The 72,089-nt window shown below is 43.6% G+C and overlaps 1 long non-coding RNA gene across 1 annotated transcript; it reads right to left on the bottom strand.

The window, feature by feature from the left end:
* Window positions 1-43,478: 43,478 nt before the first annotated feature.
* LOC126183788 (uncharacterized) lies at window positions 43,479-69,134 on the bottom strand. The gene is made up of 3 exons (XR_007536813.1): window positions 68,933-69,134; window positions 60,232-60,467; window positions 43,479-44,368 (listed from the first exon to the last, which is right to left on the bottom strand). It is a non-coding gene; the product is annotated as an uncharacterized LOC126183788 (long non-coding RNA).
* Window positions 69,135-72,089: the final 2,955 nt, after the last annotated feature.

Genomic DNA, 72,089 nt, shown 5'->3' with positions numbered 1-72,089 from the left:
GTGTTGGCCCTGTGTGCCTCGGTCGTATGCAGTGCTGATTGAGGCGCTCACCTGCACGGCGCCAAACACGCATACGACCATCATTGGCACCAAGGCAGAAGCGACTCTCATCGCTGAAGACGACACGTCTCCATTCGTCCCTCCATTCACGCCTGTCGCGACACCACTGGAGGCGGGCTGCACGATGTTGGGGCGTGAGCGGAAGACGGCCTAACGGTGTGCGGGACCGTAGCCCAGCTTCATGGAGACGGTTGCGAATGGTCCTCGCCGATACCCCAGGAGCAACAGTGTCCCTAATTTGCTGGGAAGTGGCGGTGCGGTCCCCTACGGCACTGCGTAGGATCCTACGGTCTTGGCGTGCATCCGTGCGTCGCTGCGGTCCGGTCCCAGGTCGACGGGCACGTGCACCTTCCGCCGACCACTGGCGACAACATCGATGTACTGTGGAGACCTCACGCCCCACGTGTTGAGCAATTCGGCGGTACGTCCACCCGGCCTCCCGCATGCCCACTATACGCCCTCGCTCAAAGTCCGTCAACTGCACATACGGTTCACGTCCACGCTGTCGCGGCATGCTACCAGTGTTAAAGACTGCGATGGAGCTCCGTATGCCACGGCAAACTGGCTGACACTGACGGCGGCGGTTCACAAATGCTGCGCAGCTAGCGCCATTCGACGGCCAACACCGCGGTTCCTGGTGTGTCCGCTGTGCCGTGCGTGTGATCATTGCTTGTACAGCCCTCTCGCAGTGTCCGGAGCAAGTATGGTGGGTCTGACACACCGGTGTCAATGTGTTCTTTTTTCCATTTCCAGGAGTGTAGTTACAGGTGAACAGTGTCAGAAAAAAATTATGATATGTCGACACTCGCACCAGCCGGGTTTTGTTGTCCACTGACCAGAAGCAAAACTCCCCGCCACATCATCGTCGTTATCACTTATTTGTCGGGAAATAAATAGTGTAAATACAATTAAAAAGCCCTTGAGTTCTTTTTATTTTCCCGATTTCGCCACTTCTACAAAACCCTTCCCTGTTTTTGATACTTGTAAATCCAGCCAACAGATTACGTCTTATGTATATATTCGGACTGCGATGTCGGGGTTTGTGTTAATGCATTCCATGTTTACACGCATAACTATCGTAGACCTACCACCCAGATCATACCAATTTTTCCGACTAAGAAATCATTGCGAGTGCAATATACTAGAGTAGGTCCACCTGGAATTAATTTTCAGGGCCAAACAAATGGATAGAGAAACGTCCGCATACCGCACACCTGTCCTGTATCGAGCCTAAGCACATTTTTTGTTCCTGTTGTTAAGCACCGTACCTGTTCAATACTTTGTATGAGAAGGATCACAGCGAGACGGAGCTGTTACAGGAAAAAAAGAAAAGAACCTGTTAGAGCGTCGTACAAAGATTTCTGTTTGGTACACATGCGAGAAACGGTGACTTCGTGATATCCTATAACGTGGGGGGGATCTGGATTTTCAAAAGCAATGCCATGTTCTGTAAAAAGAGCCTATAGGCCTGAATGCAAAGAATGCTTTATTCCAGGCGTACAATAGACTTCTGTTTGTCCTTCAGTGCACCAGCTGCATGTAACTGAATAACCATCAGATACATCGTCATTGAGTTATTCAAGTTCAGGGGTGTGCAGGATGCCCATGAATAAGGTAATGCTGCAATTATAATAGTGAGCTTTAGGAATTATATTGAGTGTATTGCGCAAAGTATGGTCGTGACTGCTGAGGTTCATGCTTTAGTTATTGCTATTTCAAAACTATTAAAGGGGTCTAGTGACTGCAGAACTCTGCTTTATTCAGGAATACAGCTATGCCCACACAGGAGAAAAAAAAATTCTACAACTCTTACTTCCTCAATTTGTTACCGCAATTAGCCTTGAGGACTACGGATTCTCTTGGAAAAGAGAATGTTACAGCTTACAACGTGTTTGAGCTGGTGAAATCAAGAAATGTGCTTAATGTGCTATGCCGGCCGGAGTGGTCGAGTGGTTCTAGGCGCTACAGTCTGGAACCGCGCGACCGCTACGATCGCAGGTTCGAATCCTGCCTCGGGCATGGATGTGTGTGACGTCCTTAGGTTAGTTATGTTTAAGTAGTTCTCAGTTCTAGGGGACTGATGACCTCAGAAGTTAAGTCCCATAGTGCTCAGAGCCATTTGAACCATTTTAATGTGCTATCGGCTATTTATATGAAAATTTTTAAGAGTCGATGCCATGTGGACACTCTCGTTTGTTACATGTTCCCTACACAGTTTGTACCATTACTATGTGATACATCACACGTATCCTATTTTCTACCTGGCGTGTTTAAAGGGGGTGAACTCATTTAAAAATATGAACCCCGCTTTAAGCAGATGACTCGAATGTGCGATGCCTCGATGGACCACCATCAGTTAAGATGCTTTGTGTTGGATGAATAGCTGAAATGATCAATAGTAATAAATCACAATGTCTGTTCTGTAGCCAAGTAAGATGCTACTACTTTTTTTTAATGACCTATTTCTTTACTTCACGGTTTCTATGATGACGAGCGTAGACACTTTATATTTAAAGTTATTGCATACACAGAAGGTACTGGTACAATTGAGAGATTCTCAGCAAGCATTGCATTGCAGAGGTGTTTGAAGCGCCTCAGTCCCAGCCTCCTAAGATCAGATATCGAACAAAGCGTCAGGTGGTGGCAACCCTTCGACGAAATTCCTGTCGAAACACACGCTTTCCCTCTCTTCCGCTCTATTGAAAGGTTACTTCCTCTCAGATGCTGCCGGTTGGTCGAATTCCATCCAACCAGATCAAACCTGTCGACGAAGATATAAACGAATACGGCGCTCCTAATGACAAATCCAGAGCAATCGTTGCAGAATAAAGTGTTCCTGTTGCCCGATGCTGACTCATTGAAGGTATAGAAAGCCGACCTCCTCCACTCCCAGCCTCATTCTGCCTTCATCCGTCGTCGTACGAGGTTCTCGCTAGTTTGATTCACCTGACATGAGGAGATGAGCGGCAGCCGGAGTGCCAGTGGCGGCAGGCGGCACAGGATACCAGGGTACGTACGCTAACTGTAACTTTTTCTTCCACTAGGAATTTCGCAGTAGTGACAGTAAATTTACTTCTTCTTATTGTTTCAGTACATATCCACTAAATCGTCGATGAAATGAACTGAGGTGCAGCAGCAGCAGGAACAAAAGAGGCGGTGAAAGCAGCTGCGGCAGCATTGTAAGTATATATTCTAGTTTTGTTGTGACCGCCGAGTCTGCAGATGATTTCGAGGGCTCAAAATCGATTACTGTGCCGTTTCTTCTCTAAAAATTTCGTGTTGAATACATTGTTTCGGCATATATCCAGAGGATCGTAGAACAGCAGCAGCAGCAGTAGCAATATCATCGTAGGTAGTACATATATTTTTCATCGTATACGTAATATGTTGTGACCAACTAGTCTGAGGTTGTTGTAGGTGATATCTACAGACAAAAATCTTTAAATGTGGCTTTTTTTCACTAAGAATTTCGTGCTCTTTCAGTATTTGTCGTGTATATGTAGTTCCTTTCTAAAAAAAAATTAACTTATACATAACATATTGTTGTCGTAGACGAATTCGAGTATCAAAATCCGTAAACGTTACTTCTTTTCTTTTCACTAAGAATTTCGTTTTGTTTCAGCATATATCCGTCAATTTTTTCGTCTCCACAGTGCTGTGTATATTTGCGTCGACGATAAACAGGAGCCACTGCAGTTCTCATTTAAGTGCGTATTTTTCTCCTTAGTTTTGTGTGTGCGTGTATATGCTTTTTTTATTACATCGTCACGTTGCAGGTGATGTAGGGGAGCTGAACAGGCTGGTCTTCCTCAAGTCAGGCGATGACGAAATACCACAGTGGATGGAGGAAATGGAGAGAGAGCTCCGTTGGCGTGAGGAGGTGCCACATGACCTGACGGAGATGCCAAAGAGCCGCAGCGAAGTAGGTAATAGGTACTCTCTCTGCTTACAAATAATCCTTGCAGCAGCAGCAGGTAATGTCTAGAGCCGCTAGTTGAGGCTGCTGTCACAGCACCGCTCTGGCGTCCCTCTCTGTGGCAAGCGGGTCGAGGTTGCAGCTGCAGCACCCACCAGGCTGCCGGCACTGCCCCGTCTCCTCCTCCACCACAACCATACAAGGGACATACCTCTTTGCAACTCCCCACAACCACCTTCGTCAATAGGGTGAACAGAGTCATCGTGTAATAGTGTTATGCTTAGTAACAGAGATGATCCTGTGTGTAGTGGCAGTTTCCTGACGGACAGCTCAGTGCCACCAGAATACTGATGCCTTTGAGGACATAATCTCGTTCACAGGCAGGAGGGTACCACTACTAAGTTAGGTTTCTGCTATTCAATGCGATGCGGTGCTGTGCATCGTACTGTTGGAGTCAGCTAAAGCACTCAGTCGAATACTACACCTGGACATCCATACACATGATACAATAAATGGAGGGTCTAGTTATAAAAAAATGGTTCAAATGGCTCTGAGTACTATGGGACTCAACTTCTGAGCCCATCAGTCCCCTAGAACTTAGAACTACTTAAACCTAACTAACCTAGGGACAACACACACATCCATGCCCGAGGCAGGATTCGAACCTGCGACCGTAGCGGTCTCGCGGTGCCAGACTCTAGGTCTAGTTATATACAGCTCCCTGAGGCTATGTCTGATAAGAAGGCATACGAAGTCTTAAACAGAATTCAAAGCGCATATCTCGATACAGTAGATACCTTGACATTCGTAAGTGTTATAACTTTAATGGTATCGAGTTCTCCAACAACATCCAGGACATACCCAAACATGAGGCACAGAATACAAGAATATCGGTTCATGTTTATGGCCTGGAGAAGAAGTGGAAGTCAGGGGAGCAGGACAAGCATATAGTCGTTGGCCCCCTCCATTTCTCAAAATTTGTCGGTGTGAGTAAGATACATGAAAACATACTCTTATTCTCCGGCGAGAAAAATAAAGAGAATGACATTATCGTTGGATCAAAGACATGTCCCAACTCCTTTCCTACCAGCTGTGAAATAATCATTGTGTAAAGCATATTTGCTTAAGGTGTCTGAATATTTTTCCTCGGACAATTTATTAGCAGCGCATCTAGTAGACTGCACATCCAAGGACCTGGCACATGTTATTATGCCTATCGAGAAAGAGAAATTCATAAAGTTTAAAAATGTTTACCATCAGGAGCGATGCCCATCTGTAGTGTACGCCGACTCTGAATGTCTCCTGGCTCGCCGGCCTATGTGGCCTAGCGGTTCTAGGCGCTTCAGTCTGGAACCGCGCGAACGCTACGGTAGCAGGTTCGAATCCTGCCTCGGGCATGGATATGTGTGATGTCCTTAGGTTAGTTAGGTTTAGTAGTTCTAAGTTCTAGGGGACTGATGACCTCAGATGTTAACGCCCATAGTGCTCAGAGCCATTTGTGCCATTTTTGAATCTCCTGGCTCCTGTGACCCGCTATGACCTCACATATCACCTTTATAGAAAAACACGCACCATATGCGGCAGGGTAAAAAATTGTATCTTCCTATGATTCAAGTCTTAACCACCACAAATCTTATGTTGGGAATAATCCTGCGGTTTGGCTGCTCACTGAGCTTGAAAAAAAATTCACGAGGATTGCTAAGTTTTACAGTAACAGCGTTCCCATGACCAAATCGAATGGGAATGAACATTTGTACAATAACGTAGTTGACTGTCATATTTGTGGGCTGTCGTTATGCAGAAAAGCGGGAACTCCTTGTGGGGACCACTGTCATCTGACGGGGCGCAGCTGACAACACATGCAATTTGAAGTACCAGTTACCAAGGCACATACCCGTTTTCTTCCATAATTTAACGCTCACTTTCTTCTTGAGCATTTGTTTCATTTCAGTTGGGAGAAAAATCAGGTCAGTGTCCTGCCTGAGAGCGTTGAGAAATATATTTCGTTCTCCAAACGAATGAAACCGAGAAAATCGCTCCACTTCCTTGACACACTACTTTTTATGCAGCCAAAATTCCATAACATCATTGAAACTTTACCTTTGGAGGATATGCATATCACTCGAGCTGCATTTACCAACACGGAAAAGTTTCAACTTGTGACTAGGAAGGGGTTTTCTCATATGGATATGTACACAGTACGGCCAAACTCAACGAAATCGGGCGACCCAAAATAGCTGCATTCTCTAGCAACCTTACAGGCGATGCAATAACAGATGCAGAGTATGAGCATATGAGCATGTTGTGAATGTCTAGCGGGAATTCAACATCTCCGCATTAGGAGAGTATGTGAAAGGGTCCTGTAGCCACCTTTCATTAGTCCAGTAGCCCATTTTCACTAGTATTTCTCTTTCCTTCCTTGTTTCTCTTTTCTCACAATTATCATAGTGGTGTGAGTGAATGAATGTGGTTGTGTGTCACGTTGCTAGACAGTGGCGTAGTCTGCTGCAGAAAGTCTGCGATAGTCGTACAGCCCATTTTCACTAGTATTTCTCTTTCCTTCCTTGTTTCTCTTTTCTCACAATTATCATAGTGGTGTGATTTAATGAATGTGTTTGTGTGTCACGTTGCTAGACGGTGGCGTAGTCTGCTGCAGAAAGTCTGCGATAGTCGTACAGATTCAGCAGGAGTTGTACAGAATAGTCAACTCTCGTAGTGGTCAAGTAGGCAAAGAGGTTTTCGCCACTTGTGAGAAATCCACCTGCGTTAGGTTGGTGGCGGAAATGGCATCTTTGGGTTTTCCGAGCCACGCGGAGCGTGGAAGAGGCTGGAGAAGAAGCGGGAGGCAGTCTGCCGCCGGTACGGGAAGCGTCCACAGCTGTGCTCCAGTCGAAGAAGGGTGAGTTAGACTGACCGCGTGGCGCGTTGTTACTTGTCGAGGGGAGAGCTGTTAGCTTTTGGTATCGCGTTTCAACACTGAAAGATTGCTTTGCCTTGTCGCAGCAAGGAATGCAAAACTTTGGCAGTCTTGGATCCACCGGAAGAGCGCCACACAAAGGTGTCGATAAGAAGTGAGCACTCGCTTCTGTATTAATGTCTGTTTGCCTTCATCTGTGCCTGTATAAGCTTTCATTTTTCTAAATATTAATAGCTTTGCCTTCTCGTAAATTTTCCTTGCTTAATGTATCTTTCGTCCGTGGGGAGCCGATCACGTGGTTGAACATTAAAGTTTTGTTGGGCTACCGTCATCACTAACTGTCCGGTCTCATGCTTGTTTTAAAGAACTTCAACCGCTCATGATTGTGTGATGTGATATTGTTGCAACTTGGACACGATACCTACGAAGTGCGTCTCCACAAACCACGTGGGCACGCGGGTGTACTGCGAAACGTGTACCGCTTTACGAGTTATTGCGATCAGCCAACAGCAGTGGTATGAATGATTCACACCAATGATTTTCGGAGTAGATTATAACGGTGACTGTATTGATGCTTTTGTTTAATGTCTTAGGAATAAATGATTTTATCCACAATTTTCTCTTGTGTTCCGAGGTTACGTTTTTGCACCTAAGCCACTCACCTCATAGCTTTCCCGTTAGTACATCCAACGCGTTTCCTTACGCACAGGTCCAGTGATTAGTTTCCTTTTTTATTTTAAAACAATTGCTTTAGATTAAGTCTTATTTTCAGGTGTGTTCTGGGAGCTGATCTTATGCAGTGTTCATGCATTTTCTATTTTATTTTAAATGTTTGATTGTCGTGAACAGTGCGCGGACAATACTATTAATTACATTGTATCCGCTATGAGAGACATCACAACGTGTGCATTTTTGTGAGTTTTTGGTCTGTGATCAAATTAATTTATTTTCCGACTCGACCAAACCTTCGATTAGTTGTATGGTTAGAGTCGGTGGCGACCCTAATCTTCTCACGTTAACTTCCCAAGCAATAAGTATTTACATTCCCAATAATAACGTAATAACCCGTAGAAACAGGTTAGTTACACATGCTTTACATGGACACAGACGTACGCTTGCTTGTGGATGTTTTCGAGAAATTATGGAGTCTATGCATGAGCACACATTCTCTGGATCCCGTCATTTATTACACGGCACCTAGGTAGTCTTGGAATGCATTGATCAAGAAAACGAAGTGCAACATTGAATTATTGACCGATGCTGACATTCTTCGTTTCCTTGGGCAAGAGATGCGTGGCGGAGTTTGCCAATGTGTCTATAGACATGCCAAGGCAAATAACCCAAGGATGGGTGACAGGTTCAACTTATCCCTTGATACAACTTACATCACGTACTCGGATATGAGTACCTTATACTGGCACGCTATGCAACAATCACTGCCGACTGGGGAATTTCGATGCGTGTCCAAAAACGAATGCAGGGGATTAGGTGGAAACATTAAGGGTGTGGCAGCTGATTCTGATGTGGTACATGTGATGGAGGCAAAACGCACATAGCCTATTAGTTTGCATGATGCGCACGCCGACTTGCCGCTGTGACCTGAGCAACTAGTTCTGTGAGGAAACGCCACCCCAAAACTGATGACAAAAGTGGGGGATAAGCGGAGATACATTATTCATTATCTTGATTTCCACCTGTCTCTCAGCTTGGGGATGGAGCTGGTTAGAATCACCTGGGCTATCTCCATCAAGCAGTCCTCCTGGTTGAAAGAGTATATTGATTTAAATACGAGGTAGAGATCTTCTGCGATATGTGACTTTGGGAAAGATTTTTAAAATTAATGAATAATTAAATTTTCTGCAAAGTAATGGATAATTTGAGGGAACGGCGTGAAATTTTGATTAGAACTGAATGGGAAAGGCGTTGGGGCCTAAGAAAATGCATAGGAAAACCAAATTTTAGCCGGCCGCTGATGGCCGAGCGGTTCTAGGCGCTTCAGTCTGGAACCGCGCGACCGCTACGGTCGCAGGTTCGAATCCTGCATCGGGCACGGATGTGCGTGATGTCTTTAGGTTGGTTAGGTTCAAGTAGTTCTAAGTTCTAGGAGATTGATGACCTGAGATGTTAAGTCCCATAGTGCTCAGAGCCATTTGAACCATTTGAACCAAATTTTAAGGGGGTTCCCATGTTCAATAAGAACTTTGTTGCTGTGGAGATGGTATTATTTATTCGTGTCAGAAGTACCAGAACAGAGACTGTCCTGATTTAAAAATATACATATTTGTATACATGAGTAATTGTAAGACATATAAACGTAATAAAATGAACACTCAGGGAAAAAAGAGTAAGAAATCAATATTTACATAATACACACAATAGTAAGAAATCAATATTTAAATAATACACACAGGAGTAAGAAATCAATTTTTACATAATAAACACATTTACATGTATTTGGCAACACTGACTGCGTTGCTGTATGCCAAGGCCAGTTCCAATCGTGCACAGGAGTATGGGCAGAGACGACACTTCAGGAGATGGCTTGTACTTTGTACATCTCTACACTCATACAATGTGTCTCCGCCTTGTGCGAAGCCCAATTTCTTCGAGTTGTCCTCCGTTTTTGTAACGCTGGTGCGCAGTCTGTTCGAGGACCTCCATGCACAGCATCGTTCTTGGTGACCAAGTGGCAGAGGTTCTTCAATTACGTCTCGCTCTGGATGAACAAGATGTCTATTTTTCCACAGTTCAACCCTGGCTATACTTTGATCCCTGTCAATTGGAACAGAAGACTCTAGAAAGTTCTTCGTGGACTTCAGTCGAGGTGGTGGTGGCTGATGTTCGTGCAAGGGGTGGGCCGGGTTATTGCAGACCTTTTGCCTCTCGTTGCTAGCAGCTATCTCGAGTCTAATATCGGGTGGGGCTATACCTGCAAGTGTCTACAGCTTCTGTATTGGCGTTGACTTCAGACAGCCTGTTATCAGCCTGTAGGTTTCATTCAGGGCGGAGTCCACTTTTTTGCATGTGCAGAATTGTACCACACTGGAGCGACATATTCGGCAGCGGAGTAGCAGAGTGCCAGGGCAGTTGTTCTTACTGTCTGGGGGTGGGCACCCCATCCAGAACCAGTCACCTTGCGCAGTAGGCAATTTCGCTGTGAAACCTAGGCTTTAAGGTTGATGCAGTGTGCTTTGAAGGTCAGGGTGTGGCGATGGTGAAGACTGTAGTAGAGTTTACGAAACCTATTTATATGGGAATGTGCATACTAGACCTATCCAAACTCCACATGTACCACTTGCATTATGAGTTTGTAAAATTCATTTCGTAGATCCTAAATTACTTTATATGTATATTTATAGTGTCATCTATTGGGTGGAGAACTGCAATCAATATGAAGTAATGAGGTACCACGATAATGAATTCGACACATCCTCATACGTGGCTGATAATCCTTATGGGTAGTTCCAAAGAACAAGAAGGTCATCGGTCTAATGAAAGACGACGCAAATGGATTGCAGATTGTGGAGTTTGTAGGTCTGCGATCAAAAATGTATGCACATCGCACACTGGAAGGTGCCACCCAGAGGCCGACTAAGGGCGTGCATCGAGAGTCCTCTCTATCAAAGACTATTTGCCGTGCCTGTACAGCGGTGTTCGTGGTGCAATTTCGCAGCCGCCGCATGTGGTACAGCAAATTAGTATTTGATAGAGAGGACATGAGGTGTACACTGTGCTGCAGTCTAAAATCGGCCTGTCGCCCTATGACAATAAAAGGGTCCTTCGTGATGACGGGTTTGAAACTCTCCTGTACTGATACTACTCCTTTGTAGCGGGAGAAGAGGTAAGAGACTCTGATTGAGTGAGAGGTAGAGAATGAGTGAGGGCTGGCGAGCGTGAGTGTGTGTGTAGGTGGGTGGGTGGGTGGGTGACGGAAATATTTATTTATTAATGTGCACTATGTACACGTATATATATGCATACCATGTGTGGAAAAAGCATTAAACAGAGAAAAATATTATGTATATTTATGTGTAATTATACACACCATCTGTGAAAAAAGTAAAAATTTTCAAAAGAGATGTAAAAAAGCGTAACTAAACAAAAAAATATTAGTATATTTATTTGTTGAACACAGTATATAATACGCACCATGTGTGTCATGTAAACACGATAGCTTTTAAGTTTCACCTGTTGCTAGCTGTCCAAGACCGATTAGTTTCTGAGTATACACAGTCCATAGAATTACTGTTCAACCAATGTTATTCACAAAAGTTCTCATATTCCACTGTGTATATACAAAGGATGCGCATGACACAAGTAACATTCATTTTTCTGAAAATGAGTGCTATTAAGGAGGTGAAGGTTAAGATGGAATACAACAAAATATATAGAATCTCCACTCTGTTGGCTAGATTTAAGAGTATCAAAAATATGAAAGGGTTTCGTGGAAGTGGCGGAATCGAGAGAATAAAAAATCCGTGAGAGCTTTTTTGACTGTAATTACACCCTTTATTCCTCGACAGATATATGATAATAACAATGATGTGGCAGTGGGTTTTTCTGCTGGGCTGTGGGAAACGACACCCATGTTGGTACGAAAGTGGAAGTATCATAATTTTTTTCGAACGCTACACACCTATAAATGATACTCGGCAATTTTGCTCTGCATGGACGTGAAGGTACTGTGGTTTAAGTTCTGGCATATCACCAGATATGGGAAGTGATCGTGTAAAGAAAATTATATATGTCTAGTCATAAGGGAAGAATAGATTTGACATAGTGAATTGCGATTTCCACGCATGAAAAGTTTATCTGACTACAAGGCGTGATAGATCAATGTCGTAAACAGCAGCACAATATAGCAATGCAAGGGTTAGAAAGGATGGGTAACATGGCTGTAACAAAATGGATACACAGAACGTCCCCTCATCGGCTCCCAAAGACAGATCATTACGTGTTCTTTGTCTCCTATCGATTGCGATCTTTATTACAGTACACCAAACCATATCGGTGACGTGTTTCCAACCTTTTTGTCCGCATAAGCGCTGTTGATTATCACATAGTGTTGGACATTTGTTTAAGAGAGTCTTGGAGGAATGCAGCACTCTCCGGAGGCGCTGACTGGAAGACTTAAAAGTGACATAATTTCCTAGAACTGAGGAGAATCGTGACAACTAGCTGGTGTGAGTGTGGACATACCGTAATTTTTTTCTGGTGGTATACACATGTAAACGATAACTGCACTGTTTGTCTGAAATGTGTATGTGTTGCAGTGTTAAGTTACTGTGATCGGTGTTCCGACGTGCGCAAAGAAAATGACTATGTCTGATCATAAGGGAGGTATGGACTTGATATATGTTTTCAAATGTCCTCGTCGGGTACCGAAGCACAATGCAGTGAAAATGTGCTGGTGCGTCATCATGCATGAACGACATTTGTAGTCTGTCTTGACATGGCACATCCTTCAGCAAGAGATGCAGTGCGTTCTTCAGAAAGCGGTGATAATGAACCCCGGTTAATTTCTATGGTAGCACGTATGGCACTAGTAATTTATCACCAAGGACGCCTGCCCATACATTGATTGAGAATCGATCCTGCTGCCTTATTTCGTAAACCGCATTGAGATTTTGTCGGCCAACACATGCTGATTATGGAAATTAACGATGCCATCTCGTGTAAACCATGCCTCATCAGTAAACAAAATCTTGCACGCATATTGTGGACCTCCATCCCACTGATGCAAGAACCAATGACAGAACTGCACTCTGGCAGGGTGGTATTATGCCCTAAGGGCCTGGAAGCGCTGAACATGGTTCGGATACAACAACTGCTCAGGATGTACCATCCGTACCAACGGATGACTAACAGCTTCAGCTGCTGCTATTCGTCACACACTGGTTCCATCTAGAACATGCTCCTCCAATTCAGGCGTGTGAACTGAACGAGGCTTTCCACTGTCTGCTTTGTTGGGTACTACGGAACCTGTTCCCCCAAGACGCTGGAACAATCGACTGAACAGCTTAACGTATGGTACACTGCGTACTGGTAATCGTTTAGTGTGCATGTTATGGGCTGTCATGTTAACTCCATCTGCTAAACCATAAAAGTAAATGATGTCTGCCTGTTTCCTTGTGGAACAAAAGGTTCACAAGCTAGGTTGTATCAGAGTATCTGCAAGACAGAAAACTTGTTTTACCGTATCACAAACATCACAACAACATGTACTTTAAACGTAACCTGTAAGTAGGTCAAACATCATGGTACGCACCCGGAGTTAGGAGAAATGTACGCAAAAGTGAACAGATGTAAGAAGGCCACTGTACAACCACACAGTGTCAGCGGCAACTGGCTGCAGACCACTAAGCCAACTAATGTTTATGTCGATATTGCACGGCAGTATCCTAGCACGCTGTTGACCCCGGTATAAAACGGAGGACCAGTGCAACAACGGTGCTTATACCCGCAACCATAAGTTAGTGATACCTTCCTACTGCGCAGTATTCCATGCCATGGGTTGTAATTAACGTTAATTATCGGGTAGTCGTCTGTAGCAGGACAAGTAATGCATTACCATGGATGACTTCACGAGAGCACCTCCTTTGAACACGTATTGGTATATATTATGTCAGAACGTATGCTTTGTAGGACCCATGGCCATAAGACATTTTTGTCTTTTTATGATGCTTCCTATCATCCCCTGAAATATTGGGTAGTTTTTTTAACACTCTTTACAGACAAAGAAAGAAAGAGAGAGAGAGAGAGAGAAAGAGGGAGATTGATTACTTTGCATGGGAGGGATCACAGACGTGCACAGTAGTGTTTGTAAAGAAAATACAGAAAGAAAAATTACTTTGATTGAGAGAGATGTTTAAGACGTCTGGTATTTGACGTAAGAAATACAGAGAGATTACACGTTTGTAAGCAGCACAGAATTTAACATACAGAGACAACATTTTAAGTAAAGGTGCACCTTTGACCTTGGAGTAATTTCTAATATTGCAACAGAGGTATGTATGTATACAGAATCCACTTTGACTTTCACAATAAATATTGTAATTTGATACTATTTTTTATTAATCATACTGTATAAGAACACGTGGTTGGCAAAAATCTCGATAAGTTCTTGACCAATTTATGTCAAATTATTTACAAGATTAATAAACTTTCAGACGAATTAAGGAAACATTCATTGATAGCAAAAATCTCAAAACATTCTGGACCGATTTACTTCAAATTTTTAACAAACGTTCGGGCAGGGGAAACAGTCACCAAAAATCTAAATAAGTTCTTGACCAGTTTACATCAAAGTGTTACACGAGACTCTAACATTCGGACTGACATAGGCTACATATACAGGGTGAACATTAATAAATCCGAAAACCTGCAAGGACGGGCTCCTGACTGGGAATGGAGGAAAATGTCCAACTAAGCTGTGTCCGGAAATGGACCGGTGTGCGTGCCACGACAACAGCTCGTCCCGGAACACAGTATGGAACTGCTTCGCATCCACGTCACAGCAGATGTTTAAAATGGCCGCCATGAGATTGCAGGCGATAATGATAACGGCGGCTGTCGTAATCGTACTTCGCCTTACACCGTGTTGGCGGGCCACTTGCCTGGAGCTTGTACTGGGTTTCGTGTCGGTGTCCTGTGGAACCTGTACACACAGTCCGCCACCTCTCTGCACGTTCGTCTGTCTGAAATGACCGGTGATCACGCAAACGTCCAAAAACGGCTTCAATGTTACGTGATGTAGTTGGTGTCTGTGAGGGTACCTATTTTGGTATAGGCATGCTATCTCTCGACCGTTTCCATCTGCTTGGCCGTACACAAATACCATCTCGGCTTGTTCCCGACACGAATATTGGACCTTACGCTGCATACAGTACGCTGCGTCAATAACACAGCCTGCACGGCACGTGGTCAGAGCAACTGTCATTCGTCAGTGCCATCTACCGTGGCAACGATGCGTCTCCGGACACATGTTGATAGGAAAGAAAATGTGCTGTGAAAATGTGCGGTTTCATTTTCTTTCTCACAGTCAGTTTTAGCTCCCATAACAGGAAATTTAAACCGTGAGCCAGATTGTTTGTCCCGTATATATAGTCTTCCTCCTAATTTATAATTTTAAACCAAACTTGTCTAAACTACTAAGTCAAGTTTTGTTTTTCATCACAATCGGTTTTAACAGAAAACACTAAAGTTGTATGTATGGCTTATCACCTTATGATTAGAACACTACTACTGGATCTGTATTGTGCGAATCTTTATAATTCTACCCATTCGCAGCTTCAAAGTATGCGAAATACAGTCATTAAAGCTACTATCCTCACAAATCCAGCGGCAGCAGAGATCTCTCATGCCTCATGTTCCAATGACCACAGCCGATTTACCCATTTATTTTAGGCGACTTCAATTCCCAGTCAAGTTTTCATTTGCTATAACAAAAGACAAGGCTCAAAGTCAGTGAGAAAGGGGAAGAGGAGATGAACAGAGAGTGAAGGAGCAGATGGGCAGAGAGAGGAGGTGGAGAGAGGTAGGGTTCAAATGGTTCAAATGGCTCTGAGCACTATGGGACTTAACTTCTGCGCTCATCAGGCCCCTAGAACTTACAACTACTTAAACCTAACTAACCTAAGGACATCACACACATCCATGCCCGAGGCAGGATTCGAACCTGCGACCGTAGCAGTCCCGCAGTTCCGGACTGCGCGCCGAGAACCACTAGACCACCGCGGCCGGCAGAGGTAGGGGAGGAGGTGTTGGACAGACAAGGAGTTCAGGACGTATATCCTATTCCGATACATATTTAGCAGTTGCGAAGAATTGTCACATTCGCTAGTAATAATATACGCCAGAGGTATGTAGATATCTTTAGGAAATAATGAATATCTTTCAAGGGAAATAATGCGTGTCTTTGACTTTCGACTGGAAGTTACGTGTTTTTTGCAACATATCTGGCACATCATTGAGGTATAACGCTCTGACTGGGTCAGAAATAATGTAATTTGACATCAGACTACAGTCTGACTGGTTAGAGAGAGGGAGGAGGGATGTAGCGTGTAAAATACAGACTTGGTCTGTTTCCATCATCTTGGACTTTAAATGTAGTGTGTTCATCACTCAGCCATGCAAAAATAACCTTTAATTGTGAAAAGCGTAAATAACTTACATAAGTATTGATAAAGCACATAATGCAGTATGTATTCAAGTTTTATTCCCACCTAACACTGTCAGTTCCCGATAGGTGACATGTGCGAATGAGTTATTCCAACAGTCGTCGTGGAGTCGTATAACGGTTGAAAGGTCTCTGTTGGATTCCTTTCATGTGAATTTCTTAAATCTGTTGTTATTTACGGCATAAATTCCTCTTCTAAATTTACTGTGGCGTTTCTGACTATCTGGGAGGAGACTGAGTAGTGGAACGTGTTACTTTTACACATAAACAAGAACGATCTGTCACACTAATACACTTTAAAAACACAGTTTATATGTAATTCATGTCACACAGTCTCATACGGAACCTACATCCGCTTTCTTTTATATACTGTATATGATAAGATACTTTCATCCCCCTTCCCTTCTATGTGAGAGGATGAATGAGCAAATGTATTTCTAGTTGCATGCTTGAGGGTAGCAGACAAGCCTGTCTGCTAGAGAACAGTAGGACCAACGTCAGAACAGGTAGCTACGCTTTCTAAAAGCAAAGAAGTTTCTATCCTTAGTATGGTCCTGTCTATCCCTTGTCATGTTGGTATAGGAAGCTGCCCCTCTGGCCACTTCCGTTTGTATTTGTGAGCCACCCTCACGAAGGGACCAGGGCAGTCTGTCTGTGGCGAGCGTCTGAAGTGGTAAGATCTCCGGCTAAGCGCGTGTCTGCTAAGTCCGTAGGACAATGGATTTCTTAAGTTCAGCCTAACTGAAAATTTAATCAACTTTATTTCAGGTTTAGCGCTAAAATATCTAATGTTATCTTAAATTGCAGTGCAGTGTAATTCTCGTGTGAAGTTCAGAATATATTCCGGTAGTTGCTTTTTCACTACTTTGTGAGTAAAGTGGAACCATGTGTTGATCAGTAACTCTAACTAGCATCATCAATCTTCAGTGCGAATGTGCGTGAGATTATAACGTCTTGTCTTGACAATATTTTTCAATATAGCAACTTTTCTTTATGTTCAACCCACGTGGGGTGTACTTTGTGAGACCAGTACCACGTGCTTATACAATTGTTTGACTCATCAGGTTAATAGTAAGACGATAGTAACCAGTTCGAGGTTTTTCTTTTGTAAATTGCTTTTCGATCTAATTTATTTTAATTATCAAAATTATTGTGGAGTTACACTCTTTGTGTAAACCAAGTTGACCACGTGAAGCATGTGGTGTAATCATCAAAGTAGTACTCAGCTATTCTTTTCGGGAAGATTTAACAGAGAGTTAGTATGAATTTAGTATACCAGTGTGTGGTAATTACATGACGGACAGGATTGTGCTACGAACGTAACTTCTTTGGATGAAAATTGAATCGGTTGGTTGTGGTTAATTTCCTCTTGCATATGTTTCAACGTTCTTCGTGTGTTATTTTATGAATGCAGTGTTGTATGCAGTCTCCCAATCTTGGCTCCATATTTGATGTGTTCCGTAAGATTACAAACTCACATTTTCACAGTCCTAAATAAGGCACCAGCTTAGTTATGACTCACGTTCAATATGCTGAAATTTTAATGATCAATGCTAAAATAAATTTCCAAATATAAACTGATTTATTTCTTTTTATTTAAATTCTCTTATATATATATATACACTCCTGGAAATGGAAAAAAGAACACATTGACACCGGTGTGTCAGACCCACCATACTTGCTCCGGACACTGCGAGAGGGCTGTACAAGCAATGATCACACGCACAGCACAGCGGACACACCAGGAACCGCGGTGTTGGCCGTCGAATGGCGCTAGCTGCGCAGCATTTGTGCACCGCCGCCGTCAGTGTCAGCCAGTTTGCCGTGGCATACGGAGCTCCATCGCAGTCTTTAACACTGGTAGCATGCCGCGACAGCGTGGACGTGAACCGTATGTGCAGTTGACGGACTTTGAGCGAGGGCGTATAGTGGGCATGCGGGAGGCCGGGTGGACGTACCGCCGAATTGCTCAACACGTGGGGCGTGAGGTCTCCACAGTACATCGATGTTGTCGCCAGTGGTCGGCGGAAGGTGCACGTGCCCGTCGACCTGGGACCGGACCGCAGCGACGCACGGATGCACGCCAAGACCGTAGGATCCTACGCACCGTCACTTCCCAGCAAATTAGGGACACTGTTGCTCCTGGGGTATCGGCGAGGACCATTCACAACCGTCTCCATGAAGCTGGGCTACGGTCCCGCACACCGTTAGGCCGTCTTCCGCTCACGCCCCAACATCGTGCAGCCCGCCTCCAGTGGTGTCGCGACAGGCGTGAATGGAGGGACGAATGGAGACGTGTCGTCTTCAGCGATGAGAGTCGCTTCTGCCTTGGTGCCAATGATGGTTGTATGCGTGTTTGGCGCCGTGCAGGTGAGCGCCACAATCAGGACTGCATACGACCGAGGCACACAGGGCCAACACCCGGCATCATGGTGTGGGGAGCGATCTCCTACACTGGCCGTACACCACTGGTGATCGTCGAGGGGACACTGAATAGTGCACGGTACATCCAAACCGTCATCGAACCCATCGTTCTACCATTCCTAGACCGGCAAGGGAACTTGCTGTTCCAACAGGACAATGCACGTCCGCATGTATCCCGTGCCACCCAACGTGCTCTAGAAGGTGTAAGTCAACTACCCTGGCTAGCAAGATCTCCGGATCTGTCCCCCATTGAGCGTGTTTGGGACTGGATGAAGCGTCGTCTCACGCGGTCTGCACGTCCAGCACGAACGCTGGTCCAACTGAGGCGCCAGGTGGAAATGGCATGGCAAGCCGTTCCACAGGACTACATCCAGCATCTCTACGATCGTCTCCATGGGAGAATAGCAGCCTGCATTGCTGCGAAAGGTGGATATACACTGTACTAGTGCCGACATTGTGCATGCTCTGTTGCCTGTGTCTATGTGCCTGTGGTTCTGTCAGTGTGATCATGTGATGTATCTGACCCCAGGGATGTGTCAATAAAGTTTCCCCTTCCTGGGACAATGAATTCACGGTGTTCTTATTTCAATTTCCAGGAGTGTATATATAATTCATGTTAGTCTGGTTGGGAATTTGGTAAGCTAAACTGGATACCTGGTGAAACAGTTGCTCAGTAATGCAAGATTATCTTCGCTAGACAGCTCACAGCTTTTAAACCGCTTTTATTGGCTAGCAGTACCGTAATCAGAACAAAATAAAGCAACAACGTTATACGGTGCAGAGGCTGAGCAGTGTTGTTTATCGTTTTATGAATCCAAGTATGCTACAACAGTTGAGAGACTATTCAGGAATAAATATCGCAAGCCACCACCTTAAAGACTAAGTTCTATTCATTGGTACAATCGTTTCACTGAAACTGGGCTACGGTAAATGTTTCTTGCGCTGTAAGCTGTAACAAGGTGTACGGTCCTTTATTTTTCGCCAAGTACGCTGTAACAGGCATATCGTACCTGGACATGCTCGAACATTATTTTGAACACCAACGGAGCTCTGTGTACGGGGTTGCAATAAACACAAAGTACTTGTTTCTCTGCTGTCGCGAAACATTGACGAGCTGCGATAACGGGTAACACAAGCCACCGCCACCATACATCGAGGCTTGCTTCATAGCATTTGTCAGGAAACTGATTACAGAGGGGACATTTGTCGTGTTACAAAAGGTAGCCGCATTGAACATTTGGAAACAAAACTGAAAGGTATACTGCATTCAGTGCTAAATGAAGCATTTCTGTAAGTTATTTACCTTTCAACGATTAAAGTTTACTTTTGTATAACTACTATGTAAACACTCTGTACCGCATTGTGGTTGGCTGGAGATAAAGAGTGCTGCACTGTGTGACTGGTTGGAGATAGTGGGAGGGGAGGGATTTTTAATTTTTTCCACTTCAATAACTGGGCATTATCGCAACCTTGCATCTTTCATTGCTTGTTTAGTTTTTTTGTGCTGTGCGGTGAATGGCTGGTGATAGGATGGAAGGGAGGGGAGGGAAAGGGAGGAAGAAGGGTGGGGAGGGGAAAGGGCATAATTACGTCATGAGGTGAAGGTGAAAGGTCATTGACCCTACCCCTGAAAGTACGCAACTTGCTCGAAGTCTTGCACTTTCCAAGATAATTTAATAAACACCTATACTTTTATGATCCTATGTTATCTGATCATGGATTGGAATCCTACTGTGGATACATCCAAAAGAACGTGAAGGACACTGTGGTACGCTACTTACAAGACGTAAAAACTTATTTCAGAATAAAAGGTCTCGGTTGTGAAATTATTTAATATCAATGACGCCGTTCACTCTTTTGGGGCATCATCAGATTGCGTAAAGGTAGATGGATATGTAACCCATCCATCATAAAGCCACACAAAATGGAAAACGGACAAAACAGTAATTGGATTTGTAATCCACCTGTCATAAAAACAAATAAAATGCAAGTGATGATGGATGCATTATAAATCTAGTTACCGTTGCATCCATTTTCCATCTTATATGACATTACATCGAATGAGTTACGTATCCAGCTACTTTTACACAATCTGATGACACCCCAAAAGTGTGAAACGTGTTATTGATATTAAATAATTTTACAACCAAGACCGTTTTTGTTCTGACACAATTCGAAAGTGGTTGCAATAGCACGCTGCCGCAGTGGAATGGATCAATTTTTATACAAAAATTTGTTGAAAATATTGGTTTGGTGCATACCTTCGTAGCGTTTTTTCATAAGTTTAATGAAGATAACATATACACATGATAGAGACTTTACTATTTACAACAGTCTGCCAACGCTGGGGTAACTTTTCGATTGTAGAAATCGACTGTAGAAATCACGTGGTTTTGAGGCGAAGAGCTCGTTGAGCCATGTTCGGAACGCATTTTCGTCAGGACAGGACGTACCCTGGAGGTTTTTCAATAGAGAGAGAAAAAGGTGAAAATCTGAGGCCCAAGATCAGATGAATAAGGTAGGTGCAGAGTGACTTTCCAACGCAAACCCTGCCTACTGTTTTTCGTCAGTCTAGCAGTATGCGCGGGGAGTAGCATAACTTCACGCAGTCTTCCTGGTCGTTGTTCTTCGACTGAACGTCGCAGTTGCCGACAATTAATGTTAACATTGATGGTTACACCTCGGGGAAGCAATTCGTAGAAGACCGCACCGTCGTTGTTCCACCACATGCATAACATTACCTTTTGTGGATGATCGCAGGTCTTTGTACAAAGTGTTGCTGCTTTGTTTGGGCTCAACCTTTCATTTCTTTTCCTTATGATAGCACAAAGACACCATTCCTCGTCATCAGTCACGACGCAAGATAGGAATGGACGGTGTTGTTCAAGAGTCAGTTGATGACGAGCAACCAGAGATGGACATTTGGTTACCTGCAGATTTTTGTGATTTTGGCTTGTAGCCATACACTTGGTTACATACAAATGTCGCACGGTCAGGGCCGGCGCAAGCCCAAGTGCCGCCTCGTGCGAGCTGCTTAATTGCCGCCCCCCCCCCCCCCTCCGTTTCTTTACAAAACGTTTGTGGAATTTTATTTAAACAAATCTGTAGGAAATGTCAGCAATCAATCGCAATTTTTGTTTTTACTTTTCAGATCTACCTAGGTTTCGGCCACTGAGTGGCCAACCTCAAAACTTTTAATATGTGCTTGCATCTAAATCGTCATGTTGACGTTCAGAATGGCGGTATGGGTGTAAATATAACTCAAAGCACTGAGAATAGTCACACTATGCCCGAAATCTATGTATATCTGGAAAATAAAAAGAAAAAAAAAGAAAAATTGCGACTGATTGGTGACATTCTCTACAGATTTGTACAAAACAGTCGCTGGGCAACAGCTCAAAAATGGAGTTAAACCTGATTGAAGAAATCTAGCTAATTTTAATAAGCCTTGTGAATTTACAAAAATGTTCAAATGTGTGTGAAATCTTATGGGACTTAACTGCTAAGGTCATCAGTCCCTAAGCTTACACACTACTTAACCTAAATTATCCTAAGGACAAAAACACACACCCATGCCCGAGGGAGGACTCGAACCTCCGCCGGGACCAGCCGCACAGTCCATGACTGCAGCGCCTTTAGAGCGCTCGGCTAATCCCGCGCGGCCTGAACTTACAGTTAACGTAAATAAACATTTTTCAATGGTTGTGAACAGATAATTTATTCAACGGAAAACAAAATATATTTACAATTTAACGATACTTTGGTTTGAACAATAATATTTACAATAACTATTTAATGTTGAACAAAATGAGAAACAACACAGTAAATGACCAAGACACTGATCATAACATAAAAATTTTAAAAAAACACTGGACAAATCGAACCTTCCTGGTTTTTGCTTGTGCAAACTCTTTCACACGATCTGTGTAATTTAAGTCCTCTGCAAGCTCGTGCTCAATCGATATTGTTGCAAGCTCATTCAAACGTGTTTGGCTCATCGATGATCGGTGGTATGTCTTTATCAATTTCAGTTTTGAGAAAATCCTCGCTCCACTCGCAACTGTCACTGGTAGTGTTAGGAGACTTCTCAGAGCAATGTTAACATTAGGGCAAAAATTATGCATTCCTATAAACTCCAGAGTCTCTTTTGGACCTATTCCAGGTTTCAACAATGTTGAAAACACTTTTAGTTCATCCCTCAACTCCAGTGCATCAATGGCGCTTGACTCATGATCGAAAATCGCTGCGAGATTTCTACACTTTGTGTCCAGGCTGTCAGGAGGTGCATTTTTCAGCTCGCCGATGTCGTAGAGAAAATCAAAATGAGATTTCAGTTGATTGAATCTCTGATCCAAACATGTGGTTAATATATCGAAAAGATAATGGTATAATTCAATCTTGTAACATTTTGTTGGGTCATCTATTGTCTCATCCCTTCCTTCATAGGTAAAGTGTATTGGCTTCTTACTTCGTCGCCGGGAAACACTTATCCGTGGTAACGTTATATCTTCTAGCTCTAATTTTGTAGCCAATTCTTTGGAATCCGTCGAGAAAGACACAAACCTTTCATCTGTTCTGGAGGTCTCAAAATCTGCTTGAGTTTTTTCAAGCATTTCCACAGCCTCAGAAACATTTATGTCAATGGTCTGGAGGGTCTTACTGACTACCCTGCCGTGAAGCAGAACGTCGTACCAGATTACCAGAGAAGTGAGAAAGGTATAATTTTTTATTTGATTCGCAAGTGACGTTGCTTCGTGAGCGGTCATGCCATCGACTTCTTCTGATATCTGAACCAGTGCATCATAAACGCCTCCAGTTTGAAATGTCAGGGGAGTGAGTGCATCGATGCGACTTTTCCACCTAGTACCACTCAGTGGCTTCAGCGACAGGTTAGGCAGATACTTCTTCAAGACATCTCACCGTCGAACGGAGGACGAGAAGTCATACAAGCTTTCCACTGTCGAAAACATGGAAACAGCATATTTAGAAGACATAGCGGCATCGTTTACAACACGATTCAATGAGTGACTGCTACATGGTACATAAAATGCTCTCTTGTTCGTATATGAAATTCTTTTCTGGAGATCAGACTTCTTTCCTTTCATGTTTGCTCCATTGTCGTATCCTTGAACTCTCATATTACACAATAGGACTTTATCTTCCAAGAACTTAAGTACGACCTGCGACAAAGTGGAGCTTAAAGAATCGGGCACCGGAAGGAATTCCAGGAAATACTCCCGAATTCGGACATCGTATATCCCGTCGAGTCTTGTCTCCTGGACGAAACGTGCCACAACTGTCATGTGCTCAACTTTTGAAATCTTTGGTGTGGAGTCCAGAATTATACTGTAATACTTTGCAGATTTCATCATTAATAGAATGTTGTTGGTTATAGATGATCCAATAAGATGAATTATTTCATACTGTGTTTCTTTTCCAAGATAATGATGACCCTTGTTTTCACCTTGCTTTTTTCTGTGCAGGTGCTCCATCATCACAGTGTCGAACTTTCCGAATAATTCAACGAGTTTCAAGAAGTTTCCGTTGTCAGGCTGAAAGAGTGTATCTGTACTTCCTCTCAAAGGCAGACATTGCCGATCCAGGAAATGAATTATTGCTATTAAGCGCTCAAGAACATTTTTCCAATGTTCGCTTTCAGTATTCAGAAGCCTTTGATGATGGGGGTCGACAGTTCGTGACTTTTTCAGTCCCTCGGAAAGCAGGATCCATTTTTTATGAGAATTCAAATGCTCGGTAGACTTCCTGTGACTTTCGAGATACGAAGCAAGGTGCCGCCAGTCGCTTACACCATTCTTTGCAATTTTTACTATAGATGACGAAAAAAGTTGGCAACAAAAGCAGAACACAGCATCCTTGCTCTTTGAGTACACCAACCAATGTCTGTCTGCTTCTTCTAAATTCTTCAAAGAATAGCTGTAGTGCACAGGGCTGAAACACCGATTGTCCGCGTTTTTAGGACATTCTTCAGCTCCTTAATGCGCTCTGGAGGACCTCGCATGACCAAAGTAGTTCGAATTCAGTCGGTAATAATTTTCGGCCATCTTCCGGGATCTGAGTCAATTGTGTCTTCCAGTTTAGGCTCGCCTTCAATCCCTTCTCCGGTGGTGAGTACTTCGGCTGATGTTCCTCCGGTATTTTCCGAATCGCGTCCCCTAATTTCAGTTCTGCCTGGTGTTTCAATCTCGGAGCTTTCGTCACAAAGCAGGTCTTGAGTCCAGACGACGTCTGTTGAACATGTTGTGGATGGCCCATCGTCAGCATTGCTACTGTATGCGGTGGTCGCAGTACTGTGTTCGTCAACTTTCAGGTCATGTCCTGAAGATAAAGATGTAGTTGCAGTAGCTCGACTAGTTTCTGTACTTTCAGGATCTATTTTTCCATCCTCGCCGCTGCTAGGTCGTTCTCTCTTTGGCTTGAAATATCGTTGTAGTGCATTCTTTTGCTTCTTATCGTCATCTTCCTTCAGAGCCCGTCTTTTCCTATATTCACTGCCAGACAGTCTTTTTCTACAGTAGGACATGTTTCGATCCAGACTGTAAAGAACGATTATGTGAAACTAACTGTTGATGTCACTGTACTAACTTTATTTGCAACACACTTCGCAGACAATTTCCTGATTTCCACTACACGTAAACTTCAGCAGATGACCGCTGTTTCCTAAAACAGTGCTGGTTTCTGCAGATGAGCATCTAAGAGTCTAGAAAGGTCATTATGTCTGAACACAAAATATGTTCCATGATTCTACAACAAAGCGATATCAGTGAAATTGGCCAGTAATTATGGGCATCCGATTTTCTCCCCTTTTTATAGACTGCTATGACATGGCCCTTCTTCCAGTCCCGAGGAACTTTCCGCTGTTCCAATGATCTCTGGTGGATGATGGATAGGAATGGTGCTATATTTGTAGCATAGTCAACATATAATCTTACGGGGATACCGTCTGGGCCAGATGCCTTTCTGGCGTCTAAGGATCATAAGTGTTTACAGTCCCAGATACACTAAACACTATGTCAGCCATCCTTGCGTTTGTTCGATAATTGAAAGGGGGAATGGTGCTGCAGTCCTCTACTGTAAACGAGTTTTTGAAAGCTAGGTATAGAATTTCGGCCTTCTGTTTATCATCATCCGTTACATTACCCGTACTGTCAGCAAGAGAAGGTATGGAATTATTTGTAGCGTTCCTAGATTTTACGTACGACCAAAATTTTTTGAGGTGATTTTTAGAATCTGCAGATAAAATATTGCTTTCAAATTCTTTAAAAGAATCTCTTATTGAATTTTTTACAGCTGCATTCATTTCGCATACTTTCCGTTTGTCAGTGAGGCAGTGGCTACATTTAAAACGACTGTGCAAAATTCTCTGCTTTCTCAGCAACTTCCTAACATGTTTGTTGTACCAAGGTGGATCCTTTCCCTCCCATATATTTCTGCTAGGCACATACTTCTGTAGCACGTGGTGGACAACACTTTTAAATTCCAACCAAAGATGCTCAATATCTTTGTGGCTATGAAGATAATCATTAATGATACTTTTATTTGCTTTCCCAAACAAGAAAACTCTACGCAGCTTTTTTTTTTAACTTACACTGATAAAGATCAGGTATGTTTGTCGCCAAGATATCTAATATGTTCCCATCTCGAGTTGGTTTTCTAACTAATTGCTCGAAGTTGTATGCTGAGAGCGCTCCTAGAATAACTTCACACGAGTCTTTGCTTCTGCCCTCTGTGATAAACGTTTAGTTTTCCCAGTCCACCTATAACTAAAGGATAATTTGGATATTTATTTCCTATGTATTCAAGACTTTCCCTGAAACGTTCTGCGACGTTTGTTGCGGATGCTGGTGGTCTATAAAAAGATTCTGCTAGAGTGGTCAATGCTTGTCTGATCGACAGTTTTATCCAGACTATTTCACAGTCCGACCAAGTATCGACATCAACTGCGTTTAAACAGATTTTAACTGCAATGAACACACCACCTCCCATAGCAGCAGTCCTATCCTTCCTAAACATTTTCCAATCCGAGTTCAAAATTTCACTTCTATTTATGTCTGATTCAACCAGCTTTCGTTACGTAATACAATATTGGCAGTGCTACTGTTTATTTCGGAGAGTAACTCGGGGATCTTGCGACAGACACTTCGACAATTTACTAACACGAGATTTAGGATATTTAAATTCTTTGGATTAACCTGTTTAGGCGAACTAACAATTTTTAATGTTGGCACACCCACATCAGTGTCACGAACTGGTAATTTTTCAGGCCAACGGTTTGTTTCCCATGAGGAGGAACCTAATCTCTCCATGTACACACGGGGCGTCGTACAATCTTTCACCCGATAGCGTAGGTCGGAGTATCTACAACCATTTTTGTCACATAATAATCGACGTAGCCTCTGGTTTAGATTCTACACTCGACTCCAAACCAGAGGACACCGGTTCACCCTGCGTACGATGCTGCAGATCGTCAGCTCGGCTTCCACTCCTCGAGAGATGGAGGCCCCCTTCGCCAATTTAGCCAGCCGTCGAAAGGACCGAAGGATTTCCTCGGAACTCCGACGTCAGGCATCGTCGGTGCCGACATGTGCAACAATCTGCAGCTGGCTTCACCTCGCACGCTCGATAGCTGCCGAAAGAGCCTCTCCCACATGCAGACAAGGACCCCTGGCAAGCACACCGAGTGAGCGTCGGACTTCTTGCCCGCCCTAGCCGCTATGTTCCTGAGGGGCTCCGTGACCCGCCTAACATTGGAGCTCCCAATAACTAACAAACCCCTACCCCCACGTGCCTGTCCGGACCTTGTCGAAGGACCGGCCACTATCCTGGCAGAAGCTGCATTCTGATCAGCCTCACCCCCAGCATCAGATAGCACAGCAAAGTGCAAGGGATTTGGCAGGAGCCTGCGTCCCCCTGCAGCCTTCGCCTTGAGGCTCGAGACTTCGACACAGTCCGCCACCCACACTGAGATGAGAGTGCGCCGACTGGCTCAGTCGCAGCTGAGGTCGGCTCAGTGACAGAGAGCTGTGACAAACCCCCTTGCACAGTCAGTACAGCAGAGGCTGCTCCAGGCACCCCATCCCCACCGCACCTCAAGGTGAAACTCAGGAGCTTGTCGACTGTGGCCAACAAAGCTTCCAGCTGTGGCCAACTCCTCCTGCATCCGCACACAACAGACACAGTTCCTATCCATCTAGCTAATAGCTGATTTACTATAAGAAACTTAAGGAAACCAATTGCCACACAAGCTTAACAGCTACACTCTAGTTGGCAGAAAGGAAACTAAACAATGAAAAACAATAAAAATGTATGGTAGAAGCTAGATCAGGTGCTTACTTTCCTGCCAGGGTCTATCTAGTGAATACCAAAGAATACGGCAGTGACCTACAGTAAACTGCTGGGGGCTATCTACTGAATATTATTAACGAATTAACTACTATAATTTGAAAATTATGTTGACTAAAATAAGAAAAATAACAATAATTTTAGAGTCACTAAAAACGTAAATTCCTAAGTGCATTGGAATTTAAAAAATTCTTGCCATAGAGCTTAAATGAAAAAAAGAAAAAAAACGTTTTATTTGTTGCGATGGCTTAAAAAAAGCTTAAACACAAAAAAACTTTTAATATAACCAATGACACAAAAGAGTGTATGAACGGAAGTAAAAGTAATTTACTACTTTCTGGATGGGCAGAAACGGAGATGTACACTTCTACGATCTGCGGTGATTTAAAATATTCAAGTTCGAATGCGTTTACAACAGCAAGAGAGACATATTGAGGTGACCATTCAGTATGCAGGTTTAAACAAAATTTCCTTTTGTTTTAAGAGGAATGATACGTGAGGCGACCATACCGTTCGACATCTCTGGTGTTACCTCACATTTTTAATAATACACAGATAAATAAAATTCTTTATACATAACTGACTATCTATAGTCGACCCTGAACTCAGCTACATCTACAGATGTAGGTGTTTGATTGTATACTGACTAGTCACAGTAATGTGAGCGTAAATAACCATCTTCTGCAATGCGGGCCGCTTCGAGACGCGCAGGAAGAGAGTCGGTGAGATTCTGGAAGGCGCCGACAGGAATGTGCAGCCACATCAACTCCAGTACATAGCGCATACAGCCCTATCGAGGTGGTCCCAAGATTCTCGACTGGGTTTAAACCCGAGGAGTTTGGTGGCCAGGGGAGCACGGTAAACTTATCCGAATGTTCTTCAGACCACTCACGTACACTGCGAGCTGTGTGACACGTTTCATTGTCCAGCTGGTAGATGCCATCGCGCCGAGGAAAAACAAACTGCCTGTAGGGGTGCACATATATCCAAAGAATAGAAGCATACATGTTGATCCAGTCTGCCTTCCAGAGTGACAAGATCACCCAGGAAATGGCCCCACATCATAACGCTCCCTCTTCCGCCCTAGGCGTTTACGACCTAGAGCTTTACGACGATTGTTGCGTGGTGTTTGCTTTCAGACGTTTCTCAACGTCCATGCCAACGGCCACCTGCGCGATGAAGCATAAGACGTGATTCATATGTGCAGGTCACCTTGTAACACCATATCTCTAATGCTCTACTGATTTATTTTGCCTTTTATTTTATTAAATGTTACATCGTTGAGCTTCTGTAAATGTGTTTGATTGAATAGGTACCATGAGAGTGTTTATTCTTTTCTCTGTTATAAACTTGATCTCTTTTAGAATGTGGGAAGTTTGACTTATGTAATATGTACGATATGAGCAAATGATATGTTTATCTTTCTCACTTAATGTCTTTGGTTATCTTTGAGATTGAATAATTTCGTTTAAATAATTTTTTATGAAATGTTAATGTGTGCAAAGGTTCTGTTTTATTTAAAATGTTTGTTTGTTGTTATGTAAGCTGCTGACTTTCACTTAGGGTTCTTAGTTATGTTATATGTAAAAGGTGTTGTGGTTCCCCTAGGGAACGGAACTGAGTAGCGCGCGCAAATTGTGGTTGGTCTAGGTAGAAAAGGTGGAACAAACAGTCAGTCGGGGACGAGATACCAAACTGTGAACTGGCATGTTAAAGTTGTATATTGTGCTGGTTCCGAGAGAAGCTTTTCCTGACGCTTTCCAATGCCTCGGATGGATGGATGAAGAGCTGGAAATATTCTGGAATTACCATCGCCACCAAGAAGTGACAAGAGTCCAGCAATTATCCCTGCTAATCCACCTACTAACATGAAACCGCCACCACATTGCGCAATCACTGTAACGGAACACTATAATAATGTACAGTGAAGGATCAGTTTATTGGATGTGTTAGTGTACTCAAATATAAGGTAATATATAACTAAATTTATGTACCTACCTTGATTTTTTTTCCTTATTATAACACCTCTCAGGTTACTCTCCGTTTGAACTAAAGTGATTACCGAATGTCCTTCCTGAAAGAACATTAAAGCCCACTGTTTTGCTAATTAATACCTCTTGACCATAACAAAAAGAAAGTTACAGTTAATGTGGCAAGAGAGTGAGTTAAAGCAAATGATGCTTGCTGAAAATAATTTTCCTATTAAAATTGCTTATTAATATGTTGTTGCCAACTTCGAAATTAAAAGTTCTTAAGACTGAGGCTTATAAAGTTTTCCTTAGTAACTGATCACATTGCTGCCTGTTATAAATCGCAGAAGGTGAGTCAGTATCTTACAAATACGTTAATTTTGTGTCCCACTGTAGTAAAAGTGGAAAACTGCAGTTGTGGAAAGTTCTATATTCATGCTTGCTAAGCACTGTTTTTTGTGTATTGAAAGTGCATATTAATGTTGTAACAGGATCTATAGTTTGTTTATTGTGATCATGCTAAATAACAATTAATATAACGACCACTATCTGTGAAAACAGTAACTTCTTTTCTTCAAAATTCAGTGAGAAATTTTTTGTTAGTGAAATTCATTTAACTTTCATTCTAAATAGAAAAGTATTTAGCTGAGAGAGAGACTTAACTTATGACCAGTTTATAATTTTGCAGCGAACTACATTTACAATTTTTTTATAAGATGGGAAAATGTTTGAAAAGTAATATGGAACCTATGCCTATTTTATGATTCTATGGTCAATATTGATAGTAATATTATTGAGACAATTCAGTTTGAACAAGCCTTGAAGGCAAAAGTATATGTCGTTTTCTGTTGCCATTATGCCAATAGCCATGTTATCTTATAACTGTTAGCATCATTTTTTTAACGTTAACATATGCAGGTGCCAGAATTCATTGCACTCACGTGTTGCAAAATATAGGTTGTGTTTGTCCGTTAAAGTTACTCATACTTATTTTATTAAACAAGAATGTCAATAATGCTCTTGCCTAATTAGGCTGGCGACCGTTTTCCTTACTCTTTGAGCAGTGTAGATAGGTAAAATATTGTTTGTTACTGTTTAAATATTTACATAATTCTGATTTTCACTTGCGATAAGCCAGCCCCATTATGTACAACACGGTCAACATAACAAGATTCCTGTCACAGGGTAACACTGCTCTGCTGCTTTAAACCATAATTACTTTAACAAGATAGTTTTTATTTCACAACCTGCCTCCAACTTTAAGGTTATGGTATAGCAGTAGCAGACAGGAGTGTTATACGTGGCTTTTCTGTGACAGGACTAGGTGTTCTGTTGGGACATAGTGCGTAATAGACCAAATTTGGTGTTTGATTACATAAGCTACGTAAATGCTGTTGCAGTGTTATATGTGGCGCCGCGTGACAGGATGTTGTTCAATTTGCACCTACAGCCGAAAAAAATTATAAGTAGTTAGTATTTTACAAACATAGAGTGAACAGACAACGTCCAGCGGCACGAACCGGTAACTTATTTAACAGAACGGGTAGTGAAAGTTCAGCTTAAATTGAAAATAAAAGGTATCAGTACTTAACAGTAATTAAAATGGACAGAAAACTAGAAATAAATCTAGACACGCGAGAACAGAATGCAATCGAGAACAGTTCAGGCAGCACACCAACAGATGGCACTCCGCGCGAGTTAAATTAGGTACGACATCATGCGGACGTCAATAAACAGATCGAAGCTATGAATGTCGCGCGTACTAAACATGACAAAATAGGCGATGTTGTCGAAGACAGTGGCTATGCTAATGAATCGGGGGATATGTTTGAATCACCAAAAACAGAAACGGCTGTAGTTTCCGAACACGAGAATGCAGTAGAAACTAAAAGTGAAAAGACACCAGATCTGATGATTAACTTAGAATACTGTCTGCCCAATTTGCAGCGCAAAATGACAATATTAATGACAATATTAAGGCACAAATTGCAACACAAATTGCAGCACTAGGTAGTGATATCAGTCGACAGATGCAGTCGCAAAGCCAGAATCTTAGTGAACAAATCGAGAAGGTAGATGTTAAAGTAGACATTGTGAGTAATGAAATCAAAAACCTCAAAACCGAAATTACTGACATCAATGGCAATATTGCCAATGTACAATGACAAATTGATGACATTAACGAAAGATTTGACACTGAAGTAATTAAAATTCAAGATCAAGCAGAACCCTTAGTCATCACTAAAGTGGACGAAAAGGTATTCGGTATTAAATCCGAAATACAAACAGAATGTAATGCTGAATTTGCACAGATTAAGCAATCTGTAACAGAAACAAGTAGAGTACTAACCAAACAGATTGCTACCTGCAATAAGAAGTGTGATCATAACATTTCACAAATCCAAAGCAAAATGTAAGACTTGGAAAGAAAAATACAGTCAGGGGCTACAAAATTTACTGAAAGAATGCCTTTCAGTAAAATATTAGAGGGCGAAGAAAAATTCGACCCTGCAAAGAGGTTGATTTTGTAAAAAACTGCGAAAGGAACTTTCCTGAATATTTATCTGATCAGAAAAAAATTAATGTTGTAATCAGTGCATTAACAGGAGAAGCAAAAAGGTGGGGGTTGAATCTGGATACAAACCAGATGTCTTTCGAAAGCTTTAAACAAAAATTCATTGACGAGTACTGGTCAGAACAAAAACAAGACCAGTTGTGGCGTGAGTTCCTAATGGCCAGGCTGTATGATATCAGAGATAGGCAAACCGTCCGCCGCTCGTGGTCTCGCGGTAGCGTTCTCGCTTCCCGAGCACGGGGTCCCGGGTTCGATTCCCGGCGGGGTCAGGGATTTTCACCTGCCTCGAGATGACTGGGTGTTTGTGTTGTCCTCATCATTTCATCATCATCCAGGAAAGTGGCGAAATTGGACTGAGCAAAGATTGGGTAATTGTACGGGCGCTGATAACCACGCAGTTGTGGCCTCGAGATGACTGGGTTTTGTGTTGTCCTCATCATTTCATCATCATCCAGGAAAGTGGCGAAATTGGACTGAGCAAAGATTGGGTAATTGTACGGGCGCTGATAACCACGCAGTTGTGCGCCCCACAAACCAAACATCATCACCCTCAGAAATAGGCAAACCATGAAAGTTTTGCGAATCATGGTACAGAAAGCTGATACATCAGGAGGGTAGGAGGACTGAAGCCAAGATCGTTTGGGTTCTTTGGCAGAAACTGCCTGAGGATTCTAAACGATATGTTGGGAGTACTCAAAAGTTTTTCTGCGTTCTTAGAAAGGGTAGAGGATGAAGATCACTGGCGAAGAAATCGTGAATCTCGTCCCTATAATAACAACAATTGTGTGTGTGTGTGTGTGTTTGAGGTTTACGGGCGCTAAACATCGTGGTCATCAGCGCCCAAACGCATAAAAACAGGAACACATGCAGCGAAGGGACTAAGACAAACAGCGAACAAGGAGAACGGCTAAAACACACAGACCTGACGCAGTTTCAAATCCTCACACACAGAGGTAAAACGAGAGGAGAAGGGACACACTAAAAAGGAAAGGAAACACAAGGGAAAGAGAACAGAAACCGAAGGGAAACAAGGAGGTAATCGTGACTGGCTGACCTCTTACCTAAAACCCGGGTGAGCCAGTCACCCAGCAGCACATTAAAACCCTCTCCCTAAAATCCGAGGCAACAAATGGGACAGGACACAAAACCGTAAGACCTTAACTACAGTCGTTGCGTCATCTTGTAAAATAGAGGGCAAATCCGGTGGCAAGGAAACCACCGCCCTCTGGTTAGAGAATAAAAGACAGTCAAGTAAAATGTGGCGGACAGTAATCTGGACGCCACAAGAACTGCAGATTGGGGGGTCCTCCCGCCGGAGTAAAAAACCATGTGTTAATGGACTGTGCCCGATGCGGAGGCGAGTGAGGAGAACCTCATCCCGCCTGCATGACTGGTAGGACGTACGCCATGGCCGCGTGGTAGCCTTGACCAGACGCAGCTTATTGTCACCGACTGCCAGCCACTCCTCTTCCCACTGACGCATAACACGAAAACGCAGGAGGGAGGTAACAGCATGGAGGGGGACGGCACAGTCAACAACATGAGGGAGGGAACATGCATCTTTGGCAGCCACATCCGCCAGTTCGTTTCCCCTAATACCCACGTGCCCCGGCACCCAGCAGAAGGACACCTCCTTCCCCTGCCGTTGCAGGTGGAGTAGGGCATCGTGGATGTTCTGGACGACCGTATCCTCTGGGTACAAGTGTTGCATGGTCTGAAGGGCACTCAGGGAGTCAGAACAGATGAGGAACTTGAGACTGGGAACACATCTCATCTGCTCCAATGCCCGCAAGATCGCAAACAATTCGGCATCGAAGATGGTAAACGCCGCAGGAAGCCGTAACTTGACGACTCGATCAGGGAAAACAACAGCACAACCAACAGAGTCCCCCTGTTTAGAGCCATCCGTAAATACTGGTACATGGTCGGGATGCTGATTTAAAATATCATAAAACAAGGAGATAAAAACAAACGCAGGAGTGCAACTCCTCCGGTACTCCGACAAGTCTAAAAGGACGCTGGGCCTCTGGAGCAACCAGGGAGGCAGGCGAGTAAAACCTTGTCGTTGGGGGGCCACACGCTCCACACCAAGGGACTCAAGCAAACGCTTGGCACGAATCCCAAATGGTCTCGTTGCCCTGGGACGACTGGAAAAGAGACGTTCCATAGGCGGTCGGGCAACGGTAGGGTACGCAGGGGAGGTAGGACAGGCAAGGAATTGACACACCCGTCGCACCATGAGGAGTTGCCGCCGGATGGCGAGCGGCGGTTCCCCTGCCTCAGCACACAGGCTGGGGATGGGACTGGTACGGAAGGCACCAGTGGCCAGCCTGATACCCTCATGGTGTACGGCATCAAGAATCTTCAGATACGAAGGCCTTGCTGACCCATACACGGTGCAACCATAGTCAAGACGCGACCGGACGAAAGCCCTATAGAACTGCAGCAAACGCGCCCGATCTGCTCCCCAGGACCGATGGCTCAGACACTTCAAAATATTCAGTGCCTTCAGGGCCCGCACCTTGAGGTCTTTAAGGTGAGGCAACCACGACAACTTGGAATCAAAAGTGAGGCCCAGGAACCGCACAGTGTCGCTAAAAGGAAGAATGGTGTCCCTCAGACGCAATTCAGGGGAGGTAAAAAGACGTCGAGAACGATTAAAATGAACACACACACATTTTTCTGCAGAAAAGGTAAAACCCGTCTTCGCAGTCCATGCCTCTAATCGCTGTATCGTAAGCTGCAACTGCCGACTAGCAGTGACAAGACTGGAGGAAGAACAGAAAACAGCAAAATCGTCCACAAACAAGGAGCACTGGACAGGACTCCGGATAGTGGACGTGATACTGTTAATGGCGACAGCAAAGAGGGTGACACTTAAAACGCTTCCCTGAGGAACACCATTCTCCTGCACAAACAATCAGATAGCACATTACCAACCCTATAACGAAAGAGGCGGTGGGAAAGAAAGGACCGAATGAAGATGGGGAGACGGCCACGAAGGCCCCACTCATGGAGTTGATTGAGGATATGGCGGCGCCAAGTAGTGTCATACGCCTTATGAATGTCAAAGAAGACACCAAGACAATGCTGGTTACGTAGGAAGGCCTGCTGGATGGCCGCCTCAAGCAGGGTCAAATTGTCGATAGTGGAACGACATCGCCGAAAGCCACACTGAGAGGGGCTAAGGAGCTGCCTGGTCTCGAGCAGCCAAACCAGGCGACGGTTGACCATGCGTTCCAACGTCTTCCCGACACAGCTCGTCAAAGCAATACTGCGATAACTGCTGGGATGCGTTCGGTCCTTCCCCGGTTTGAGGAGAGGAATCAAAACCGCCTCCCTCCACGAGTCAGGGTATGTGCCGGATAACCATATCATATTTAAACAACTCAGGAGAACTTCCTTGGATGGCAGCAACAAGTGCTGCAGCATGCTGTACCGGATTTGATCATGACCAGGCGCAGTATCATGAGCCACAGACAGCGCCGAATCCAGTTCCCACATTGTGAAGGGGCAGTTGTAGGGTTCAGAATTTGGAGACCGGAAGTCCAAGTGACCCCTCTCGATGGCAGTTCGGTAGCGGCAGAAATCTGGATCACAGTTAATTGTGGCGGTAGATTCCGCAAAATGCATGGCCAGTGTCTGGGCAATGTCTCTCGGCGCCGTGAGGAGACATCCCTGATGCAGCAATGCCGTGACAGGTAGTGGGCTGCGTTGCCCAGAAATCCTCCTGATGGCTTCCCATACTTTCGTAGAATTAGTGGAGCGGGAGATGGAGTTCAAGAACAATTGCCATGACCGTCGTTTGCTCTCTTTAATCACTCGCCGCGCTTTGGCCCTTGCCACCCGAAAGGCCGCAAGATTGTCAGCTGAGGGACGGCACTTGAAGCAGCGCAGAGCTGCACGGCGGGCTCGGATGGCGGAGCGGCACTCAGTGATCCACCAGGGGACAGGACGCCGCTTGGGATTACCGGATGACCGTGGAATGGACAATTCAGCAGCATGGGAGATCACGGCTGTAACATGGTCTACCCATTCGTGGACGCTGGCACGGTGTTCCAAAACAGCCAGTTGGCCGAAAAGCGTCCAGTCAGCTCTGCAGAGGTGCCACTGAGGCGGCACTGAAAATGCCACAGCCTCATCCAGGAGGCGAATCCAAAGGGGGAAGTGGTCACTAGAATGGAGGTCAGCAACAACCTCCCACAGAGCAGAAGCCGCGAGTGCTGGAGAGCAAAAGGAAAGGTCAATAGCCGACGACGACCCGGAAGCAGTACAAAAATGAGTGGGGGCACCAGAGTTGAGGATGCACAGTTCTTCAGACATCATGAGGCTTTCCAGAATGCGACCCCTGGGGCAAGTAGTCGGAGAGCCCCATAAGACATTATGAGCATTGAAGTCCCCCAGCAGAAGAAATGGGTGGGGGAGTTGGCTAATAAGGTCTGTGAGAGCCTCAGAGTCTATCACATCCTGAGGAGGTAAGTAGACTGAACAGACTGTGAGCCTCCGACCCACAAGAAGGTCAACTGCAACTGCTTGCAAGTCTGTAACGAGAGGGAGCTCAGATGAGGGGTGCAGGTCACGGACAAAAACCGCAACACCACCCTTTGCCCTTTGCCCCGTCAGATCATCTTTCCGATAGACGGTATAGCCCCGTAAAGAAGGAGCATCAGTGGCCCGAAAATGTGTCTCTTGGAGACATAAGCACAAAGGGCCCTCTCGTACAAGGAGTTGTAATTCGGCCACATGCGTCCTGAACCCATTCAGGTTCCACTGTAATATGGGAGCCAGTGATTAGGGTGGCTGAACTTTCACCCTTCCTCTGGGCTTCGGAGGAGAGCCCGTACCCGCTGGAGATTTATTCCTGGGGCGAGAAGATCGCCCCCGGTCGACATCGATGTCCATCAGCTCCGATGACGACCCACGGGAGATGTCAGACAGTACGATGGCCTCGTCATCGGACCGACCCTGACTAGTCTCCTCAGGTGGCAAAACCTTCACCTTCGGCGTCTTTGTCTTGGAGGGCTTAGAATGCACAGCCTTGTCAACAGGTGGAACTTTACTCGCCTGGGCAGAAGGCGCCATAGGGGGAGGGGCAGGAAGTACCCCAATGTCAGCAACCACAGCCTTGTCCGATGTTGCAGGGAGAGCCGCAGGTTGCAAAACAACCGCAGCAGCACAAGTGCACTGGCAAACGCAGGTATTAGTGCTAACACTAGCAACCTCCGTTTGCGTAGCAACAGTGGCCATTTGTACCGGTTTCTTCAGAGCGGAAGCGAAAGACGTTGTAAACACAGGAGGTTGCATGGCCTTAAAGAGCTTCTTGGCCTCGCCATAGGGGATGCGCTTAGATGTTTTAATCTCCTGTATCTTCCGTTCTTCGAGATAGATGGGGCAGACCCGGCTCCAGACAGGGTGACTCCCAGAGCAATTCACGCACTTCACAGGCGATGAACAATCGGCTCCTTCATGGGCAGGCTGACCACATTTACCACAAGTGGCTATCCCATTGCACCCCAACGTAGTATGCCCAAAGCGCTGACATTTAAAACAGCGCATGGGGTTGGGGAAATATGGCCTTACTGGCAAACGTAAGAACCCCGCTTTAACATGCTCTGGGAGTCTCGGGCAACTGAACGTGAGAATAAACGAGTCGGATTTGACTAGGTTCCCATCGACTCGTTTCATAATATGCTGCACGTCAACAATACCGTCATCAGCCCATTCAGATTTTAACTCATCTGTGGGGATATCCACCAAATCCCTACATGTCACAACACCCTTACTATAGTTCAGAGTGGAGTGGAGCTCGGTCTCGATAGCGTATTCTCCAAGACAGGTTGCCTTCCGAAGAGAAGCGACTTGACGGGAACTAGAAGTCTCAACTAACAGAGTCCCATTGCGGAGTCGCTTCACAGATTTAAGTGTTCCTGCAATCCCCTCAAGACCCTTGTGGATGTAAAAGGGAGAAACCCTCTCAAAGCTACCCTCCTTCCGTTTAATAATCAAAAACACATTCTGATTATCAGCATATGCTCTGTTACGACAGTCTGATAAATCTCGATCAACACCAGGCGCTGGAGGACTCCCAGCACGAAGTCGCTTTTTCGATTGGGTGTGTTTTCCTACCAGTGGCCCACCCAATCCACTGGTAGGGGGAAACGTAGAGGTCGAAGGGTCCATTGTGGTCCCACGAGCAGCTAGGGAACTAAAGGTCCGCTCAGACAGAGCCCCGCGTGCCTGAGTAAGCCTGATACAACTGGGGTGCGGCAGGTGCCCCAGAGGTTGCCCGCTTGCGACTGTTCCACCCCAACAGCCATGCATCTCATAGGCGCGGAGCACACCGGAAGATTGAGGGGTTTTTATAGAGGTTGTCCTTCCTCGCAATCCAGGCGGTCAAGCCAAGATTACCATTCCCCGCAGCACACAACATTCCACCGCCGCGCCATACAGTGGTCGCTGAAGCATGTCCGGGGGTTACGGTGACAGGAAACTGGCAGCGCCGACCAGTCCCCAGCTCAGGACCCCGGGGTCGCCAAGCCCGTACTCAGCAAATGAATGCTGAGCCCCTGGGGGGAATAACAACAATTATTCAAGAGAAAGTAATGACCATCATGAACGACCTGAAAATGATAGATATCATGTAAATACGATTCAAGAGGTCGCGCGAGAGGAAGGGGAAACTATAAGACGCGCGGTAGGGGATACATGGCGCGGAATTTCCAAAATAGAGACGAAATGGAAAACTGAAAACAGAGTGTGTTATGGGCCGGATTCACGCGGAAACCGGTTTTGGGCCCAAGGAAAAGATGTCAAATAATAAATTCGAGAAGGAAAGATGTAAAATATGGGGCGCCCTGGAATACGTGCATGGAGTGATACATAGTGGCGACTGGCGAGCCTAGTGTGAAGTCACGTGACCACTTGTGCTCGGGACAGCGCTTGCGGGAGCACTACACATTGTATTTAGCAACACACACAAATCGTCGAGGTCAGAACAAGATGGCTGCCGTACAGAGAAACAGAAGAGGCGGGATCGGACACTTCCCTTGGCCGGTTTCAGTAATAGACGAATGTAAAACTGAAAATAAAGTTAATATGTCATATGATAAGGATAACTCAATATCGGAATCGTGCGAAAAGGCATAATTAAAGAATAAAAGAGAGCCAGAGAAGGCGAGTGGAAAGTAGAATATTTGTACAGTTACTGATGTATATGAGGTAAAAGACGTAGATGTGGGGTAGGTTATGATGAATGAAGAGGAAAGGAAGGTAGAATATGCCACGCAAAAGACGTGTGCACACTTAATAATAGGTGAAAATGATGTAGAGAAGGACGTTAGTAAACATTGCAAATGTTGATGGAAAGGTGTTCTGTGATTCTAATGCAGAAGGGTCTAGCAGGAATTTCGCACGATTGTCTGAGAATTATAGCAAGGAAGAAAATGAAATGAAGGTTATCGAAGTATATGACGATTATACTAAGTATGAAGTTAAGGCTGAATTCATTCAAAGTGATACAACAGAAGTACCTGAGTGTCCAAACGATGTGCATTGTGTAGAAAATAATTAAAAAAACAAAGTAGCTGAAACATCTAGAGATAATCTGCCTCACTGTTTAAAAGTTGCTTTCCTGCTCGAATCTGATAACGAAATAGAACCTAGTGATAGCTCAGATGGAGAGACTACAGATTCAGATACAGATGAGTTTTCGGAGGTAGACAAACATAATTATACCTTTACAGAAAGAGGTTACAAAAAAGTTAATGACATCTTTTCGAAACAAAATCCGCAATGCATAACCGAAACAAAACCGAAAGAGCCGCCAGATGACACTATATTAGGGCAAGCATTGATTAATGTAATGAAAGAAATAGATTAACAGAAACCTAATTAACCTACAGATATAAATATAGTAGAACGTGAATTGTTGAAAATCTGTATAGAGGTAGAGGTCAACAAACCCAAAAAGCCACCTGATATACAACAGAAATCTGTAGATAATATTTCCTGGAAAGACATTATGTTTGAGCAGGATCTGTTATTGAGAAGAACAGGAGGAAAAATAACACAGAATTACTAAACAAACTACAATACCTGTAAATGTTTATAACACTGAGCTGCAAGTGCTTTTAGACACAGGATCCCAAATCAGTGCCTTATCAGAATCATTCTTTGAACATATTTCACGTAAACCAGGGCTAGTAATAATGTCTGTGAGTGGAGTAAAAATTGTAGGAACTACTGGTAGGTCCAGGAAGCCCATTCAAAAACAAGTATTGATGGACTTTGAAATAGGAAGTCAAAAATTCGAACATGATTTTTTGGTGGTCCCTGAACTAAGTGCTGAAATGATTCTAGGTACTGATTGGCTATACAAGGAAAAAGTAATTTTAGGTTGTGGTAGTGGAACTGTTAATATTAATAGGGAAACCAAAACAATAGAAATTTAATTTGAAGGTGACAACCAAGTCCAAGATGTTAATGTAGAACCCATATTGGTAAAAATAGAATCTGAAAATGATGGTTTATCCCAACTATGTGAAATATACCATGTGAAATATTTATTGCAGGATGATCAAAAAACTGACAGTTTTAGGGAACTTGTTGATGTTATCCAAGAGATCTCCTGTGAACAGAAAGAGGATTTATTTAATATCTTGAATAATAATAAGGAAGTGTTCTCTGATAAACCAGGTGTTGTAAACAACTTTGAATACCGTATGGATGTCATGGAACATGAACCATTCTTTGTCAGACCATACCCAATACCTATAGCTAAGAAAGAAGCAGTACAAGCTGAAATTGATAAAATGTTGGAATGGGGGGAATAGAGAGAAGCAATAGTGAATACAACAGTCCACCTATTATAGTCAATAAGGATGGAGGCGTAAGAGTAGTCATTGATGCACAGACACTCAATAAAATTGTCAGGAGATAAGTAGACAAACTCGAAAATTCAGATGATTTATTACAAAAGTTCCATAATGTAAAATATCTAACCAGTCTGGACTTCACTGCCACATATTGGCAAATCCCATTACACAAAGATTCTAGGAAATATACAGCTTTTTGTTTGCAGGAAAATGTTACCAATATAGAGTTGTACCATTTGGTTTAAATACCTCTGTTTCTGTTTTTATTAGGGCTTTGGATTCTGTTTTATGAAAAGAACTTTGTGCCAGATTGACTGAATATATAGATGACCTGTTGATTGCTACTGATAACTGGGAAGAACATTGTGACCTGTTAAACAAAACCCTTATTGCTCTTCAAGCAGGGGGCATGACTTTAAAGTTAAAAAAGTGTGAATTTGTGAGACAAGAAATTAAGTTATTAGGACACATAATAACCACATCTGGGATTGGCAAGGACCCAGAAAAGCTTAATGCTATTGAAAAGTGCCCTCCTCCAAAGAACAGGAAACAATTAAAAGCGTTTTTAGGTATTTGTGGGTTTTACCACAAATTTGCGAAGGGACAAGCTTTTAACATCCCACATTTGAATAGCTTGTTGAAGAAAAATAGTGTCTATGTTTGGACATCTGAATGTCAGAAAGATTTTGAAAATTTGAAAACTGAGCTAATAAGGGAAAACATTTTATATCATCCAGTTTTAAGTGAGCCATTCCACATGATTACAGGCAGTAGTGCTTATGTTATTGGTGTTGAATTATTTAAGAAAAACACAGAATCTGGGGAAACAGAACATAGGACCATTGCTTTTAGTAGTAGGACTTCAACTAAATATGAGGAAAACTACACTACTTCAGAGAAAGAGGCTTCAGCAATCATTTGGGGATTAAAGAAATTTAGGAATTATTTATGGGGACATAAAACTATAATTCATACAGACCACAAGGCATTAACCTTTTTGAAAAAAACTGTTGACTGTTGACCGGCAGGTTGAGTCGATGGGCCCTGTACTTACAACGGTTTGATTATGAGATATTGTATATTAAAGGTAGGGACAATTACGTAGCCGACGCTTTATCACGATGGCCTGAAGGTATGAACAACTTACTGAGGGAATGTAATGAAAATGGCAAATTTCATATAAGATATTTTAAGGAGGTTCCTGGTAGGAAAAGAATCGAGCAAATTTGTAAAAGCATGAGGTTCCACCAGAATGAGGATGAAATATGGAAAGTCAGTGAAAGTTAATTTTAGTAACCCTGACTTCCCACAAATCAGTAGATTTTACAAGATATTTAATGGAGTTTTATACAGGAGAAGGAATACCAGTACCGAAGAATGGAAGGTGTGTTGGCCTAGGCAATATGCATGTCAGGATGTGGCTGAGGTGGAAGTGGGGTCTAAAAAAGGACAAGTGTTAATTTTTCAACTCCGGTCGGCAAACTGCCTCCCGTTTTTTGAGAAAACATTTACTGATGACCTAGCCGGGGTACATTATGTGAGTTTAGCGGCCCTAAGGCGCAAACAGATTGAGCCGGGGCTCAAAAAGTGCACGGAGGCAACCGGCCAATGCGTCTGATCTCGTCGGGGGCCTGCCAGTAAAAGAGAGCCATCCACACGCCTCGTTCGCACAGCTCGGCGCGGTGGACGCTCACATGTGATATCCTGGACCTTTCTGATTGGCTGCTGTAGGAGCACTGGCTAGGCAAGCGACGCTTCCCTAAGCGTCACCCCGTCAGCAGAAAGGTTGTTTGTTCGTCGAGCACGTGAACAAGCGGTGGGATAGCGGCACATACTGGAAAAATCTGACGTGGCGCCAACCCAGGGCCCGTGCATGGCTTTGTGAAGATCCATTCCCATCCATAGCTCACACATTTAAAAAAAAAATTCCCCTTTCTTTTATTCAAAATAAGGGACTCCCATACTCAATCTGTCAGCACCTATACATCTCCTTCCCCTTCCGCGGTAGTGGCGTTTTATGGTGAAAATTAGTTGTTGCTCGTTCATAAAAGAAAAAAATTTGCTCCCTTGGTCGGGTGTGTTAATATTTGCAAAAATGAGGGTGGGGTGAATCTAAGTTTTACAAAAACTTCTATGTATACTGGAGTGGTTTTACAACAACATAAAAACAAAGTCCCTTTAAAAAAAACGATATTATACAGAAAGATTGTTGATCAAAATCATAAAACATTTACAGACATTGCTCTTATCACACATAATTCAATACGATAATTTCCCATCATCATTACTGTATCAGAATGCAAATCTTAGCACAAAAAGTTAAAAGTATGTCAAAAGTTTCACAACATTGGAATGAAGTATTACAGATTCTGTTACTCGTATATACTTGCGACGCTAAACTCGGTGTAGCAGAAGTGTAGATGCTGGCCGAACTGAATCAGCGCTGATCTTTTGAAGGTTACAGGCGCCTCTAGAAATGTGTAATTGTTTTTATGTTTGGCAAACGTTAAACTCGTTGCTACATAGTGGAATCAGTTTCAGAATATAAACTAAAATACGAAGGTAGTAATTGTAACAAATTAGTTAATTCTACAAAATAAAAGTATTCAATTGACAAGCATAGTTAACATAAACAGAATATGAAGATAGTAAATAATTAGATAAAACATTGAAATTCTCAAACTGAGAGGTAGTTTCTATGGTTAATAGTTTCAAAATAGTAATTAAAGACTTATTGAAACACTAACAACCTAAAAAATTGCTTCATTTACAGATAATAGAAAGTTGAAACATGTTCATAATGTAACATAAAAGGCATTTTCTTCTGTGTAGGGACACTGATTGCAGTTGGTTAAACACAAAGTTCTAACTGTTGATGGTATATCTTCCACATGTAATATAGACAATCATTGAAAAATAAACAGAGTGAGAATCTTTGGGTCAGATGCGGCGCTGTGATGGGGTGGCCCATGTACCACTGACGGAGAGTGGGGCAGCAGCGGGCGCCGCGCAGCGTTGGATACTCTGTGGTTCCTTCAGGTGCGGACGGCGGGAAGGAGGGGCATGGTGGCAGCTGCTTATTGTGTAGGCAGGTACTGAAAAGTTTGCAGGGGTGGGCTTCAGTAGCAAATAAACTAAGGTTTCCTACATTCAGTGGTCATCTCTAGTATCTTTACCCAATAGTTTACATGATTAGATACATTGATACATGATAACAATAATAGTAAATGAACATTAGACAATACAAACTTTATTTCAGTTGAAGAGTGTATTTCACTATGGTAGACCATGCCTGACATTACTCTTGTCGAAATTTACCCTCGGGCTGTGCCTCGGGGACAGTTGGTTGTGTTGACTTAATGTGTGTACAATATCCTTTCTTATACAGGCACCAGAGAACGGCTCCTGCGACAATCAGGGTTGGAACAGTCGGGGCACTAGGCAGAGTAACCGTATACAATTGTTTCTGTGTCCGCCAGGTAGCTATGTGAGCAACAGCTCGGTCCATGGCGATTTGGCCCTTTTCCTGATCTAGTAATTCGTCAATTGACTGAAGTAATCGAGCATCGGACTCGTTGGGTAGCCTGGGTACACTATCGGGTGATGGTAGTACCACGGGTACCTCAGGTAAATAAAGTAAAAGGGGTCCGAGGCTCAAATTTTTCACTTGTGTTAGGTGTGCTGACAGTTTGACAGTAGGTGTTATTAAATCGCAGGTGGACGTGTTGAACAGTAATCCACTGTTTTCCAGTGCGAAACGACACGTCCGAGACACGAAAACATGATCGTAGCATATTAAAGCAATTGTAGATGTTTGAGGTACAAAATATAATAAACTATCCCCTACTGGTTTAAACCAAGGCTCACGCAAGTTCGATAACATACGAGGATTGGGTTTTTTTGTTTCCTCTAAAAACAAGGCCACCTCACAGTCCTTAGTTCCAGTATGAATGGATAAGTTTGAACACATAGAGTAATTAGTGTGAAGGCACTGATGGAGGTCAGTCAGCTGCATGACAGAATGTCTTTGGCGATCTTTGCTAATAGCTAAGATATCAATTGTTTGCCAAGTCACTTGCTTTCGTAGGGCAACCCAAGTAACCGGAAAGGTGTGTAATCGGTAGCATTCAAACTCGCAGTTGTCGCATGTGATGGGTAGAGAAATCTGTGCGCACAGTCCTTGAGAAGTTCGCACAAGATGTACGATTGCTGCCGTATAATAATGGGGCAGCGAAGATTCCCGTACAGGGTAAAGCATTTGCATTGGCGATGCCAGATGAAACGAACATGCAGCTGATAAACTGTCTTCAATATGGGGGAGGCGTAATTGCTCGTGGACCAGTACGTCCCGATTTTGGTTAGTAGTAAAAGTTAGTTGGCGAAGGGTTTGGTCCCAGCGGTTAGCGTCAGCATGGTCGGGGGTACCAAAGATAGTTTTGAGTATCGCACCTCCGGCATTGAACCAGGCTCTCTTAACCCGAGTTAGGAGCACAGTGTCGAAGATGCTTTGTAGTTGTTCTTGAGTGTTTAGCAGTGCTTGTTTTAAATCCCACTGAGTGCGTAAGGTGGAAGTCTGCCCTGATTGTTCAAGTAAAGGTTCACAGGCCAATAAGCGATTGATAAGTTGTTGTAAAGCTAGCTCTTCTTCCTTAATGGAGCTTAGTTGTATTTCGGCACGTATTACCGCTTGATGGGGGGTATATAGCAAGTTGTTCAAACGTTCAAACATGATGCCTGACGATGAGGGATGATTACTAAAGGGTGGGAGACTGACAGTTCCAGTAAAAAGAATCAATAAAGCGCAGCATCTCATGGTGTAATGTCTGGTCGATATTCTCCTGGTAGGTATTCAACAACTCCAATAGATTATGAGAGACACCGCCGAAGTGGCCGATGAAAGGACAGAGTGTAGTAGTGTCCTGCATTCAGAAGAGAGAGAAGGCGTGAGAATATCTCTATGCGACTGTATGTAGTAATGACGACAAAATATATCACAGCAGTGCGTAATAGTGTTTGGTTAATATTTACCGTGTAACGGAGTCGGAGAGTAGTACGTTCCGATGGGGCGGATGCAGCTTCACTGTTAATACTGAACTGGCCAGTAAGTGAGCGGTCACGGGTGTTTATACAATAGCAAGTAGCCAAAAGAGGGTTGTCAGCATTGCTGACAAGTACCTATAGTCAGCGATCACGTATAGAAGACTGACACGGCAATTTCACAATGTGACGGTGAATTAGCGGAATAAGCCCGCGGCTATGTAAGAAGTGTGACTGAAAGGGGATCAGCAGCGCCTACGTGTTATTTGTGTGTGTTTTTGTTTTATATGTAGATATTTGTGGGTCTTCACCCAGAATATTGGTGCGATATCGATGAGAGTCAATCTGTTGAGGTGGAAGCTTTCTTAGCCGCTAGATGCAGATAAACAGTTAAGCGTGTTGATGGAAGCACTTAACCATGCGATAAAGTACATGACTGCTTGTATCCTTTACAGAGAAAGTTACACACAGGTAGAGAATGGCGGTAATTACATTTTGTAAGTGACAACAATTTTCAGAAAATTCCGTAGGCCCTTTATCTACGTAGTTTTTATTTCCGGGGTGACTGTTCAGATCGCTGCAGCTACCCTAGACAACACATTGCGCACTATGTTCAAAAGCGTTTTCTGCGCGAACTGTAACAGATTTTCCCGGTGAGAAGTATTTAACGAATAATTATCTCCAAATAAAGTGAGTAGATGCAAAAGCGATAACCAGATAGAGGGTTTAACCGCCATAAATGAAAACAAAACAAGTGCAGCTGAACCCTTTTAATACATCTCCTGTAGTAGAGTTTATACTCTCCCTTTCAGGGTGGGGTGAGTATGACTGTGTATACGTATCATGTGGATGAGGTGTCTGTGAATGTGTAAGGAACGTTGTGCGGGTGTTCATGAAGCGATAACATTTAGTTCATACACTATGTCTGACAATATGTGGCTATTCTTCGCTATGGGTTGCCAAAGCGAGATGGGACTTCATCATCATAGAAGCACCAGAGGTAATGAGAGGAAAAACCGATAATAGCGGCCGTGAAAGAGATTCTGGTGTACAAGGTTGCGACTGCCAGATGGGCTGAGTAGTAACTAACTTGAAGAAGGACTTGCTACTGCTGTCATTGAGTGGTCGAGATTCGTGGATTAAGCAAACCAGTGCATATTTACGAGGATAACAAAATGTTTCCCGGCATCAGGTAAAAGTAAGGCAGAGCATGGCAGAAAAGAATGAAATAACGAGCATTTGCGGAGATATGGTTACGTGAGAAGCATTGGCAACAACCAAGGACCACACTCGTTATGATATCGAGGCATTAAGCAATTTACAGCATGACAAGTGGTTACTACACCCCTATTGCTTCAGGCAAATTGGGAACAGCAACTTAACAAGACAGATACTTCGGCTCTTTACTTCTACGAAAACTCGAGATTCGCTGACGTGACTGTTGGAGAAGAAATGTGCCAACACCTAGCATAATACTCGGGTTCTAAGAAGGCAGCGAAATAACGCAGTATGTAATGACTGTAATACAAGAAAAGGCGGATCAACATTGTAATAATGTATAGCATTTTAAAGCTCAGAGTGACTTACTGCCCATTATGTGGATAAAGATTCTGAGAGGTGAAGCGTGGCTGCAACTCTGATCAGGCAGCGCACACGTGTGTTGCGGGCTGCACTGCGTCACAGTAGTACGCGCGGGGAATAAAACTGAGAGATAGTTTATGTTGGCACTAAGAACTGTGTGGTGGCTCTTCCAAGTACGTATCGTCTCGTTGCTACGACGCAAATTACGCGTCGCACTTGTGTTTAGTGTCACGAAAAGTCACGAGCAGCAAGGAAAAGTGAAAATGCGAACACGATGATTATATTTATGTACTTCAAGGGAAGGACAAATTTCTCCTTAGGAACAACCAAGTAATGCCCACGGTTACGTCTTAAAAAATTTCCAACGCAGGTTTTCGCCTGCTGTTGAAGGACACTAATTCTTCGCCTGGCTAGATTGCAGAGACACGATTCTCACTTCACAATAGATCGTCGGAGAATAGCTTAAACATGGACACTGCAACAAGGGAGGAGCGATACCTCTATGAGAAAAACGGCTGGTAAGACGGATAGGACCGGTATTGGAGTGATTTACAGTACCACTGCATACTCATTAACAAAAGTAGAAAGATAGGATAGATCCGAGGGCTCGGCAGTAGAGTAAGTAATAAAAGGGAAGGGCTTCAAAAATTAACTGCAATCACTGGTGACTGCAGGTATCCACCGATTCGGCAGCACGGATACCAGCATGTCGTGCGTTGTCAGTAGCGTGAAAAAACCGAGCCAACGAAATAGTCGTCCCTATTGCTCGTTGTCCACTGTGGGTGCGACTCTGTCTCTCGCTGAACTAGCCAGTTGTGATTCAGGCCAACTCAGCAGGCGTTCCTTTACCCTTGGTCAATTACTACGTAGCGCTTGGGCCCATTCCTGAGTAGTTCCCATACTTTACTGAGTCCAACCTATCAATCTGACACGTCAGTGACTGTGTCAGATAGTCTTCCATCGCTGCGGTGGCAGCGAAACATTCGCACAGACAAACAGGTGTATTAGTCTTTATCGCGGAGCCGCTCCTTGTTATGCAAGGTATCAGAATGACCGGCATGGCTTAGGTGCTATTTGATTCATAAAGGAAAGATAATAGTAAGTAACTATCCCTTAACACAGTGAGGGGAGGGTTGAGACGTGGCCCCGTGTTCCCTGCGTATACAAACTGAAGGTATACAACATAAAATGCCAAAAAATGCACACATACAACATAATAAACTGACATGAGGCATAATGCAATTGGCAGCACAATAAAATAATACAAAACAATAAAATGAAACGCACAGCATAAATTAGCTTATGACTTAGATCAGTGAGCAAGCATTGCAAAGCGACTGGAAGGCAGTATAGTCGTCTCAGGACTAATAGATGTGCAATCCGTTTAATTCCGGACGAATTACGTCACTTGAAAGGAGACTGTCATGGTCCATGGCTATGAATACTAAGGACATCCATTACTGGGTGTGTGAAAACATTACTTGTAATACAAGGTGGTGTGATCGGCACAAAGTGCGTAAATGACGGTAATAGCAAATAGGAGCGAGTGGGACTGTGGTGTAATTCATTGGGGTGTTAAATTGTAATAAAATCGTGGCAATGAAATGATGAGATTCTCTCACTTGTTTTGTACCACCTATAACCCCTGCCACGCACTCTAATAAATGGTTCTTTCTTTAAATCCACTTACTCTGTTACGGTAAAGTATGCATATTTTATCTATAGTTATGCTATTCCATGCTGAATATCGACGGCTGTGAGGATACGTGAGGGTCTCGTCTTTTAATTAGTAACGCGCATGAATGGGTTGACGAGATCCTCGCTTCCTATCCACTATCTAGCGGGACCACTGCCAAAGGAGCAGACTGGAAAACGTTAGTGAAGAAAGAATACCCTATTGAGCTTGACTCGAAGTATAGGCTTGCATGAGTAATTATGCAGACCAGCTGTCATTAACTCTGCCTCTATCTTGTCAGTAGGTGTGTGTTATGCCCTATCCTCTTTCTATCATGTATCTCCCTAATCCTGGAGGCGCGTAATGGGGCCCCTTAGGGATATGGCAGCAAGGGAGGGGAAGAAAACCAAAGTGCACTCCGTGTGCATACCGGGGGGAGTCATTCCAGATGTGGAAAGGGTCCTTCCGGATGCCATGAAGGGTACAGGGTGCACCCATCTGCACGTGGTCGCTCATGTCGGCACCAATGATGTGTGTCGCTATGGATCGGAGGAAATCCTCTCTGGCTTCCGGCGGCTATCTGATTTGGTGAAGACTGCCAGTCTCGCTAGCGGGATGAAAGCAGAGCTCACCATCTGCAGCATCGTCGACAGGACTGACTGCGGACCTTTGGTACAGAGCCGAGTGGAGGGTCTGAATCAGAGGCTGAGACGGTTCTGCGACCGTGTGGGCTGCAGATTCCTCGACTTGCGCCATAGGGTGGTGGGGTTTCGGGTTCCGCTGGATAGGTCAGGAGTCCACTACACGCAGCAAGCGGCTACACGGGTAGCAGGGGTTGTGTGGCGTGGGCTGGGCGGTTTTTTAGGTTAGATGGCCTCGGGCAAGTACAGAAAGGGCAACAGCCTCAACGGGTGCGGGGCAAAGTCAGGACATGCGGGGACCAAGCAGCAATCGGTATTGTAGTTGTAAACTGTCGAAGCTGCGTTGGTAAAGTACCGGAACTTCAAGCGCTGATAGAAAGCACCGAGGCTGAAATCGTTATAGGTACAGAAAGCTGGCTGAAGCCAGAGATAAATTCTGACGAAATTTTTACAAAGGCACAGACGGTGTTTAGAAAGGATAGATTGCATGCAACCGGTGGTGGAGTGTTCGTCGCTGTTAGTAGTAGTTTATCCTGTAGTGAAGTAGAAGTGGATAGTTCCTGTGAATTATTATGGGTGGAGGTTACACTCAACAACCGAGCTAGGTTAATAATTGGCTCCTTTTACCGACCCCCCGACTCAGCAGCATTAGTGGCAGAACAACTGAGAGAAAATTTGGAATACATTTCACATAAATTTTCTCAGCATGTTATGGTCTTAGGTGGAGATTTCAATTTACCAGATATAGACTGGGACACTCAGATGTTTAGGACGGGTGGTAGGGACAGAGCATCGAGTGACATTATACTGAGTGCACTATCCGAAAATTACCTCGAGCAATTAAACAGAGAACCGACTCGTGGAAATAACATTTTGGACCTACTGATAACAAACAGACCCGAACTTTTCGACTCTGTAAGCGCAGAACAGGGAATCAGTGATCATAAGGCCGTTGCAGCATCCCTGAATATGGAAGTTAATAGGAATATAAAAAAAGGGAGGAAGGTTTATCTGTTTAGCAAGAGTAATAGAAGGCAGATTTCAGACTACCTAACAGATCAAAACGAAAATTTCTGTTCCGACACTGACAATGTTGAGTGTTTATGGAAAAAGTTCAAGGCAATCGTAAAATGCGTTTTAGACAGGTACGTGCCGAGTAAAACTGTGAGGGACGGGAAAAACCCACCGTGGTACAACAACAAAGTTAGGAAACTACTGCGAAAGCAAAGAGAGCTTCACTGGAAGTTTAAACGCAGCCAAAACCTCTCAGACAAACAGAAGCTAAACGATGTCAAAGTTAGCGTAAGGAGGGCTATGCGTGAAGCGTTCAGTGAATTCGAAAGTAAAATACTAAGTACCGACTTGACAGAAAATCCTAGGAAGTTCTGGTCTTATGTTGAATCAGTAAGTGGCTCGAAACATCATGTCCAGACACTCCGGGATGAAGATGGCATTGAAACAGAGGATGACACGCGTAAAGCTGAAATACTAAACAACTTTTTCCAAAGCTGTTTCACAGAGGAAGACTGCACTGCAGTTCCTTCTCTAAATCCTCGCACAAACGAAAAAATGGCTGACATCGAAATAAGTGTACAAGGAATAGAAAAGCAACTGGAATCACTCAACAGAGGAAAGTCCACTGGACCTGACGGGATACCAATTCGATTCTACACAGAGTACGCGAAAGAACTTGCCCCCCTTCTAACAGCCGTGTACCGCAAGTCTCTAGAGGAACAGAAGGTTCCAAATGATTGGAAAAGAGCACAGGTAGTCCCAGTCTTCAAGAAGGGTCGTCGAGCAGATGCGCAAAACTATAGACCTATATCTCTGACGTCGATCTGTTGTAGAATTTTAGAACATGTGTTTTGCTCGAGTATCATGTCGTTTTTGGAAACTCAGAATCTACTATGTAGGAATCAACATGGATTCCGGAAACAGCGATCGTGTGAGACCCAACTCGCTTTATTTGTTCATGAGACCCAGAAAATATTAGATACAGGCTCCCAGGTAGATGCTATTTTTCTTGACTTCCGGAAGGCGTTCGATACAGTTCCGCACTGTCGCCTGATAAAGTAAGAGCCTACGGAATATCAGACCAGCTGTGTGGCTGGATTGAAGAGTTTTTAGCAAACAGAACACAGCATGTTGTTATCAACGGAGAGACGTCTACAGATATTAAAGTAACGTCTGGCGTGCCACAGGCGAGTGTTATGGGACCATTGCTTTACACAATATATATAAATGACCTAGTAGATAGTGTCGGAAGCTCCTTGCGGCTTTTCGCGGATGATGCTGTAGTATACAGAGAAGTTGCAGCATTAGAAAATTGTAGCGAAATGCAGGAAGATCTGCAGCGGATAGGCACTTGGTGCAGGGAGTGGCAACTGACCCTTAACATAGACAAATGTAATGTATTGCGAATACATAGAAAGAAGGATCCTTTATTGTATGATTATATGATAGCGGAACAAACACTGGTAGCAGTTACTTCTGTAAAATATCTGGGAGTATGCGTGCGGAACGATTTGAAGTGGAATGATCATATAAAATTAATTGTTGGTAAGGCGGGTACCAGGTTGAGATTCATTGGGAGAGTCCTTAGAAAATGTAGTCCATCAACAAAGGAGGTGGCTTACAAAACACTCGTTCGACCTATACTTGAGTATTGCTCATCAGTGTGGGATCCGTACCAGATCGGGTTGACGGAGGAGATAGAGAAGATCCAAAGAAGAGCGGCGCGTTTCGTCACAGGGTTATTTGGTAACCGTGATAGCGTTACGGAGATGTTTAACAAACTCAAGTGGCAGACTCTGCAAGAGAGGCGCTCTGCATCGCGGTGTAGCTTGCTCGCCAGGTTTCGAGAGCGTGCGTTTCTGGATGAGGTATCGAATATATTGCTTCCCCCTACTTATACCTCCCGAGGAGATCACGAATGTAAAATTAGAGAGATTAGAGCGCGCACAGAGGCTTTCAGACAGTCGTTCTTCCCGCGAACCATACGCGACTGGAACAGGAAAGGGAGGTAATGACAGTGGCACGTAAAGTGCCCTCCGCCACACACCGTTGGGTGGCTTGCGGAGTATAAATGTAGAATGTAGATGTAGACTTACCCGAGCACGTACTGTCGCACCACGGCGACATCTCGACGATCCGTGACTTACCTGTGGTGTCTTCTCGGTGAGCCGCTGTTGCGATCAGTAAGACAATTTTATAGGTGTGTCGTATGTAAACAGTGAATAATTCTCTGAGTTAGCCTTCTATAATGATCACTTGTATGAAAGCTAATAGTGTTCTATTCTTGATTAGCTAAGGAAAATGATTATCTGCGTTGTAGAAGACAGCAAATGTGTATCTGTGAGGCGTATTTACACTAGTTGTGCAGAACCCGTTTCATGGCGTATCACGGCATTGTGTATCCCGTAATTCTCATACGTGCTTCTTGAACGCCATAGGTTGCATTTAAGACAGCGTAAGAGTGTGAATTAGTTGCAAGGCTGTAGTTAAGGTAGCAATAATTTCGTTTACTAGTGTGTTTTATGTAATTTGCGTTTGGTTAGGTATAAGATACTTCGTACAGTAGTGTAATTCATCAACTACGACGTGTGTGGTTCATTAGATGACGTAACAAATGACAAAATGTGGCGCAGTGATTCATAAATACTTCAAGTATAGTTCCCATGACCAGGTACCATAACACAGATCACTTCTCTTCACAGAACACTTACCTTTCAACATTGTTTGTCATACTCTCCAGCATTTCAGGGTAGGCATATGACGCGCTAAAACTTCGGTGCAGCTACCAGCTCTCTTTCATTACACTAGTAGTTGTATTTTGTTACTGATAGTCATACGTACTTTGCATAGGTGTAGATGGACAGTGTAACGTGTGAAAAGAAATATCATTAAAATTGATGTGTCCTTCCAGGCTGAATGTTAGGTTTGTATGTACTGTGTAATTATTTATTTCGATAATAAATGATTCCAAAACCTCACTATTCTCGTCCTGTTACCTTATTAATACATAGATTAAACTCTGGGGTAAACTCCATAGTTCAAGCATGGATTTGTACTCTCAGGGTGGGAAACAGAGAGAGAGATGTGGTGTGATATTTACAACGAGGCAGATAAAGCTAGTATGAGAATGACCCAGCGATTATAAGCATTGGGTCTGATATCCTCTAGTGAGATACACAGGAACTGCAGAAAATGTGGACAGCTGTAATCGTTCCGTTATCTTAAGCTCTGGAGAATTTAATTACATGGAAGATACAAACAGTGCCTATAACTGATCTAATATCACAGGTTTGAGTTTTAAACTGGTGTTAGTGCAGGATCATGATAGTCTCGCATTATTTGTCAATTACTTTTCCCATTCAGGAAGTGGTTAGGAGCCCTTGCGACAACTTATCGTACTATTTGAGCAGATATCTCCTCATCGAATATAATTATACTGCCGTTCTAACCCATACTTCCAGCACTTTGATTGCTCGCTACTTACTCTACACTTTGCACTTACATATTAGTAAGCTACACTTAAGGCTGCAGCAGCGCATGCAACTGAACAAGTATTACATGAAACTTCAAATGAATATGAGTTAACAGCTACGCTTGATACAGTACAAAACAAAATACAAACTTAGTCTCTTGACCTCAATGCATAAGTATGCTTGTTCCTTAAGGAATATCTAGGTCTGACAAGTAAAGGTTTTACCTTCTTCTTCTTTACTTTAGACACTGTAGATCCTGGCATAGTTGATACACTACTAGGCGATGGATCAGGCAAAACTGTCGGAATGAAAGGTGCTTTACCATAGAAGGGTTTCAGACGATCAAAATGTACTATCACTAACCGATCTGGCAACTGGATTTCAGTATTTACTGGAGAGGTTAACCGAATGATAGGATACGGTCCCTCATATTGAGGTGAAAACTTCTTTGTTGTTCCTCGTCTTACTGTTGGGTTATGCAACAAGATTAAATCCCCAGGCTTGTAAATGGGCATTAGCGCATTCTTATTACTCCGCTTAAATTGTTTTTTGGTGGCTTTGGAATTATTGGTTTGAACGTGTGTCCAAATTGACTTGAAACGGCGAGCTAACCTCTTGACTTCAGTTATGTCCACACCTGGGGGCAATTTGTCCAATTCAAAAGGTGAGTTCATAGGTTTGCCAAAAACTATCTTATAAGGACTATAGCCTGTTGACTCATGGACACGGCTATTATAGGCTGAAGCGACTATATTGATATAACGGTCCCAATCTGAATGCGTTCTGTTTACATAGTAACTTAACATTTTCTTAATTGTCCTGTGGACACGTTCCAGGCGGTCATTTGCCTTTGGATAAAAGGGGGTGGTTCTCCACTTTTTGATTCCTAGAAGCTTGCACACTTGAACGAATAAAGCCGACATAAAGCTCGTCCCTTGGTCTGTTAGATCAGCGTCAGGGCTGCCGAAATGCAAAACTAAGTGATTGACAAATTCTCTAGCAACTGTCTCTGCTGTCATATCAGCGAGAGGTACCAAAACAAGGTATCGAGAAAAGTGGTCCATAATGGACCGGATATATTTATTGTTTTGATTGCTTTGTGGAAAGGGACCGACGATATCCAGAGCAGTATTCTGAAATGTTCTCGTCGCCTCTGGAAGGCTTTGTAAAGGTATTTTGGTCCTATTAGGGGTTGCTCTTTGAGCGCAAGGTAAACAATTTTGAATATACTTTTGAAAATCTTTCTTTCTGTTTTTCCACCAATACCGTGCAGCTATTCTTGCATTTGTTGCTCTTCGCCCATTATGGCATGCTTGCAAATTATCATGGCATTGAGCTATTATTCTGGACTGCAATTCGTTAGGAATTACAACTCTATTACCACCTGGAGTCTTTCGGTATAAAATACCATCTTCAGTAATGAAATCTACACTGGTAAGATACCTATGACATTCGGTTCTAGGCGCTCAGTCCGGAACCGCGCGACTGCTACGGTCGCAGGTTCGAATCCTGCCTCGGGCATGGATGTTTGTGATGTCCTTAGGTTAGTTAGGTTTCAGTAGTTCTAAGTTCTAGGGGACTGATGACCACAGATGTTAAGTCCTATAGTGCTCAGAGCCATTTGAACCATTTGAACCTATGACATTCAACATCTCGGCTCTGCGCCTCTTTCAGTTCCTCAATCAAAACATCATTTGTTTGAACTATCCTTACTTTACGACTCAGGGAGTCAGCATTAGAATGCAGTCTACCAGGTTTATGCTTAATATCGTAGTCATATTCGCAAGTTTTAAAGCCCATCTAGTTAAGTGACTGCTAGGATCTTTCAGATTCAACATCCAAGTTAATGCCGCGAGATCTGTTATTAAGGTGAACTTTCTACCACACAAATAACATTTAAAATGGTTTACCCCAAACATAAGTGCAAGCAATTCCTTTTCAGTAGTACTATAATTTATTTCAGCCTGATTCATCTGGCGGGAGGCATACCCAACAGGTCTTTCCTCTCCGTTATATTCTTGGCTAAGGACTGCACCCAGAGCAAAATCTGAGGCATCGGTTGCAAGAATAAAAGGTTTTTCAAAATCTAGATAGACTAACAGAGGTGAGCTTGTTAGTACTTCTTTAATCTTCTTTACAGCTACTTCACATTCTTCTGACCACTAGAAAACTGCACATTTTTTCAACAACTTTGTTAATGGCTTAGCTATGCTGGCATAATCTTTCACAAACCGACGATAGTAATTATATAGGCCAAGCAGTGACTGTAGCTCTTTTACATTGGTTGGGGTGGGAAAATCTCTCACAACCTCAGTCAACCGAGGATCTGGTTTGACACCTTCAGCACTAATGACATGTCCCAAGTACTGGACTTGTGACTGGCAAATGAACATTTTTCTATCTTCAGGCTTAAATGGGCACTCCGCAAACGTGACAAATCACACCTCAACCTTTCTGCATGTTCTTCAATAGTTCTAGAAAATACAATAGTATCGTCTAAATAAACTAGCCGGCCAGCGTGGCCACGCGGTTAAAGGCGCTTCAGTCTGGAACCGCGCGACCGCTACGGTCGCAGGTTCGAATCCTGCCTCGGGCATGGATGTGTGTGATGTCCTTAGGTTAGTTAGGTTTAAGTAGTTCTAAGTTCTAGGGGACTGCTGACCTCAGATGTTAAGTCCCATAGTGCTCAGAGCCATTTGAACCAGCCAAATAAACTAAACATGTGGTGGGCTTTAAACCACATAACAATAAATCAGCAAATCTTTGAAAGGTTGCAGGAGCATTTCTGAGACCAAATGGCATGCGTAAAAACTCATACAAACCCGAAGGCACAATAAAGGCGATTTTAGGTCTGTCCTTGGGCGCTATAGTAATCTGATGATACCCTGATCGCATATCTAAAGTCGTGAAATACTTGCAGTGTCCTAATTGATCTAGGGTTTCGTTAACACGAGGCAAAGAATAAGTATCAGGTGTTGTTACTTTATTCACCGCTCTCATATCAACACAGAGCCTATAACTCTTCTCGCCATTGATTGATTTCTTACGAACCAGAACGACTGGGGACGACCAGGGGCTGGCAGAGGGTTGAATAATCCCTGCTGCTAGCTGCTGTTGAACTGTGTCTTTTACTATTGGTTGTCAATGATAAGGGATCCTATATGCCTTTTGAGATATAGGTCTAGCATCCCCGGCGGGAATCTCGTGCAGTATGAGGTCTGTAGCAGGCAAATATTGCCGTTCTTCAAACAACCACGCAGATTCTTGCAATACGGGCCATATTAGCCTCTGCTCTGCTTTACTCAAATGCTCTAACTTTTCATTAAATTGCTTTTGCAAAGAGCGTATCAGGGTACGCACACTTCTAATAGGGAACTGCTTCCTATTTTTACTCTTACCTTCATTTATCACTGAAAAATCATCATCTCCTATTTCCTGACCACTTGCTAAAACTGTTCCACGTGGAATCTCTATCTTTCTCAAACCAAAATTATCGACACATACAGGTACATAAAACGTTTTCCCTTTTCTCTCCACAGCACATAAACCTCCCTTCACACGAACCTGTAACCTGTCCAACACATCGTTTTGACGGAGCGGATCCACAAAAACGATTGAACTAGTAGGCAATGGAGATTTGATATCAGTCCATAGAACCTTGCCTGTCCCACTCTCAATGGTAACTGGGCGTAACGATTTAATGGGACATGTACGCGGTTCTGTCGGATCCTGTGAGACAGGCCGTCCCTCACAGTTTCCTCGTGCGCTCTCGGTCCGAACGCCACCGAAAAAGCGAGTTTCCTCACCAAATCGGACGGTGTGCGTCCTATAATCGATTACCCCTAGGACCTCATTGAGGAAATCATTGCCTAGAATGATACCAAAGTCCCTCCTACGTTTCCGTACAACCTCCATATTAAAACCATATGTTTTTTTTGCTTAACTGAATACTAACGAAAGATGACCCGGCAGGAATGATCAGTCCCTCACCCAATCCAGCAATGTGATAGTGGGGCGGCTTCAACCTCCGCTTATCGTGATAGGGGACAAACAGCACGCTAATTTGTGCTCCCGTATCTACTAGCACTCTAATTATTCTACCCCTGAGTTTACCCTCTAGAAAAACATTTGCCACCTCATCTTTCCGCTGTTTTTTATATACTGGTTTCATTACTTTTGTCGGGGGCGAGGGTTGGTGGCTAGGCCTGCCCCCCCCCCCCCCCCCCTCCCCCCCCCCCCCGACCATTTCCCTGTTGGTAACTACGCCGTTGCCTGTGGAACATTTTGCTGCCTTTGTCTGGTTACATTGTTTTGGAGGCATGTGGCATTAGGATGCCCGATCTTGTGGCATCTGCCACAACACGGTGCGCGGCAGCGCGCGGGAGTATGATTAAACTTCCCGCAGCGCTGACATTTTGCATCATTAAGAAACACGCGTCGCGACTCGTTAGTTTGAGATGGGTTAGTAACGAATCTCCCTGCTTCCTCACGTAGCAGTGCAATTCGCACATCTTCGTGCAATGTAACAGGGGAAGCCTTTTTCACTTCTGTGCCGGTTTGCGGGTTAATCAAATGGTTCAAATGGTTCTGAGCACTATGCGACTTAACTGCTGAGGTCATCAGTCGCCTAGAACTTAGAACTAATTAAACCTAACTAACCTAAGGACATCACACACATCCATGCCCGAGGCAGGATTTGAACGTGCGACCGTAGCGGTCACGCGATTCCAGACTCAAGCGCCTTTAACCCCACGGCCACACCGGCCGGCGCGGGTTAATCCCTCGACTGAACACATCTATAGCCCTTGCTTCTGCTTCCTCTATTAAAACTTCATTACGGGCCTGGCAGTTGCTAAGCACATAAGTGCGACACGATACCGTGCGGATTCGATCAGCAAATACTTCTAAATCTTCATTGGTTTTCTGTCGTAAGGTAGACAGCAAATCCCGATAATAGGTGACACCTCGCTTATCGGAATAGCGCTCTGCTTACCCTTTAGCCAAGGCTTCAAAAGTGATAGCATCTCGCAGAGCGTCGACTGACTCGACATATGTTCGAGTGTCTCCTGCTAGTTTCAGCTTCAGCACACTCAAAAGGAAACTATCAGGCCACCCACAAGTCCTACCTACATCTTTGCCACACTGCAAAAATGTCGTTACATTTTCGTTAGTTTTACTCGCAAAAGTCGGGATGAAATTTACGACAGGGAAACTGCTAACAAGAGTGGATATAGGCGGAACTGTGCTAACTGCAGAGGCGTGACAAGCGCTTGCAGCTGCTCGTTCAATTGTAACTTTTTTGTTGCTTTCCGCCGCAAGCGCATTGCACCGCTCTTGCAATTCCATCTTTTGCACAGTTAACTGTCGTACCTGTTCTTCTAACATAGTGACAGGGTCTGCGCTAGGAATTCCGGCAGCAGCTCCTGCTCGCTTATTTGAACGGGTGTCAGGCGTGTTTACAAAATGACTTCACAAACAACTCGAGGAATTGCTACAATGATAGCGAGGCCAGGCTACTGCAATTGCTCGCGACTCACACTACTTCATTATGCCGGAGGCGGCGACGTTGGCGGCGGCGGCGAAGGCGGCGTAGGCAGACGAAGCGGCAGCCGGGCGTCGACTGCAGGCTGCGCAGCGACGCTGCAGCGGCGGTGAGAAGTGCAGCTGAGACAGGGGCAGCCGGCCGACTGCGGCTCGGCTGGCGGCGTGATGGGCAACGCGCGGCGATGTCGCTGTATCGCGCGGCCACGTCTCAGTATCGCGTGCGTTAATGCTGAAATAAAACGGGCCACGAGGGCCGACACGACGGCAACAGGGATAGCTGCATGTAATAATACAGTGTCGTATCGGTGCTTCCAGCACCACAAGAAGTTAATTTACTGCATGGCCCCCAGGTCAAAGAAAATGTCCCGACATCTAGCCGTAATTTCAATACTTGGTAGACCGCATGGTGGGTCACATCCCACGTCACTGACACCAGTTGTGCATGTCAGGATGTGGCTGAGGTAGAAGTGGGGTCTAAAAAAGAACAAGTGTTAATTTTTCAACTCCGGTTGGCAAACTGCCTCCCGTTTTTTGAGAAAACATTTACTGATGACCGAGCCGGGGTACATTATGTGAGTTTAGCGGCCCTAAGGCGCAAACAGATTGAGCCGGGGCTCAAAAAGTGCACGGAGGCAATCGGCCAATGCGTCTGATCTCGTCGGGGGCCTGCCAGTAAAAGAGAGCGATCCACACGCCTCGTTCGCACAGCTCGGCGCGGTGGACGCTCACATGTGATCTCCTGGACCTTTCTGATTGGCTGCTGTAGGAGCTCTGGCTAGGCAAGTGACGCTTCCCTAAGCGTCACCCCGTCAGCAGAAAGGTTGTTTGTTCGTCGAGCACGTGAACAAGCGGTGGGATAGCGGCACATACTGGAAAAATCTGACGTGGCGCCAACCCAGGGCCCGTGCATGGCTTTGTGAAGATCGATTGCCATCTATAGCTCACACATTTTTTAAAAAAATTCCCTTTTCTTTTATTGAAAATAAGGGACTCCCGTACTCAATCTGTCAGCACCTGTAGAGCAATTTCAGACTGAAGTGGTTGAATATTTTCATCTTGCCTTAGGGCAATGCGGTTCCAAAAAGTGTACTGAGAAGTTAACTGATGTAGTTATGATTAATGTTGGTGCTACTAAGAAAATTACTGAGAGAATAAGATCTTGTGATGTATGTCAGAGGGCAAAAGTAACAAATAGAGTAAATCAAGGTTTTATACAGAATACAGTACCAGAGGACACATTAGAATCATTGGATTTGTATGGTCCTTTACCTAAAACCTCAGGGAATTGGTCTTACACTGTTGTAGTGTTGTAAGTGTTCTCCAAATTTATTAAATTACATCCAATCAGGAAAGCCACTGCTAAAACAATCTTTAGCAAGATGAATCAGTATTTTAACACCATCAGTAAACCTAAAGCAGTTTTGTCTGGCAATGGACCACAGTTTATCCCAAAAATCTGGAAGGAAGGTATGAAGCAACATGATGTTTAAGTTAAGTATATTTCAGCTTACCACCTGGCCAGTAACCCTGTCGCAAGATATATGCGTGAGTTAGGAAGGTTAGGTAGAACCTACTGTCACCATAACCATAAGGCCTGGGGCAGATTTGTAAGTCACTTTGAAAAGAACATGAACACCTTCTACCATGAAACCATCGGTTTTACCCCTGAAGAAATTCTGTTGGACGATAAAAGTAAAAGTATTATTGAAGAGATCTTACAATTCCCACCTATTGTAGGAATTAACCTGAATGAGAAAAAAGAGTTAGTTAAGAAGAGAATGAAAGAGAAAGCGGCCGCTAGATCTAAAAGGCATGATAATAACGAGCACCAGGGACCCGAGTCGTTGCCAGCACTGCTTCTGTCTCTTTCTGTGTTGTCAACCTTCCTCTTCATCATTCAGAACTTTTACTATCTTCTTTCCTTCTTCTCTATCTAGTAAACTAAAAAGTGTGGAAATAATGTAAGATACTGTGTATTGTGTGTTGATAAGTAAATGAATAATTAAATTGGGTACACTAGAAAATGACCAAGAATATTGTAAGTATAGTGGATATTATAAAGAGAGAATGCAACAGAAAAGTAATTTGAAAAAAATGTGGATGAGAAAACGTAAGAATACTGAAAACAAGGGAATGTTTAAAGTGAATAATCTAATATGATTAATGTCTAAGCATGGTTATATAGAAATGGGTAAGAACAGTGATGAAAAATGTTCTGTGTCAAAATTGAGGAGATAAACCTGAATAATGTCTGTAAAGTAGATGTGAGATGTACGTGTCTAGTGCCACAAAGGGTTGGCAGAAAGCACTCGCAATAGGATTTAAAGTTATTATTCTGATCTTGACATATTTGATAACCTAAATGTGTAATTAAATTGAATATTGGCTATAAAGGAAATATTACCGAGTAAGAAAGTGGGGAGAAAAACCACAATTCTGGGACTCTCAAATAACTCCTGAACATTGTCATTATAACAAAAATGTCATTTAAATTTTTCTTGATTAATGATGTGTATATTACCTGATTTTGTCATGGCCTAAAGAAAGATTTAATATTACCAGTGTCTAATTGCTGTTTCAACGTTGCAGGTTTTATGTTTTATACCGTTAATGCAATTTGTACCAAAGATGTGACATAATGATGAAAAAACTTAAAGATGATGACGACAATAAACTGCTAAAAATATGTTGTTGGGCAGCAAAACAAGACAAAAGAATAAAAATGCTGTGGTCCTGAAGCTGAGGACTACCTAAAATGATATGTGAGCAATAATCAAAGCCTCGACAATGTGGGGCAAAGAGTTTATAGGTGATCATAAACTGCCAAACCAATAATAGGCAGAATGTGTAACATGGACTGTTAGTGCTGAGGCAAGCAGTGGAGTAAGATAGGTATTTTGACCAATGTGTTGTGGACTGACTATTCTAATTGAAGTTAGCGAACGGTTATTATCAAATATCCATGGAATGTTGTTCAAATAGTTGTAGATGTTTTGAGATTAGGTTTTCTGGTGTAACTTAAAAATTGGACTATCTTGCTTCAAAACACAAAAATGATGATTAAAGATAGGTTCTGAATATTTTAATGTGTTTATGTGCAACAAAAATTTTGGACTGCTAATAATGAAGAGGAGCTTTAAAGTTAATAAATTTGGAAAAAAACCTTGAAAAGCTACTTTTGTATTTAAAGAACCAGTTGGAAAAGGTTCTCATAGCTGTTTTGTGTAAATATTTGTAAATATGTGGATGCAAATTGTATCATACAACATTTTAGTAATTGCTGAACCTTGTAAACTTGTACTACGATCATTAATATGTTTGTGTGCCTGTGAATATTTACATTCTTTAAAAATATTGAAAGACAAATTTCTGTTTTGCTGAGTTAAAATGTTCTGTGCTGTTGTATATGTGTATTATGTTTTTATTTACTTTTTGTTTGTTTGAAGGTCATACCTATTCTACTAATATGCAGATTATTTTGTATACTGTTTATTTATTATTTGCTGTACGTGTATGAAATCAACATGTTTAATGTATCTGCTGTCTAATGATGAAAACTACTTTCCTTAATCCAGTGTCTGGATGAAAGTTACTGTTAATGTGTTATTTTGAAAATGTTTTGGAAGACATGTATGGAAATTCTTAGTGTATATACTGTATTTCTGTAATATGTATATACACTCCTGGAAATGGAAAAAAGAACACATTGACACCGGTGTGTCAGACCCACCATACTTGCTCCGGACACTGCGAGAGGGCTGTACAAGCAATGATCACATGCACGGCACAGCGGACACACCAGGAACCGCGGTGTTGGCCGTCGAATGGCGCTAGCTGCGCAGCATTTGTGCACCGCCGCCGTCAGTGTCAGCCAGTTTGCCGTGGCAAACGGAGCTCCATCGCAGTCTTTAACACTGGTAGCATGCCGCGACAGCGTGGACGTGAACCGTATGTGCCGTTGACGGACTTTGAGCGAGGGCATATAGTGGGCATGCGGGAGGCCGGGTGGACGTACCGCCGAATTGCTCAACACGTGGGGCGTGAGGTCTCCACAGTACATCGATGTTGTCGCCAGTGGTCGGCGGAAGGTGCACGTGCCCGTCGACCTGGGACCGGACCGCGGCGACGCACGGATGCACGCCAAGACCGTAGGATCCTACGCAGTGCCGTAGGGGACCGCACCGCCACTTCCCAGCAAATTAGGGACACTGTTGCTCCTGGGGTATCGGCGAGGACCATTCGCAACCGTCTCCATGAAGCTGGGCTACGGTCCCGCACACCGTTAGGCCGTCTTCCGCTCACGCCCCAACATCGTGCAGCCCGCCTCCAGTGGTGTCGCGACAGGCGTGAATGGAGGGACAAATGGAGACGTGTCATCTTCAGCGATGAGAGTCGCTTCTGCCTTGGTGCCAGTGATGGTCGTATGCGTGTTTGGCGCCGTGCAGGTGAGCGCCACAATCAGGACTGCATACGACCGAGGCACACAGGGCCAACACCCGGCATCATGGTGTGGGGAGCGATCTCCTACACTGGCCGTACACCACTGGTGATCGTCGAGGGGACACTGAATAGTGCACGGTACATCCAAACCGTCATCGAACCCATCGTTCTACCATTCCTAGACCGGCAAGGGAACTTGCTGTTCCAACAGGACAATGCACGTCCGCATGTATCCCGTGCCACCCAACGTGCTCTAGAAGGTGTAAGTCAACTACCCTGGCCAGCAAGATCTCCGGATCTGTCCCCCATTGAGCATGTTTGGGACTGGATGAAGCGTCGTCTCACGCGGTCTGCACGTCCAGCACGAACGCTGGTCCAACTGAGGCGCCAGGTGGAAATGGCATGGCAAACCGTTCCACAGGACTACATCCAGCATCTCTACGATCGTCTCCATGGGAGAATAGCAGCCTGCATTGCTGCGAAAGGTGGATATACACTGTACTAGTGCCGACATTGTGCATGCTCTGTTGCCTGTGTCTATGTGCCTGTGGTTCTGTCAGTGTGAGCATGTGATGTATCTGACCCCAGGAATGTGTCAATAAAGTTTCCTCTTCCTGGGACAATGAATTCACGGTGTTCTTATTTCAATTTCCAGGAGTGTATTTTTTCTCCCAACTGAAGTTGGATGATTTTTTTTTTTTTTTTTTTTTTTTTTTTGCGGCAATCACCACTTAGGTATTGTAGATGTTTCCTTGAAGTATTCCTTATGGGAAACCTCAACGAAACATGGAGAATGTGTAACACCATAGCTCTTTTATTTAATGTTACATCGTTGAGCTTCTATATATGTGTTTGATTGAATAGATACCATGAGAGTGTTTATTCTTTTCTCTGTTATAAACTTGATGTCTTTTAGAATGTGGGAAGTTTGACTTATTTAATATGTACTATATGAGCAAATGATATGTTTATCTTTCTCACTTAATGTCTTTGGTTATCTTTGAGATTGAATAATTTCGTTTAAATAATTTTTTATGAAATGTTAATGTGTGCAAAGGTTCTGTTTTATTTAAAATGTTTGTTTGTTGTTATGTAAGCTGCTGACTTTCACTTAGGGTTCTTAGTTATGTTATATGTAAAAGGTGTTGTGGTTCCCCTAGGGAACGGAACTGAGTAGCGCGCGCAAATTGTGGTTGGTCTAGGTAGAAAAGGTGGAACAAACAGTCAGTCGGGGACGAGATACCAAACTGTGAACTGGCATGTTAATGTTGTATATTGTGCTGGTTCCGAGAGAAGCTTTTCCTGACGCTTTCCAATGCCTCGGATGGATGGATGAAGAGCTGGAAATATTCTGGAATTACCATCGCCACCAACAAGTGACAAGAGTCCAGCAATAATCCCTGCTAATCCACCTACTAACATGAAACCGCCACCACATTGCGCAATCACTGTAACGGAACACTATAATAATGTACAGTGAAAGATCAGCTTATTGGATGTGTTAGTGTACTCAAATACAAGGTAATTTATAACTGAATTTATGTACCTATCTTGATTTTTTTCCTTATCATAACACCTCTCAGGTTCCTCTCCGTTTGAACTAAAGTGATTACCGAGTGTCCTTCCTGAAAGAACATTAAAGCCCAGTGTTTTGCTAATTAATGCCTCTTGAACATAACAAAAAGAAAGTTACAGTTAATGTGGCAAGAGAGTGAGTTAAAGCAAATGATGCTTGCTGAACATAATTTTCCTATTAAAACTGCTTATTAATATGTTGTTGCCAACTTCAAAATTAAAAGTTCTTAAGACTGAGGCTTATAAAGTTTTGCTTAGTAAATGATCACATTGCTGCCTGTTATAAACCGCAGAAGGTGAGTCAGTACGTTAAAAATATGTTAATTTTGTGTCTCACTGTAGTAAAAGTGGAAAACTGCAGTTGTGGAAAGTTATATACTCATGCTTGGTAAGCACTGGTTTCTTTTGTGTATCGAAAGTGCGTATTAATGTTGGAACAGGATCAAAAATGGTTCAAATGGCTCTGAGCACAATGCGACTTAACTTGTGAGGTCATCAGTCGCCTAGAACATAGAACTAATTAAACCTAACTAACCTAAGGACATCACACACACCCATGCCCGAGGCAGGATTCGAACCTGCGACCGTAGCGGTCGGTCGGTTCCAGACTCTAGCGCCTAGAACCGCATGTGTAACAGGATCTATAGTTTGTCTATTGTGCTCATGCTACATGACAATTAATAGAACGACCACTATCTGTGAAAACAGTAACTTCTTTTATTCAAAATTCAGTGGGAAACTTTTTGTTAGTGAAATTCACTTAACTTTCACTGAAAATAGAAAAGTATTTAGCTGAGAGAGAGACTTAACATATGAGCAGTTCATACTTTTGCAGTGAACTACATTTACATTTTTTTTATAAGATAGGAAAATGTTTGAAAAGTAATATTGAACCTATGCCTATTTTATGATTCTACAGTCAATATTGACAGTAATATTATTGAGACAATTCAGTTTGAACAAGCCTTGAAAGCAAAAGTATACGTCGTTTTCTGTTGCCAATAGCCATATTATCTTATAACTGTTAGCATCATTTTTTTAACGTGAACATATGCAGGTGCCAGAGTTCATTGCACTCACGTGTTGCAAAATATAGGTTGTGTTTGTCCGTTAACGTTACTCATACTTATTTTATTAAACAAGAATGTCAATAATGCTCTTGCCTAATTAGGCTGGCGACCGTTTTCCTTACTCTTTGAGCAGTGTAGATAGGTAAAATATTGTTTGTTACTGTTTAAATATTTACGTAATTCTGACTTTCACTTCCGATAAGCCACCCCCGTTAGGTACAACACGGTCAACATAACAAAATTCCTCTCAGAGAGTAACACTGCTCTGTTGCTTTATACCATAATTACTTTAACAAGATAGTTTTTATTTCAAAACCTGCCTCCAACTTTAAGGTTATGGTATAGCAGTAGCAGACAGGAGTGTTATACGTCGCATTTCCGTGACAGGACTAGTTCTTCTGTTGGGACATAGTACGTAATAGACCAAATTTGGTATTTGATTACATAAGCTACGTAAACGCTGTTGCAGTATTATAACCTGTCACCACTAATGGACGTTCAATTGCGATATGGCCATGAAAATTTCAGCCTTCATCGCTGATGAACAGCAGTCAGAATGGGTGCATGAGCCAAGCGCCTGCTGATGCACAGCAACGTTCGCTAAACGGTCGTTGGGGAAACGATGTAGGTAGCCCCTTGGTTCGTCTAGGCGGTCAGTTCCTTAACAGTTGCACTTCTATTCTCCCGTACTCATCAGCACACCCGTTGCGCACCCCTGTCACCTGTGACCCACGGTCCGCCAGAGATTCCTCGGTGCCGGATTTGGATGGTGCTATTTTGCCATTCACATTATTGTACTTTAACCACGCAGTATGTGAACAGTTTAGAAACTTAAATCATTTCCGCAACGCTTCCACCGTTGGCTCGAAAGCTAATGACCGCGCCCCTTGGACGTCAGATAAATCGCTCCGTTACCGCGTTACGATAATGAGTGTTTCCTACTTTCCACCCGACATGCTTTGTATACCCTCGACTGCTAGTGTTGCCGCGTGCCGTCACTGAGCGATTATTGCACGTTGTCGTCGAACATAGGCGGTGGTCGTATTAACGTGACTGGGCCGTGTACAAATATAATAAAGAAAAAGAACTGTCCAGAAGAATATCGCACTTTTCTGGCAACCACGTGAAAGTGGCATGTTTTGTTGGCGTCAGCACCTGCGGAGTGTTCACAAGATCGCAGCGTCCAACGCAAGTAGACGCACCCGGCAGAAGAGACGGTAAGTCAGTGTGAATCGATCGGTAGTAGTGCATGAAAAACGACAGACGACGTGAAAGTGTATACAAATTGGAATCTATTTTGTAATCACTGAAATAACATCACATAACTTATCAACCCACGAAGTTTCATTTCGTTTCGTGCTCCCCTTCAGGATACTTCACTTTTTTGCCAGGCAGTGTATTATCAGCTCGGATCCTGCTATCTTGTTGCCCGCGAGTTGGAAAATTCTACAGTTACATCTACAAGTCTTAAGCCGCCTTACGTTGTGTGGTGGAGAGTACTTTGTGTACCACTGTTACTTCCTCCCTTCCCCGTTGCAGACGCTAATGGTGCCCGTGAAGAAAATTTGTTGGTAAGCGTTTCCACGAGACAGAATCTGTCTAATCTTACCTTCATCGTCTTTTAGCGATAGATACGTAGGATGAAGCAATACATTAGTTGATTGCACTAGAAGGTGACCGGCGGCGAACGTGGGGCGGCCGGTGGGCGGCGACTGCGGCAGGGAAGCCGCGCCGACGGTGAATAGCGCGCCCGTGCGCTTTGTGTTGCTACGGGAGCGCCAGGGACGCCTCGTGCGTTTTCTTCGTGTCGCTCAGAGTTGGCAGGCAGCTACTGAGAAGCTGGGCCCGCTGCGGCCATCAAATGGGGCCGGAGAGCACGCAGTACGCATGTGTGCGGTGACGCACGGCTCAGTGCACAGATGTTGTTGCGGCGGCTGCGTGCGAGAGGCAGGAAGTAGACTTTGCCCCGAGTGGTGGTATGTGCGTACGCAGCATCTGGCGCGACTAAAGTGCGCGTCATTTAGGCTAGGCGCAAACTGAGACTAGTATAGCGCGTGTGACGTGACGCTACACTACAGCGCGACACGCCTGTGCCGCACGAGTCGCGCGGGTGCAGCGCATATTGCGACGAGTGCACCATACTTCGCACGAGCCGACTGGCGACGCTCTTCGCTGACAGAACCAAAGTGCGCGCAACCTGTTATCTTTCTCAAACGATTTTGCAGAAACTATTCACTGAAAATTTTTGATTTTTGCCGTACTTGTAGCGTTATATGTCAGCTCCGTGGCGAAGTGCCCATCACCTCGCTAATGACCGTTCTTATTGTGATGTACACATTTTAGTAAGACACTACGCAAAACTCAAAAAGCTTGCAACGAAAATTAGGGGTCGCTATGATTTTGCGTTTGGTGCATATTACACCATATATTGCTGCGTATGAAATTTAGCTAACACGCTGAATTTTTGTTTAGACTTGGGATGAGGTCTCTATCTGCCTCCGATCTCGAGAAAATGGATCTCATGTAGCGCGCTCACTTCCGATCTCACGCCCGCGATATTGGAATACTCGCAACATCTCTCATATGACCTAAACCGCTCGAGAGATCGAAACGAAAGTTTGGTGAATGATGGCACACGAGGAGGAGTGTATTATGCCAGTTCGTAAACACACTGAACTTACTTATTTATGGCGATATATCAGAAATTGTACTTTATATTTTATTTTTTGCACTCCAGTGACTGTAAGTTTTTAAGAGTTATCGACAGCTAGCGAAGCAAGAGCTTCCTAGTATGAAAAAGAACATGAAATTCCTTTTTTTATGTTACTGCAAACCGACACTATGAGGATTTTCGTAAGCTATTGAGCTCTGTGATTCCCAATTACTTGTTTAATGACGGACTCCTTTTCGGAATTCTGTCTCAATAGATGCTGTGAGATGAGTTTGGCAAATTACATTGTGAGAAAGGAAGCACTATTAAACCAGTCACCAAGAGAAACGTGGCCGTTACTCACAAATGGTGATGCTTCTTCGAATGAGAAAAGGTTAACAACTCACACAAAAAATAGATTGCCAATTCTGTTGGAAGTTTGGTGGAATCCCCGTAACCCACTGTATTTTTAACACTGAGCGACTGGAATGGAAACTTATCAAAGGATTTTATTCCTTCTTTTGATCTGAGCAGTATTAAAATAATGACGAGCGTTCCTTCAGGCGAAATGATAGGCACATGCCAGATACTGGTTACTCACCTACGGCTTGCCAAACTGACAATGTGTGATCGCGAATAAAATAGTTGTTATCGAGAAAAATAAACAACTGATCTGTCGCACAACACAATGGTCAGTGTATTGTCAGCAGCGGAGAATAATGCGTGCAGCAGGAATGCACAAGCTAGCCATGTGTGCCTTGTGAGTTGGAGTTCGAAAAACATTCTCATGAAAGTAGATCTGCCTATCTCAGCAATATATTTCAACAAATTAAATATAACTAATCATAACACTCTTTTAGGATATTCCTACTTTCATAATAATACCGACCATTTTCTTCATTTGTGTAGCCTGTTGTATAATTAGTTTACTAATGCTGATAATGTGCATGCAACAATTGAAATACTTCTTCTCATCACGGCAAACCAATTAAAACATTGTTATTTGTGACTGCTTTTCGACTGTTTGTAGCTTGCAGTGGAAATGTGATGTTCACATACATGTAGTACAGTGTGCCGTATTACATTATTACGTCTGTATCAGAGTAATCACAGTGAGACTTCTATACTTCTTGGATGCTTTCTACCAGGAGCACAAAGGCATCACACCTGTGGAGATTAACCCTATCTAAATTTTTGTAACAGATCGTACAGACACGCCAGCATACTAGGCAGCGAGAAGATAACCTTGTTTTACTTTCCTGCCTTGATTCTTAATCAAAAGATTTTGCATTTTTCTTGACAGAAAGAAAACAAAACTATACAGATATAAATAACAGAAAAGTATAATGTACTAACAAAGAAAGCCGGAGTGTTTAAATGGCGAAAAACTAAACACTACCCAAAAGCAATAAAATTTAGTACACAGTATGGCAAAAATTATCGTATGGGCAATACTACCACTGCTCATATGCGCCGTTCCGATGTGATCATATGGCCGGGCTACTTTTCCGCTCCCCGCCTCAAATTTCCCACGGTGCTACCGAGGCACGCGCGACGCGCTGCGCGAGAAACTGTGCCACAACCACAACGGCGCGAGACCTGGCGCAGGCGTGTGTCGCGTCACAATCGCGTCGCGTCGCAATTTGCGCGGTCCCATTTGAACCTGCGAAGTCACAAAAACGCTGCGCTGCGTCGCGCCACACGCGCTATACGCGTCTCAATTTGCGCCTAGCCTTACAACGGCTGCCGAGTTTAGGTTCGTTCTGTGCATCTGACGTCACAAAACAGTCAGTCAATGAACAGAGAACGACGTTGCCAGAGCTCGACTTGCAGTTCAGAGCGCGGACGAGTGTCTTCAGTTTTAGAAACGTTCAGTCATAAATAATGTAATTGAACAAAAGCAATGTATTGATAGCAGAATTTCTTTTATAGAAAGTTTGGAAAAGCAGTCTTTATACCAATTACTTCATATTCTATTAACTGATTAAACCAAACAAGCAATAAGCCTCCTACTTCAGGCGATAGCAAGGAAAGGTGTTTGTATCATTCTCACTAACTGCTTTTTCGCAATAAAGAACAGCAATAATTGTTTATTTCCTATTGTACTTCGACGAAA

Source organism: Schistocerca cancellata, chromosome 4 (genome assembly GCF_023864275.1).
Source record: "Schistocerca cancellata isolate TAMUIC-IGC-003103 chromosome 4, iqSchCanc2.1, whole genome shotgun sequence".
Taxonomy (NCBI): Eukaryota; Metazoa; Arthropoda; class Insecta; order Orthoptera; family Acrididae; genus Schistocerca; species Schistocerca cancellata.
Note: the sequence above shows the minus strand (reverse complement) of the source record. Positions and strands in the feature narration are given on the sequence as shown.